This window comes from Pinus tabuliformis, chromosome 2_2 (genome assembly GCF_031772625.1).
Source record: "Pinus tabuliformis cultivar Carrire ecotype Pingquan chromosome 2_2, CPIR1, whole genome shotgun sequence".
Lineage (NCBI taxonomy): Eukaryota > Viridiplantae > Streptophyta > Pinopsida > Pinales > Pinaceae > Pinus > Pinus tabuliformis.
Window position 1 is genome coordinate 1,118,936,241 of NC_142300.1, and position 72,089 is coordinate 1,119,008,329.

General features: G+C 36.3%; 1 non-coding gene and 3 pseudogenes across 1 annotated transcript; all 4 read left to right on the forward strand.

Annotated features, from left to right (window-relative positions):
- The window catches only part of LOC149197320 (receptor protein kinase TMK1 pseudogene), a 1,985-nt pseudogene extending 1,755 nt beyond the window's left edge, over positions 1-230 (forward strand).
- Positions 231-670: 440 nt separating this feature from the next.
- LOC149197321 (small nucleolar RNA Z107/R87) lies at positions 671-765 on the forward strand. The gene has a single exon (XR_016255266.1). It is a non-coding gene; the product is annotated as a small nucleolar RNA Z107/R87 (small nucleolar RNA).
- Positions 766-28,984: 28,219 nt separating this feature from the next.
- LOC149197322 (calmodulin-like protein 3 pseudogene) lies at positions 28,985-30,219 on the forward strand (annotated as a pseudogene).
- Positions 30,220-38,968: 8,749 nt separating this feature from the next.
- On the forward strand, positions 38,969-39,669 carry LOC149197323 (calmodulin-like protein 3 pseudogene; annotated as a pseudogene).
- The last annotated feature ends 32,420 nt before the right edge of the window (positions 39,670-72,089 follow it).

Here is a 72,089-nt window from a genome sequence, read left to right on the forward strand (position 1 = left end):
CCGCTAGAATGGAAACAGAGGGTTAGCATTGCCCTCGATGTCGCCCGCGGAGTTGAGTACCTGCACAGACGAGCTTCATTGACAGAGATCTGAAGCCCTCTAATATCCTTCTGGGCGACGACATGAGGGCCAAGGTCTCGGATTGAGAGTTGGTCAAGCTGGCCCCTGATGGAAAGTTTTCTGTTGAAACCAGCCTGGCCGGCACTTTTGGTTATCTGGTTACCTTCTAGAAGATTTCCCTTACCTTAACCCTTTAGAGGAAAAGTGAGTTCGTTTACCACCGTAGTAGTCAGGGCATATGCGATTAGGGTTTCACTGGAAGCCTCAGGGTTTTATTTTCACAGGCTTTTTATAACCCTCCGGGTTTCTAATTCATCATTGTGAAAGGATCGGAGATATGCGATTAGGGTTTCACTGGAAGTCTCATGGTTTTATTTTCACAGGCTTTTTATAACCCTTCTGGTTTCTAATTCATCATTGTGAAAGGATCGGAGATGAATGGTAGGACGAGGGTTTTGTATTCTTTTGTGAAGTGTTGCGGTGATTGGAAGTTTTAGGGTTTTATGTTTTTCAGGCTTGTTATAACCCACAGGGTTTACAGTTCTCCATTGTGAAATGCTTGGGAGGTGAATGTTAGGATGAGGTTTTTGTTTTCTTTTGTTTTTTGAATGGTTGCGGTGATGATTTTCAATATATCAAGCTCAACAGAACGGATTGCTGCTCCTCTGGAGTTGTATGTCGACTACCCCGCTGAACTGAGCAACCTTTTCTTTCCGTTTTTCGTTTGAATGTTTGGATTTCCTTTCTTTTATTTTTTCCGTTATCGATGGTTGCAAAGGTAGCATAGAGAGGACCCAGATGTCCGAAGCAAATTCTCATAGAATTAAACCTAAAATGCGAGACATTATTCGAATTTTCTTTCTTTGTTCATCTGATCCAATTTTTCGTATAGAAATATTTTAAAATGCTTTTGTTCTTTTTTCTTGATCGTTAATGTGTAAAAGCAGCTGTGATGATACTAAGCTCCCTCTTCCGAGCCGAGTGAGGAAACTGCTGGCATGAATCGAACCTAATTTACCGCCACGCTGAGCTGCTCTTTTAGCAATTTTATCTTTCCCGTTGTTGAAACAGGGTCTGCACGTTTTCCTTTTCGCTTGTTGAAGTGATTATGTTTATACTACAGAAGGTTGTGAAGCTTCAGGGTTAACTAGATTAATGAAGACTATGTTATTAGAACATAAACTGAAACACAATACCGCTAAATACGGGACTGGTGATTCGCGTTGGTTTATAAGTGCTGTATAAGTGGGTTCGGTTCTATTTTACTGGTCCCGAGGTTTTGGCAGTGATAATCGGTTCACATATTTCTTTACAAGGTACTTTACATCTTTATTATTAGTCATTTTTATTGGATGTGTTAAAGTCTCCAATTTATCTTTTTTGTTGGCCATGCTATTGTGTATATCACCAGGCCCTCTTTTTCGGCGCATCAATTTTCCATTCTCATCAATCCAAACTTTGTTCAAATCGCACTATGCCAGAATGCTACTGGGAGATCTGTAGAGTTATGTTTCGTTTATGTGCTCTCCTCAGTCGTACCCTGTTGTGAAGAGATCTGTAAACTCATGGGTTTAATTCAAGCCCTTTCCTAAGCCCCTGCCTCCCTTGCCCCAAACCCTAGTTTGGGTACAAGTGTTAGTCAGTTGATATTTTTGTATTAGAATCTATTGGACGATGGAGATTTATGGTGTTATGGAAGTCCTTTCATTTTGTTGTCAGTTTCAGAAGAGGCACCAAAAGTCAATTGAACTGAACTTTTCTATGCTTAACGTGTTCAAATATCTGCTGGATGATGGAAATATTCCTCTACAATGAGCAACATACTGTCCGGAGGTAATTAACTTTGAAACCTGGTGGCGGCAGAAGCCTTTTTACATGTTCACTCTTGATAACCATGTTGGTAGGCTCTTCTAAATCTCACTACAGATGTAGTTAATTTCCCATGGAATATTTAATTATCCCTTCAAAACCAGCATTTAGGAGGCAAAATTTTTCCTTAATTGCGTTTATTAGGGGTGGACGATATTTTTGTCTAACTGTTGGTAATAAATAACCCAGAGAATATATTAGTTTTTAGAGGATCTTTTCTAATTATTCTCAGAGATCAGTTACAATAGTTCTCTTGTAAAATATCTCACGTCTCCGAAAGGGGCTTCAATTCCCTTTCTTGTTTGTTACACATGAACGCAATAGTAATCCCCAAGTACAAGCTTCGCACCAAGTACAAGTACTTATTTTTCTTAAATTTTGGTTGTAGTATTTACCTGTAATAGTCTATTATCCTGAAAAAAGTATTTCTGCTATCCTAAAAAGTTAGGCAATTAGCTCTACTCTAATTGCCTTTGTCCACTTAACATTTTGGAACTTCTTGCTTGGCTTGGCGATTGCCAATGGCTATCTGGGCAATACGTTTTCACATTTTGTTTATCTTGAAGAGAAAACATTAGTTCATTAATGTACTGTGCAATTGATTTGGGGCTTTGATTGTTTTGTACATATTTCACGGAAAACTCGTGAAATTCTGCGGTGTTGAGCACACTGTTAATGAGAAAATCAGTGGGCAGCAATTCATGTAATTCATTTGAGTTTCCCACCATCTTGTCTCCATATTTGACTCATTTCTTATGTGTTACTCTTCGCTGGCCTCATTTGGATTTGAACTAAAATTTTATCAATCTCTGCTATCTAGTGAATGAGTAACCTGAGATTCTGAGTTTTGGTCTGCTCACCTGCTCCAACCTGTCGGTCTCGTCTCGTCTTGTTTTTTGGCTGGGGTTTTGCAGTATTTGCTCAATGCCTAGCCTCCACTTTATGATTTATGTATGCTTTGCCTGATTCAGATGCTTTTATTGTGTGCCATTCTAAAACTACATAAATTTCCTCTTTGCAACTTCTTTTGCGGAATCTCTTTTCTGCAGTCACATGTATATTCCATTGCTTCATCTTATGCAATCCTCTTGTACTGTTTGAAATTTGCTCAATGCCTCATCGCCACTATGGTTTATTACGCCGTAAGGCGTTCCCTCTGAAATCAACTTTGCTCTCTGTCTACGTGTCATTACTTTGCACCATTAGATGATATGTTAGACGATTGAATCATGTTGAGTCGTTCGATTATGTTGAGTCGTTTGATTATGTTGACTTAGTTGCAACGCCTTAACTGCCTGAGCAGCGCATCGGCTTCGTCTCTTGAGTTGTCATTATCACCTAGAGATATACTTCCTTTCTGTTAAGTTTAGCCGAACTGAACTTCTATACATATGCAAAGTGTGAAATGTATATGGTTTATAACATATCATCCGTGAACAAAAGATTTATCAGGCCAGAAACTGGTTTTGGTGTGCAAGTCCCTGGCTAATGTCATAGTATCCTTCCTCACTTTGTTACTAACATTGTCAACGGTTTCAGTGCCATGCCACATGGGCCATCTTTGGTTTGTGGCTGTTTTCTATGTGATATTTCAGGTGATCTTACTGCAGTGGCATAACTGGATGTCCCTATTTTGGGATTATTGTGTGTATCTTAACATTGCTGTTGGGATTATTTATCTGAAGAATTTTCAACTTCAAAAGAAGTCAAAATGGCACAAGTATTTTTTGTTTTGGGAATTCTCCAACATTTGTACCTCACTCTGCTGCAGTGGGATTATATTAGAATATCTGAAAACAAATATCTAAACATTTTAATACTCACAATAAATTCCATTGTAGACCTTGATGTTCTCCCTGTATTTTAGACATTATCCTATGTTAAAATGTCTATTAAGTATCTAATAGAGATGCGAGGAGGAAAGAATTACCGAGAGAAGTTGCAAGTGGGTTAATGTAATTGTTAGAAATTCACAAATTCCCTGTGGAGCTCCCAAGTCACCATGACATCATGGTCGCTGAAGGAGCACATAGTTACATTTGAGCATTTTTCTTTACTGACTCAGACTCAAAATCAGACATATTAGAGCACGGTTCTTACAATTCCTCTACTAATTACAACAACCATCGCTTTGGCAGTGGACCGCTTGCCCCTCCTCATGCTTATCAGTCTTCTTTTATACATTAGGTAGGTACGGTGCTTATCTTACCGTGGTCAAGCAAGTTGTGAAATGTATATGATTTATACAATATCATCCATGAACAAAATATTTATCGGGCCAGAAACTGGTTTTGGGTTTTGGTGTGCAAGTCCCTGGCTAATGTCATAGTCTCAATAGTCACTGTTAGGCACGTCAGCATTCACACTGGCTTTGACACCTTCAAACCTTACTATACTTCAATTCGTTCTATTGTTATAATAAAGTATTATTGTTTGTACTATTCAATTTTTTTCTAGTAAAAATAGTACTGGAGTACATTCCATACATTGCAATTTCATACTGACCTCCCATCGTGGCGCTGTCCTTTCAACCTAAATATGGAGGAGATTAAGCCCTTTCATTGCTTCCACCGACAGTGTGTGAAACCATCTAATTTCGACCTAACTCAACATAAATCTTAGGGCCATATTTGCACTTCACGTGTACTGCTTGTACTACCAGATTTCGGTTCCTTTCGCCTTCTCTATCAATCTCATTTCAATAAATTATAAATTACAGACATTCATTGGCGCAGTTTCAGAAAGGGCTTCCCCTGCATATTGGGCTCACATGAATAAATGAGACAGAGCAGGCTCGACTGGGGTGACCTTGCAACACATTCACAGGACTAATGGAGAGATCAAGAGTTTAGAGTAATGTGGACGTGTTCTCAGGTCGCCCCAGTCGAAACCTCCTCTGCTACTGCTGCTTTAATGATGTCCTCCACTTCTCTTCACTTCTTATCTCACAGCCAATATACTCAAAGGTAAGGACAGATGCTATAACTGCAAGCAAGAAAGAAACAGAATCTGCAACAAGCAACAATTTTTAACAGTCTCTTTTATTTGTTTGTGATAAGTGCAAGGTTAATGGGTTGAACTTGTTCTTATTTTTAGGATTGCAAGATATTTTTAGATTCTAATAGTTTTTAAATGTGATTTTTGGGAAAGTTTTCTTATTAAATTTGTCTAAAATCTGCTAGGGATTCATTGAAATCACAAGCTGTCGAGGTGAACTCTTCACAAAGAAAGTGCCCCAGAGATTTTTGAGGGTGCTGAATCTACATATGCAATTAAAAAGCCAGTTTAAACAACACAAATCAAGATTTGGCCACAAATTTTTTCACTAGGAAATTCCAAAAAATCTCATTTAAAAACATTGGCTCTACCTATCTGTTATGTAGAATCTGCATTTAATAGCGACCTTGGCTCTCATTTCTAAAAATATTATTGTTTCTTTGGTTGAGATAATTGTATGTCACAACTGGCATAATTCAAGTGCAGTAAGTTGTTTGTTACTGAATCCTTCTATGCTATCAAATCTACAAATACAATTACAGCCAAATTATTTGTTTACTTTCATGATCTTGCACAAATCAGGATGCAGTATATGTTTATTGCTGAATCCAGCTATACCATCACAATCTACAGTTTTAATCAAATTGTTTGTTTGTTCCATGAAATTGAATATGAAACCCACAATGCATAATCAGGGTGAAGTAGATATTTGTTACTGAGTCCATCAGTGCCAATCAGGCTCTACAATTTCAATCCATTTAATCATAAATTTCAACAAAAATTGGTCCACCATGTATGTGGATCAATCATTAGTCAGTAACCCTACTCCTCAGGAGCCAACGTGCTTTCAAGGGTTGTAGACTTGCAGTTTAATGCACATGCTACATAGGAGATAGGTGCTGCCACGATGTTCAGCTCACAACTTACTTTCTCTGCCAGCGGGCCATGGTGCCTTGTAATGGTACATTGATGCTTGAAGGCCTCATTCAATCAAATCTGCAGGGAAATATGGAAGGAGGAGTGGCAGCGATCTAACTATCTGAGTTCGAGTCCTAAAATTGAAAAAATCTCGAAATTAGTCTTTCTCCGAAGAATTTTCAACTTCAAAAGAAGTCAAAATGGCACAAGTATTTTTTGTTTTAGGAATTCTCCAACATTTGTACCTCACTCTGCTACAGTGGGATCATATTAGAATATGTGAAAACAAATATCTAAACATTTTAATTCCTTTGAATAGTGAGAGTATCTAGCTTATCAGTCTTCTTTGGCCCTGTTACGGCATAAAATATATAAAATCTATTTTGGTTCATGAACCATCTTCAGCTTTTGATTGTGACCTATGTCATGTTATAGGGTATGTTTCCAAAATGGCATGTCCCTTTGTTGAAATTCCATTCCATATTAGTATTCTTCTGTCTTATCTTCAACTTAAATCTTGTGACATCTAATTTATTGCTTTTTGACAGTGATGGTTACTCTTCAGTTTTCTTTGAACCCAAGAAAAAACAGAGTAAAGTTTCTTATTCCTTTGAATAGTGATAGTAACTTTCTTGGAACTTTCTCAATAGTCACTGTAAGGGAGGAGGAATATAATTGCTTTTCACGCAAGTTCCTGGGTTGATGTGATAGCCTCCTTGCACAAAATTCCTTTGTGCAGTCCCATCATTGCTTTGAGTGGTCTCAAACATTTCCAAAAACCATTTTATACAATTGGTTTATAAAGGCTTTGCCTTTACAAAAATCTAGCAAACCTTCTTAGGCCTTTCGTCCCTCCACCATAGTCTGATCTGAGGTTCAGGTCTCTTTTAGGGCTTGACCCTTTTCGGACTGCAAGTTGGCCTTTTCAATTTTGTTTTAATCCCATCCACCTGGCTAAGCATTAAACTTCCTTTGTGCAGTGCCATCATTGCTCTGAGTGGTCTCAAACATTTCCAAAAACCATTTTATGCAAAAACTGTTTTATGACCCGGATGCGGGTGTTTTCAAAGAGCATTAATGGGCTCACTTAGAAACGTCGGCGCAAGGACCAGCCAGGTGATGAATTGGGCCCGGATCCAGGCTCACTGCAGTCGAAATCTGACCAACATGCAGATGGAAATAAATGGCCCATCAGGCCGAGATATGGATACAGTAGATATCAGAATGGCGCCTCCTGTTCCCATTGTTCGTCCCCTGATCCGTAGCTATTGTCCGCTGCAGGCAAAGCTCGCAAGTAGCAGAACAGCTACATGAAAACGTTGTTGGCACCTTAGTTGCATCGATTTTGGAAATGGCCACCATTTGTCCCACTCCATGCTTTGCCCTGTAAATCTTACTCAGAGGCCCTATTTTTGTAATCAACCCCCCTCCCCAGCTGAATATCCCATTGATCTGCTCTCGGTCCTCACCAGGATGGTAAGGCATCAAATGAGGAGTTGATATGGAGGTTCTCGAGGAGGCAGAGCGAGACCTCATACTGCGCAGAGCTCGGCTCCCCCTTCCCCTCCTCAGGACCAGGAAGATGAGCCTCAACCCAGACCTCAGCTCAGACACTATTCCTACACGCGCAGCAGGCGGGGGCGTGGGATGGAGTCAAGGGATCCGCTCAGAGATTTTGGGCTCCATTCTGTTATTTCCCAGCAGAGTCCTGGCTCTGCCTCTCACACTACCCATTTCAGGCTCCATAGCCGTCTAAATAAACCTACTATCACTGCCAAGGTGATCGTCATCTTCACTGAAGAAGAAATGCTGGACAGTGATCAAGTGACAAGCTCTAAGGAGCATTCTCAAGGGATGAGAGCCCAGGATATGAGAGGGAGTCAGGAGAAAAATTCAAAGGATGATAGCCAGGGAATCAGGCATAGCAGAATGCATGGTGACAATGAGCATGTAGACGACTTTCAACGGGCGGGTGGCTGCTCTGCAGTCGTGGCTTTAACGGTGGGGTGTGCTGGCAGATCAAGAGGCACCCAACAGATGGAGGGGCCTACAGGCGATGCTGAGAAGAGCGATGTGGAGAAAAAGGAAGACGATTGGGAACAGTATGCGTGTCCCATGGTCGAGGAAACTCCGGAGGAGTAGCAAAACAACTGATGCCCTCTGGCAAATGCAGCCACCCATGAACCAAATCGGCCTCAGGCAGATCACGGTTTGGTCCATTCGCTTGATATTTTTGCGTATGTTTAGCAGTTCAGTAGTTTTGTTGGTTTGCTGTCATGTCTAGTTTTGCTGAGTTGCACCTTTTTTCTGTGTCACAAGGTCATATTATGGTGTCTGTTGATGTCAGTTCAGGGTTATATGGTAACTATTTTGCAATTTCATGCTGGTTTCCCTAATCTGGGGCAGTATCAACTGTTTCGATGAAAGCTAGAAACAGAGTTTGAGGCGGGGCCTCTGTGTAATTATATTTTTGCCTTTTTTAATAGAATTAGTCTTACTTAGAAAAAAAAATGTTTTATGCATCCTATTTGCTTTTCCAGCTATTGTATGATTGTTGCTATGGTCCGAAATTAATTTCTACATTAATAAAATTCAATAATTGATTTGTTTGATTGAGATCATAAGGGAAAGAATCACTTAGGGCTAGAATTTTCTACAATTGGAACAATGCACAATGGATTCATTATTGAACAATTAGAAGCTAAAATGCGAGAAATTTCACAACGGATTCATGATTGAAACCATTAACTTAAAACAAACATGTTATTTTTTAATCACATTGTCAATTTCGAATAGTCACAACTATGGAGCAATTTTAAGGTAACCTTTCATGAGGTGAATGCTCAATTTGAAAGAAGTTTCAACTTAGAATAGGGTCGGTTATGCCGATATTAGTCAACAGTGTCAATTTTATAAATTGAGAAAGAGCCAAAGCGGACATGCTATTGCCAAATCTCCTTGCTCATGTAGAAAGGGAGTGGCATTACATGTGACAACTCCTTAGTTACCTCAAATATTATTTCTCAACTTTTACCTACATTGTATTTGGAGTGGCATTACATGTGACAACTCCTTAGTTACCTCAAATATCATTTCTCAACTTTTACCTACATTGTATTTTTAATTAGTAGCATGTCGGATAACCTTTGAAGGAAAAAATCAATTATAATTGAATTGTGGAATGGTAATATTCAAACCTTCAAGTGAGCAGCTGCTTTCTTTTTGTCGATGAAGACACCTGTGGGTTCAACCACATACTCATTTGTTGACACAAATATAAGTTCCAGGCCTGTACAACATACTAAGTACCAGGCAGGTAAGCTGTTCAGAGCTTTTAGATGTTCCAGAATGGTGCCAAAGGTGAAGTTATTTGGCTTAAAAACACTCTCCTCATTTTACCAAAAACATTTAGGGCCTCATGGCATTACCCAATGCAGGCCTTGACAATGGTGCCAAAGCTGAAGTTGTTTGGCTTAGAAACACTCTCCTTATTTGACCAAAAACATTTAGGGCCTCATGGCATTACCCATTCTGTGCATATCATCAAATTACAGAACCTGAAACAATTGCACAACATCTCTCCACTATTATGTACAACATCGTTTTCTCTGGAAACAACAATACTCATGTAAAACCCAAATTCCACAATACGAATTTGCCCAATACAAAACCCACAACATAGCTCTGGTGTTGCTACTGCCCAATACCCTAAAAAATGTATACATTATTTGGCATTAACTACATTTTGCAATTTAGTATTTAAACATTAGCCGATGATGATAGTAATTGTTGCTAAGCTTGAATAAATCTTTGTTTACAGTTATGACAAACTTTATCGGTCAGCTGGTTTAACCTTGTATGTCTAGCTAAGCCAACTTCAACTTAGTTTGGTAATTCTACAACTAGACCTTAGTTGATATCAACTCCACTACACATTTTTACATCAACTCAACCAAAGCTAACATGAACTTGGCTCATTCAGTGGACTCAATCAACAAAGACTTTAAGTAACGAGAAACTCAATCATCATGGCTTATCTGATTGTTTCTAACATGTGTAGGTTTCTGAAATTGTTAATTTACGGTCTTAACTATGTTTCAAAAAGAATAATCATATAGAAGTTGTTGTAATAAATATCTTTTTTATTATGTTTACGAGCTTAGATAATCACTCATTTAGAAACAAATTGAACATGCTTCTTGCCCTTTCTCCACACCCATTTAATCTAACAATGGACATAGAGCATGTATATTTATACCTGTGTGTTGGAAATACCATTTTATACTTTAATGTTTATTATTTTTGTTTTATTATTATTACTTGAATTTCTTCTTAACAAGTGGTTGTGTTTCTTTTCCTTTTAGTGAAAGTATGGGCTCCAATGTTGGCTTTCTTATTATGGAGTATAATTCATCTTTGAGAAATTTTCAATTATTAAATTAGGTTAATCAATTGCTTAAACTATTAAATTTATTTCAAAAAGTTTTTGTTACTTTATAGGTTAGACACTGGCTTGAAATATTAAACTTATTTCAAAATGTTTTTGTTACTTTATAGATAAGGCGTAGATTTCTTGGCTCTATGATGAAAATAATGAAGGGAAAATACATGTTAATCTGTTACTTGTGCTCTTTGATGGAAGTTTTGTAATGCATGACTGAAAAATTCATGGTGAGAGAAAAATGCATATTACGCTAATTGAGGAATGTTTTTCGCTTGTCAAACTTACAGTATTGAATTTAACACACTAACACTTTACAACAATGAACTAACAATATTCATGATGAAAATAGCAATATGGAAGATTTATCTGCATAATGAAAAAGACAATATGGGAGATTCCAATCACGTTCCAAGGCATTTTTTAAAATGTGGATGTGACAAAAGGTTGTTGTGGAAGGTGCTGTTTGTATATGGGAAATTTCTTGATCATTGTGTATAATCCTAATGTTGATAGATATGTCTACTAACTGGTTTCAGTTAATGGGGCATTGATTTGAGCGTTCAATATATTTTTATTCTTTATCAAAGTATTCTTTTGTTGTATTTGTGTTCTTCAATTTATGCCTTACGGCGTTTCTTTTGCAACATCTGGTGCAAATACTAGTTATTTAATTTTATAATTTTATTAAAAAATTTATCTAATTTTTTAACTATTAATAATATTAAATAATACAATTGTATTTGATAATATGAATCATAGTTCTTATCATGTACATTAAATATGTAAATTGATCAACAGTATTTAATATAAACCTTAGGAATCCGTGCAAAAGGCTTATCAATTTTTTTAATTTTTATTAATGTTAAAATAAAATAATATTAAATAAAACACATATACATTAAAAAAAAATTAAACATTTTGTGCCGTGGTCCTTTTTTAAAAACTTTCATATTTTACTAATCTTTTTATTAATTTTGCGAGAAGACCACTCGTGTACGGTTTAAAAAGATACGCGTCACGCCTTTAGAAAAGGAAAGCCCTGTCCACAGTCCCACACGTAAGCCATTTTGAATTACGCGGTATGGAAGGGCCCACCTCTTACCACGTATTTGACGTTTATCTGCCGTCTTCGCGTGGATCGAGAATCCTAAGGCGCTCTGGTTCGGTACCACACGTCCTCGGACACTTTCCCGAGTCCCGCTCCACTCACTCCAACTAATTCCATTGTTACAAAATTCTAATTTGAATTCGATTTGAAAAAATTCAATATTTCCATTGTTACAAAATTCTAATTTGAATTCGATTTGAAAAAATTCAATATTGAAAAAAGCAGTTGTCTATAACGCGACTTTTTCAAAGTTTTTCCGGCGGGTTTTTCCGGTCGAAATCCGGCAGGAATTTATTGGAATCGCAAGTTTGATAGCTAGTTTCTGCACAATGAAAGCGTCCCAGGGGTTTTCGACGGTGCTGAATCCAAATATGCAGTTAAAAAACCATTTTAACTACAAGAAATCAAGATTTAACCTCAATTTCTTCCGCCGGATTCCGTCACCGGAATCTCCAAAAAATCGCATTATAGACAACTCTATGAAAAAATTCGGACATATAAATCTTAGAAATTTTAATTATTTAAAAAATAATATTTATATTTTTACTTTTAATTTTTTTTAATTAATTATTTATATTTAAAAATATTAAAAATATATTTGATATTATGATGATGATGGTGGTGATTAATGTCCATTAAGACTAAACTTTGGTCTATCAGACCTAAAGAAACAAATTATTTAATTTGATTTAAGATTTTATTCTTATGCTTAAAAAGCTTGGAGAAACTTCCCGAACTCACTATAATTTTGACATCGTATAATTCTATTAAAAAAATCATAAACCTATATTATTTTTAGAAAAGAGTAACTATTTCAAATTATAAATTTTAATATCTCTCTTCTCATAGATTTAGTCTTTTTTAAATGGCTTTGGTTGAAAAGACACTTTCAAAAGTTAATTTTGTTTTTCTAGTTAAATGTTGCACATTCCATTCTTGTGGAAACACATTCAAACCTTAATTTTGTTACCCATAAAGTTGGACTGTACAAAACATAGTTACCAAATTTGAAAAACACATGTATAAAATTCAATAGGGAAAAAATACCAAATTTTTTCTTTTTCTTTTTTACAAAATCGGTTGCTTGATATATTCAAAAAAGTTGGAGGAGTCTAAGCTCCGATTTTACAAGAGATGGAGTTACAGTAGTTGCTTCTGTTTGTATTTCATTGTGGCAGTACACATGAGTGCTTTTACTGTTCACTTGTAAGATCCTAGAACAAGTATAGATTCTTATGAATTGGGACAGCAGAAGACTGGTTTTGAAGTACATTTAAACAATAGTGATATATCTGATATGTCAGTCGATGGAGGCCTCAGGCTGGCTGTCAAAAGTCACGAGTTCTGCTGAATAAGATCCAATTTGATTTTTTTTCAAAGTCTTCAAGAATGAGAATAAACTGCGTAGACAGAGATTGCTGCAGATGGAGGTTTGATCAGACTCCTTGATAATAGAAGCGCAGTTCCTTGGAGAGTGGCGATTTGGGGCAATCATGTGGATCAAGGGATGAATTGGTGCAGGCTCGCTTGATTGCATAAGAGGCTTCCTTTTTCCCGTGAGCTGGCATGACTAGCTCTCTTATCTGCTTCCTAATTGTTGGATCAAAGGACATGAAAAAATTGGCACTCCAAGCCCTAAGACAACATATTTTTACAGCGGCTGATGATTTGATGGAGAAAGAGATTGGATGCTTGTCTGTTGCTATTCATTAAACTGATTATTATAGCCGAGTCGCCGAAGATGAGGGCTTTGTTAATCCCTTGGTTCTGAAGCTGCAAAAGACCTTGGAACAGACCCAGAGCTTCAGCTCGGTTATTGCTTAGTCTTCCCAGACCCCATTCAAAGGAGGACACCGGTGCACCTGAAGGATCCAGAATGATGCCCCCTGCGCCGGCAGCTCCCGGATTAGATTTGGAAGCTCCGTCAAAAAATAAAGAGTGAGAATTCTTTGAAAGGAGCCATTTACCGAAATCATCTTTTGTGAGGCGGATTTTCCATTCTGGGTTGTCGGCTTTGCCACTGAACTTACTGATCTTTGTTGCTGAAATGGTGCTGGACCTGTCTATCAGATTCCAAATAAAGTTTCGCTCCTCTGTCCATAGGCTGACGGGATCGATTCTCTTTGTTATCTTAGCTGCTATAGTTTCTGATGCAAGACTTGAAGCTTTAAGGATTATGTGCCTGATTGTAGTTGCTTTGTCTCGGAAGATCATACTGTTTCGGGCGATCCATATGCGCCACAAAAGAACAAAAGGAATGGCGTTCCAAACTCTTTTAGCTGGGTTTTGATTCGCTGAATGCCAAGGATAGCTACTCCTCCAGTTGTTTAAGGCTTCGACAATAGAATGTTGGGGATTCCAAATGGAGGGAGCAGAAGGTATGATGTTGTTCCAGCATGAGGCAGCAAAGGGACAAGATATAAATAAGTGTTGTATGGTTTCCTCCGCCGCTTGACAGTTGGGACACCTAGAGGGTCCGAAAATGCCTCTTTTCCTGAGGTTCTCTGCAGTTAAAATTTTACCATGGAGAAGTGTCCACATGAAAAATTTGATCTTTGGAATTGCTTCAGCTCTTTTTAAAATCTTCCCATGAGCCCAGACAGCAGTGGGGTATTCCTTACTGCTCAAGTAGCTGTAACCTGCTTTGATGGAATAGTCTGTTCCTGAAGGGTCCCAACGATACTCATCCTTTGCACCTTTGATGGTGGGTGCAATACTGTGCAGACAGCTACAAAGAGAGTCAAAGCTACCTTTGAGATGGTGGGGTATGGGTGGGAATTCCCATTGAACCCAGGCATTAGTTGATTCATTCCATTGAGAGATTTGACTCAGTTTAGATATGCCTTTGCTGTGGAGATAATGAAGAATAGGGTCGATATCTGGAAGACTGTTTATGGGAGGGTTCCCCGTGATTTTGTCCGAACCAATGTTCACCGTTTCACCTCCTTTTAGCACTTTAGAAACATTTTGCGCCATGAAGACGATGGCTTTTTTACAAAATTTCCATATCTTTGTACAGTGTCTGTTGGGGATTTCAGCATTAAGAATTTGCGATCTTCGTTGATTAAGATATTTTGATTCTAAGACTTTTTTCCACCATGCAGGTTGATTGTCCATAAGTCTCCAAATCAATTTCCCACTGAATGCTAAATTCATAATAGATGGGGACCTGATGCCCAGACCTCCATTCTCAGGGCTTTGTATAACCTGTTTCCAGTTTACTAGGTTGAATTTTTTCTTTTCATTCTTGCCCCCTTGCCAGAAAAAAAATCTGAGGATGCTATCCATTTTTCGGTGGAATGAAGTTGGAGCTTGGGCCAGAGAAAACTAATATAAAGGAAGGGAGGAAAGCCCTGATTTTAGTAGAACTTGTCGCCCAGCTGGATTGAGCCACAGAGTTCCCCATCTCTGAAGTTTCCTTTTCATTTTGTCTAGCGTTAAGTCCCAAACTCCAGTCTTTGCTTTCCCTATGGTTATCGGCATTCCCAAATAACTGAAACAGTCCCAATCTAGCTTGCAGGGGACACCAAAAATATTGGCAATATTATGTATCATTTGGGACAAAGCATTCCATCCATAAATACAGCTCTTAAGGTAATTTATTTTACCTCCTGAATATCTAATGAACTTGTCAAGAAGGGACTTGAATCTTCTTGCAATAATGGTGGTCGCCCCCCCTAGCAGAAGGGTGTCGTCGGCAAATTGAGAGTGATTTATATTTTTAATGCCATCTTCAAACTTGATGCCCGTAATGAGGCCTGACTGTCTCTTTTGATCAAGGGCACAGCTAAATGATTCTGCCATGAGGATGAAGAGATAAGGGGCAACCTTGCCTTAGTCCTCTTGAGGATTGGAAGGAAGGTCCGGGTCTTCCATTGATGAGGGGGACGATCCAAGGTCCAGAAATGCAGCATCTTATGACATTAATAAGAAGAGGTGAGAAGCCCATCCTTTGAAGAACTGCAAATAAAAAAGAATGCCTTACCTTGTCAAAGGCATTGGCCAGATCTAGTTTTAGAATGAAGCCTTTCTCATTCCTTGCATGACTTGAGTGTATGGCCTCTTGAAATAAAAGAATAGAATCTGAAATTTGTCTGTTTTCCATAAAGCCTCCTTGGTTTTCTGAGATCAGCATCGGTAGAAGAGGTTTGAGCCGAGAGGTTATGATTTTAGTGAAGATTTTGTAAGATGAGTTGCATAAAGATATGGGCCTGAAGCGAGAAAAATCGGATGGCCGGTTCTCCTTCGGAATGAGAGCCAAGTTGGTAGAATTTGTATATCCACCTATTTTGCCTTTTTTTGGATCCACTTGATGTATTTTATGAGGTCCTTCTTTATCAACTCCCATTAATCCCTGTAAAAGCTAATTGGGAACCCATCCGGACCAGGTGCCTTGTTGGGATGGAGGTTCCAGATTGCTTCAATGATTTCTTCCTCTTTAATTTCTGCTGTCAAGTTTTTGTTCAGATCATCTGTGACTTTAAAATGCAAATGTTGTAACAGGTCATCATAAGATTCTTCCTCCTGTACTTCGGTTAAGAGGTCCTTGAAATGTTCTGTAGCTGCTTCTTTAATATCTGCTTGTTCCACATGTTGAGTCCCTGCGCTGTCCGAGATGGCAGTTATGGTGTTTCTGACTTGTCTTGCGGTGGCTTGTTTATGAAAGAATGATGTGTTCTTATCCCCACTTTCCAGCCATATTTGTCTTGATTTGATGTGCCACTTTTCTTCCTCCTGCCTTTTAATTTTTCTCAGTTTATTGTACAACTCTTCTTCTTGGATTTTTTCGCTGTGGCAGTAATCCTTTTGTTCGATTGTGCATTGGAGTTCAGCGATTTGAAGTTTTAGCTCATGCTTTTCCTGTTCTGGCTCCTTGTAGTGCGATTTGGCCCATTGTCTAAGCTCGTTTTGCACATTCTTTTGTTTTCTCTCCCATATTTAGCGTGGGGAACCTTCAATATGCTGTCTCCAGGTGAGCTGGATGATGTTTCGGGCAGCTTGTTGATCACTCCAAATATGATTATATTTAAAAGGCAGCGGACCAAGGGCGCAGTGAGTATTCAAGGCGAGGGTGATTGGATAGTGGTCTGAAGCAACAAAAGGCAAAATGGTGGAGTTAACAGATGAAAAGGTTGACAGGGGTGAAATATTAACCAAGAATCGATCCAGCCTCTCCATGATATTGTGGCTGCCCAGCCTTCGATTGCTCCATGTGAACTTGCAATTTTTTGGAGCTATGTCTATCAGATCACCAATGTGCATTACGTTTTCCATCTGATTCCTGAAAGGGTCTGGCAGAAAATTCCCCCCTCGCTTTTCATTAGCATGCAGGATTAAGTTGAAGTTGCCGCCTACTATGGTGTTGCTGTTGTCTCCTTCCATGATGTGATTGCTAAGAGTTTCCCAGCATTTTCCTTTATCCCTATAGTGATTGGGGACATATACATTGAAGATGACAATCTGTTGATTGCTGATATTATTTCTCAGGACTGTTTTTATCCAATGCTGATCGATTAACTCAGCTTCACTTTGCCAGTCATTTTGATTCCAGATGGTGGTAATTCCTCCAGAAGCTCCTCTTGCTTCGCATATGCTTCCTTTGTAACTTTTATACTTTCCAATGATTTTGTTGATTTCTGATTCTCTTTGCTTTGTTTCCTGTAGTAATATTATGGATGGTTTCTCCTGCACTATAAGGTTTGTTAGAGCATTGATTTTAGCGGGGTGCCCAAGTCCCCTGTTGTTCCAAGAAAGTATTTTAATCATTTCAGACCTGTGGTTCGAGGAGGTGCTCTGCCTCCCTTGTCTTTGCTTGCTACTTCTTGATCTTTTGTGGCCTGAATGTAAGATTCTATTGGATGTTGTAGACCAAGGGCTATGTCTTTCTGCGCGTTTTCATCCCTATGCTGCTTTGTAGTCTTTCTCCCTGGCTTCTTTTGACCATCAAAGGAAGAGCCCTGGTCCTTGGAGTTGCTTCGGGTGATTCTAGGGGGGAGTGGTTCAAGTAAGAGGGGAGGAAGGGCACTCATAGAATGAGGGGAGGAGGGCTGATCAGGAGGGTTTGAAGGAGAAGGGTCACCTTCAGGGAGGGAAAGAACATGGAAAGGGTTGGTGGATGGAGGAGAATGAAGGGGTTTTCCAAGTCCAGGGGAATGAGATTGATGAGGAGGGGAAGGCGGAGGAGATGGGATTTGGGCAGAGGTTTTATGAGAGGAGGGTCCAGGTTCATTGGGTAAAGAGGGACTAGGGGCTGTTTTTTTTTTTACCACTTCCCATTGCTGATCTTGAGTATTATTATCCACATTAATAATCTTAGTGCAGCGATTGGCAAAATGACCATACTCGTGACATACCTTACATTTGAAGGGGATCTGTTCGTAATCGAGCTGTTGTATGTGCGACCATTCATCGACTTTGATCTTGATAGCTTCTGGAAGTCCTTTGCCCAGGTCGACCTCGACGCAGATACGGGTGCATGCTTGCATGTTGTCTCTTGGTTCGCTTCTGTCAATATATTTGCCGACTGCATTTCCAATGGCTCGCACAGAGTCATCTCCCCAGCAGTGTAATGGGAGATGTGGGAGACGTACCCAAACAGGAACTGCATTAGGAATGTCAAGCTCTGGATCGAAATCTGGCGTCCACTTGTTTAAGTACAGACCTCTGGAGTCCATAAAATAAGGTCCATTGCGAAAAATCAGATCCTTGTCATTCTTTGTCTCGAAGTGAAAGGTAAAGTAGCCCTTCCCGCAGAATCTAATAGCAATTTTTCCTTGGATTTTGTCCGACCAATTTCTTTCCACCCACCTCTGAACAGTTTTAGGTGAGGGCCAAAGACCAGTGAATTGCCCTATCAGACCCTTTTCGGCCAAAGCAAGAGCAGCCATTCTAGGCAGAGTAGGAGGAAGGGAAACCTCTTGAAGTCCTTCTATTTTTTTTACAAATTTTGAAAGGGCTGGGCGATCTCGTTGAGGTGGCAGGGAACTGACAAGGGCTGAGAAAGCCTGCTACTGTGCAAACTCCTCCGGTGGAGCCTCCGGAGGGGCCATCAGGAAGAATGGGGGCGCAAACCAGAGATCTGAAGGTGGCAGGCAATGCTCGCGCTAGGTTTCTCAGGAGCGCGAAAAAAAAATAAGAATAAGAATAATAACAATAATAAAATAAATAAATAAATAAATAAAAATAAAAATTAATTATATATCTTACAAATATTTATAAATAAAAAATTATTAATCTTTATTACATAAATTTAGTATTTTAGTAACTATGAACTTATTATTTTCTACCATATGAAATTGATTGTTATATTTTCTAATATGTAATTTACTATTTACATACTTATACTTTTTAATATTTAATATAGAAATTTCAATTTTTTTTAAATATTAAAATTTTCATTAACTAAAAAACTAGACAAAATTAAATACAAATATAATTTTTTAATATAAAAGCTTCTATTTTTAATTTTTAAAATATTAAATTTTATATTCACAAAATTCTTTACCAAATTCCATAATTTTATTTATTTATTTATTTCCTTTTATAATTTACCATTGATTATAACTTTATTAATATAGGCCCCCCGAATTAACCTTCTCTTTCATCATTTTTACTTTATTAATATAGGCTCTTATGAATTAACCATCTCTTTCATCATTTTTTATCGGACAGATTTTTCTGCATAAGCCACTTTCTTCCCCGTCTATTCTTGACAAGTCACCTTTACGTATTTAATTTCTTTGCATATCTTTTGGTCTTAAAGAGAATAGCTTAGCAATGTTAATTCCGCCTGGTCTTATTTAAAGCAATGGCTGCCCATCAATGTCACATTCACGGGCAGAATTCCACTGGATCGTTAAGCTGCGTGGTGCAGATTGCAATTTGTTATTTGCAGTACAAATTATAGCCTGCTTGGATCGTATATGTTGACTTTGTTTTCATGGAGTTCAAGAATGCAGATGAAACGGGAGGCATGTTGAAATAATTTCGATAATAACATTTTATTAATAGAAATAAAGAAAGCATGTTAATGTTCATGAAGTTAAAGATAAGCTATGGGACATATTGCTTCTTCATCTGCTTGATGTATGCGGCCTTTTTTATATGAAGCTTCACAATAAATGCTCCTAACTTCTTGACAAATCCATCACTAAATAGATTACCCCAAGAGCTAGCTACTAGCGTATCTGCATAACACCCCTGGCTAAATAGATTATCCCAAGAGCTAACTACCAGCATATGTGCATAACTTTCCCTGTTGTCTTTGAAGGCCTCACATTCTAAAATGAAATGCTTTTTTGTTTCTTCTTTTCCAGAAGAACAAAAAATGCATACTCTTTCCTCCCACACTTCTTTTAGCCTTTTCTAGCGCCCTGTTTTAGAATGGAGTTGATGAGAATTAAATAAGAATTTTGTATCTCCAAGAGATATTGGCCTCTATGTATGCTTTTGGTTGATGACTATGAGTGGGATTAAACACTTCAATATAGTACTTTTTCTTTCTTCCTAGCTCCTTATCCCAAGTGCGCTTGTAAAACTTATCCATAATAAAAAATTTTATCTATTTGTTGTTTATGGGACACGTGTTCAAGAAAATACCCCATTTACTAAACCATTTATTATTTTGATGCATCCATTTTTTTTTTGCACAATTTATCATTAAAGACAATCTTAGGCCATCTACCCTCTTCCATTTGCTCAATTTTTTTAAATACCTTATGACTCGCACCATAGCAATTTCTTCAATAGGAGCAGCTCCTGTTTCACTTAACAAGATAGCATAAGGAATTGCACTTTTAATCTTGAATTTGTTTGTAACCAAACGCTTCTGAATTTTCTCAATTTGTCTCCACTGCATGTCAGATGTACTGCTGGCCCATAGTTCACAACCATAGAGAATTACCAAAATCACTAGAAGCCCAAAAAGAGTTTGAGTGGTTTTCCAGTCCCATAACTTTGCCTCTCTACACCTATTTTGAAAAGCATTAAAAAATTTCTAACCCCCCAAAGTTTTTTTCTTTCTACAACCATCCCAACTTAGATTTTTGTTGAAGTCAATTCCAAGGTATTTGTAATCGCAACTTCTTCCAGAAGGATTTTTGTTGAAGTCAATTCTGAGGTATTTGTAATTGCAACTTCTTCCAGAATGTTTCCTTCAAAGTAGAACTTATGTTGGTTATGTTTTCTTTTTTTAGAGAAAACCACTACTTTCGTTTTGTTGATATTGACTTGCATCCCCACACTTCTACAAAAATGCTCTTACAAACCAAGAGTCAATTTAGCAATCAAAATAAAGTCATCTGCATACAAAAGAAGCCTTATAACAAACTTTCTCAAATGAATACCATCACCCCCTTGCGAATTTAACCACTCCTCAAGCTTGTCGATATATAAACCGAAAAGGGTAGGAGACAGAGAGCAACCTTGCTTGACCCTGATATCACTTCTAAAACTTTCAGAAATGCCTTCCGAAGTTTTAATTTTGACTTTCATTTCTTCATACAGCCTATGCACAATTGCTCTCACATGTTTAGGAACCCGAAGCTCCTCCATCCTGTGCCAAAGCTTATCCCTAGGAACCATGTCAAACGCTTTTCTGAAATCAACAAAGCAACAAAAGACTTCTTCCTTTTTCTCCCAAAATTTTTCAATGATGTGCCTTAAAGTTATACAATGATCAACTGTGGAATATTTAGGTCTAAAACCTACTTTTGCTTTAGCACGCTTATCTCTTGCTTCTGCCCACTTGCTAATTTTATTTTCTAGTGTGCTTCCTAATAGCTTTGCAAACAAAGGGTTTATCAAGACGGTCCTATAATTGGAGGGATTATTTACATCACCGCTCTTGAAAAGAGGTATTTCTAGACTAGTTGTCCAATCTGTGGGGAGCCCCTGTTATATGATGTTGTTAAGCTTTTTTGTAATGTGGCGTGCAAGGATCTTTGAGCCCCACTTTAGATATTCTACTTGGAGTTAAGCTAAGTCTTTTGCTTTTCCAACACCCTACTTCTTGATACCCATCTCTACCTCTTGCAACGTGAAGATTTCAGTATCAGTGGTTACCAAGGGGGGAGGGTCAACCTTGGGATCCTGCTCATAGAGTTGTCTTGCATAATCAAACCATTTAGAAGTTGTAATACTATTTCTAATTTGTGTATTTCTCAGTTGGAGCTCCTTCCAAAATAATTTGGGATTATTTTTCCGAAGGAAGATTAGTTCTTCCCTCCTTGAAACCATGAAATCGACATTTTTCTTGCTTAATAATTGTTTGTAAGATTTGAGATTTATGTTATCCTTGTTTGACTCTTTCCACATTCTCCTTGCCTTTTTGCATTCCTCGTCAAATCAAGCATTAACCGGAAAGAAATTTGTTTCATACTTCTTAATTTTTGCTCTTTTGCACTCTGCAAGTGCGCATTGAATTAAATGTGTTAAATCATGACTATGAAGGTCGTGAATTATGATTTTCTCCTTCTCGAAGAGCCTCTCTAGCATTATTTTGAAGGTATTAAAATTTTCTGGAGTCAAAAGAATTCTGCCCTGTGGGAGATTTTGTTGGACATGCTGAATGTTTGACTCTAATTGTTTCTTTCTAGTCCAAGAGAAACTTAAATAAATTGGCTTGTGATATGATTTTAAGTCCCAAAGTTGATCTCCAATCAAAACTTCCTCCATTTTCTCACACAAACCATGCGAGCAAATTACATAATCTACTGCACTTACTCCATTGTAAGTATTGCAAGTGAAATTACCAAACTTTGCCCATCTAGTCAAGCCATTACAAATGACTAAATAAAAGGCCCCACATAGAGTAAGCAATTATTCACCAAAGAGATTGCAACCATTGTCCTCTGAAATTCTTTCCCACTGATGATTACTCTCTTTTATAAGCCAAAGAGGGTGGCAATCTTCTTTACAACAAAGAATGCTAGCTTGCTCACTTTAAGTGTTAGCGTTGAAATCACCCACTATAAGGACATCACCTAGTTGAGAATATATTGCAATCTGCTTTTAAGGCTACAAATGGATCCTTTTGGTCAAGCCCTCTACCTTTGTATATTTTTTAATCTTGTGGCACAAAATAGCATGCTCCAATTCTGATGTGGTTTCCATTTTCTAATATTTTAAACCAAATGAATTGCTTAATTGAGTCTTCTTTTTCTCACTGAATGAGACGACCTTATTTCTCCCTCATTAAAACCATAATAAACCCCTTGCCATTTTCCATTCCTTGTTGCCTTGTTCCACACTTCCATCTTCCAATTTCCTTCAAACAGAGGTGTCTTGCACCCTTCATGCTCATGTGTTTCTATGAGGCAAATTATGTCTTTCTCTTCCACAATAGGCCGTAACCTAGGTCCTCGTCTCCATGCGTAACCTCTGTAGTTCCAACAAACTAATATTAAGGAAACCTCGATATGACTTGATTGCTATTTATTTTGACATGCAAGACTCACATTTGAGTCTTTGTCCTTGCGTTCCCATACTGATTTTGCTTCTTGATTCCCTGTTGAAGAGTTTGTTACTTCTTCTTTATTACCATTTTGCTGATTTGTTTTGGAAGGAGGTCCAAATCGTGCTATCACAACTTTGCCTTTATAAATCTATGCTCTCTTGCCTTCATCTCTTGCCACCCTGACCTTTAACATTTCCTCCCTCCTTTCCTCCTCTTGTCTTACAGTTAAATCTTCTTCTAGGAAAGAGCGAGAACCCATCAAGAGATGCTTCTTGCTTAGAATGATATATTTATCACACAAGCTAGGCATGATGACTTTTATGGGTCTGGCTCTCTCATCGTTAAACTTACCCGCCCTCCATGCTTGGCATATTTGTCCTTGCCATAGCAACTTGTCTTTTAAAAAGTCTCTTGCAAGGTTAAGAGTATATTCATTTTTCCCATAGTCTTTCACGCCTTTAATTATTATGTTTGTTGCTCTGTTTTTGACTTTCCTTGCCTTTTCTATCTTGCATGTTGTCAACTTGAATGTTTGTTTCTCCTTCCTTATTAGCAGAATTGTTAATAACTTGAGCCAAAGTTTTGGAAACTTTGATGGAATCTCATTTCCTTCCTTCTCTTGCTTTATCTTCATGGTTGTCTATTTGGACAATCATTTTCCCTTTATCCTCGGATGATTTCGCATTCATCACCTTTATAGTTTCCACTACAAATTTCTTTATGTTTTGCACATCTGCCTTCATGCGTTGCTATTCTGTCTTCCCAATCATGAGAGCTTCTTGTAGCAATGCCACTTGTTATTTCAAAATTTTATTGCTTTCTGCTAAAGCCTTGTTCTCAGTTGTTATTATGTGAGTTTTATGATATTTTTCCTGCTTTTGATCTTCTAAAACCTCCAACCTTTGTTTTGCGTTTAACAATTCTTTCACATAAAGATAAGATGACAAGGTGAGAGGTGTGGAAAATTGAAAAACAAAAATGCATATGAAAATATATAATTAAGAAGCACAACACAAATAAATAGGCTATGCTTTAAAACCCATTACAAAAGTTACACCACCAAATTAGGGCGTCATTTACTCAGACAAATGAATTGCCAACACTGTTAAAAGTAGTTGGAATCTTGGCAAAAATATTTCAACAAATCTCGCGTTTGAATCATGGTTTTGATGGTATAAAGAGATTCAGTGCCATCATAAACTTCAAGGTACCCAAAAACTTTAAGTTTCACCCTTATAATCTAGGTTTACAAAAATCCCTACCAAATTTTATCAAAATATTGCCAAATTTTTCATAATTGTTAAAGCAAAAAACAATGTAATTAAACTACTAACCAAATTAGTAATGCTAATATTGAAAATCCATACATTTTGTGTCTGGACAGTCTTTTTAAATAATTGCGGCCATTGCTGAATTTAGCATCCAACCAGTCTTTGACGACCGTTTGTCTGTAGCTTTTATGGATAGCGTAAAGATATGTACTGAAAAAATAATCAGCGTAAAGATATATTAATATTTAAATTATTTTTATATAAAAAATAGTAGTGTAAAGTAATTGGATTTTTTTATATATTCAGATTTATGTTGATATTTAATATAATATTCTTATATATATTAAATGTTAATTTTATGTTAGGTTTTAAATTATACATTTTTTTAATTATTTTTTTATTTTTACGTCTATGTTTGGACATTATATTATTAAAATATTTAAATTATTAAAAAATAAATTTATTTTCAACTATATTATATAAAATTGAAATATTTTATGGACATTAAAATATTTTATTATTATATATTAATTTTTTTTTCTATATTAATGTCTTTTAAAAATCACTATTAAATATTTAAAAAATTAGACTACTTTTTCATAATAAAAAATAAAAAACACTTATCAATAAAATAAGAACTTTCTCTATATAAAATTTAAGGTGAATATCTAAATATTTTATGTATTCCAAAGGTTGAAAATTGTTGTTTGACCTGGTATTAGTTTCTTTTTGACTAAAACAATTTAAAATCTATCCAAAGTTTAACATTATGAAGTGAAATTTATTATTTTTAAATAGAATTCAAATTCATTTACCTTAAATATTATTGATTGAAATGTTTCACCTCTTATTGTGTAATGATGGTGAGAACTAACTTCAATGTGCATTATTAATTACTATTGTACCATCCTCATTATTTTTATTATTTATTAAAAGAAGGACTAGTTAACATTTAATGTGAAATGGGAGGGTGGCCCTTGACTTCTTAGTGTCTCTTAACTTGTGAATACAAAGGGCTATTCATTATTGACCTTTGACAACAATGTCAACCTTTCAAACCTACTTATTAGTGTACCTAGTAATCTCATGATTCTAATTCTCTAAGATTTTTTAATTAAATCCTAAGTTGTTGTGTTGTGCATATTTTATTATACACTTTAACTAATGTTCACAAATCTCGTATATGCTTATGTACAAAAATATTCTCTAAGTAATAATTAAACATTAATAATGTGTGTATATGAGTAGAGAATTGAGACATTCATGGGCCAAAGTGGATCATTATTCCACGAAAAGTTTGTGAGTTAAGGTAAAAGTCATGGGAAAATGAAGAATTATAAAAGAAACATTATTTTCTTTCTTAACATATTAAACTTTTTAATTCATCAAATTGTTAAAAGGAATAAATATATATGAAAAAATGATGAGTGCATTGGACTCAAGTTGTATTAAACCATTATAAATAGAAGGGATAAATATTAAAAACCTAAGGAATTGATAAACCCGAGGGATTAATATTATAAACCCAAGGCATTAATAATCCAATGAATTATTAATATTATAAACAAAAGGGATCAATATTATAAACCTATGGGATTAATAAACCCAAGAGATTATTAATATTACAAACTCAAAGGATTAGTATTACAAACCCACAAGATTAATAAGCCCAAGGAATTATTATTATTATATATTTTTTTAAAATGTGTATATTTTCATTAATAAATGTTGGATTGCATGCCATAACCTAGTACATATTGAACCCGTAAATCTTCTTCAGTCTTCCAAAAACTCCATTGATGTCTATTATAGTTCACACATGTTCTAGATACATTTATTCTAAACAAGTTCTCCTTATACAATCTCCAAAAAATACCTAGAATCACTATAAACCTGCAAAACATTTTAAACTATTTTAGACCTAGACCTTGCCACATATTCCTTTTTTTAGAAGTAACCTCGTATTCATCAGTTTCATTCTCAAGTTGAGGAGGTGAGGCCTGCTCCATGTTGATGCTCACGATAGCTCCATCTCCTCTATGCACATTGAGGTTATCCTACCTTTACACCATTCCTTTTGGTTCATTGATATGTTCCACCATCCTCAAGTCTTCCACTACTTGTATCATCTCATCCATTCAAAGTGTTAACATGTTTATTGCCAATTGATTCTTCTCCATCCTGGTTTCTAGGAGTTCCAATTTCTGGGGCATTAGCTAATGATGTGCATATGTTTTTGAAAGAATCACGTCTGCTAGTCTAATGGATAGTGATGCCATGTAATCTAACACATCCTCATGTTGCTCCAGTGTGTTATTCCTCTCACCAATGTCACCGTTGTTGTCTATGATAAGTGCTTGGCACAAATTCTTCCCTCTGAGTAAACTGGCTGCAATTTGGCTCTTTATTTTTGATCAAGCCCACCTTCCTCCATTTATGCCTTCTGGCTACTCTTTTCTTGCTGTATAATCTCTGATATAGTGATTGGACAAGCAAATCTAGTGCCATCATGGGAATAGAGTTTTCTAGTACTTAATGGATTAAAAGTGAGGGGCACACACTTGTTGCCAATGTCTCGAGTAGAGTAAATATTAACTCATATGCTCTTCTTTCCTCTTGGAGTTGACAATTAGATCTCCACCTGTCCATCCTCGAATGTTACATGACATCCACCGTTCAAGTGGACGAGCAATTGCATCCTTTGTTGATGTGATTCCACATTTGCAGCATGAGGAGGTTTAATGCCAATGTTACCAATATGGTGAGTGCACTAGCCAAGAGAAATGATCGTTGTCGCCACCATTTTCTATGTTGATCAATAATTAATTCCTCGATGCCTTAATGTTTTGTTGACGGTGTTGGACCCACCAACATTCAGGGGATCTCCCCGGTATGAAGTCCCAACTAGACCTCACATCGTTTGGTGTAGGAGTCCCATCCGGTATGTGGTGTAGGAGTCCCATCCGGTATGATGGCTTGGTTGCCATTATCTTAAAGATATGCCTTAGCTCTTACTTATCAACACATGAGAGTGGTATACTTAGTCTTCAAACAACCAGGTTCGTGTGCCTAGTGAGTGCTTAGTGTCGCTTGTGTCAAAGTTCTTTCATTGCAAAGGGAGAGGGTGAGAGTGAGTCTCAAGTCGAAAGGGAATAGTCTCAACTCTGTTAGAGACACATAACACATCAGGATCTGCCAACTTTCGGCGCGGTAGTCCACACAGATACGAATTTCACAAACACAAAGTAACCAGATAGTACGTACAACACCCAACGGAGTCGTCCACACGAGTGCGACAGTCGTTATAACAAGTTTTACAAGAATGAATCTGTCGAGTGTTCAACGGTGTATTCCACACGAGCGAGACGATGTTAACAATTGATACAACACATTTCCAAGAACATATGCACTAAAACAACCAAAATAGTTCAACTATCTTAGTACAGGTTAAAACCACATGCATTGCAAGCATCCAAAGAATAGTCTTACAAATGAATACAATACATGTGTGAAAACGTGTTGGCATGTTAACAAGCTTTTGAATTAAGTAAAAGTTCCAAGACACATATGTACACCATACATCACTAACTTCGATAGCAGGGCGTTGAAATAAATAAATAATGTTATATATATCTTTATAATCAAATACAAAGGTGATCAAATGTTAGTGTAAATCTTAATTCTGGTAAGAGGAAAAAATGTAATAGTATTAAAAAAGAAAAAAATAAATAAATATATTTAATTAAAGTTAATAAATATATTAAAATTGACCCATAATATTATTAATAATTATATCTATACCCTCAAATATAATGGTGATACTATAACTCAAGAGCTTTAAAACGCAGTTGTCTATAATGCGACTTTTTGAAAGCCTTTCCGGCGGGTTTTTCTGGCAGGAATTTATTGGAATCGCAAGTTTGATAGCTAGTTTCTGCACAATGAAAGCGTCCCAGGGGTTTTCGAGGGTGCTGAATCCAAATATGCAGTTAAAAACCCATTTTAACTGCAACAAATCAAGATTTAACCTCAATTTCTTCCGCCGGATTCCGTCACCGGTCCAAAAAATCACATTATAGACAACTCCCTTTAAAACTGGAGAAAACAAAATAAAGCCACAGGTGCCATTTAAATTGAAATCGAAAAACAGGTCTACAATTGTGGACCCTTGACGTATATTCAAATGGGACGCATAAGAGTGACATGAAATATTTGAAAAACTAATTGCATGCACACCTATAAACATTCAACACGTTAATGGATTCTGTGCAAGGCGTACTATTTTTGAACTGATAGACACTGAGCAAAAGAGTTGCAGGCCGGTTGGATATGGTAAAGTCAAACTTCACTCTCTTACATAAATAAATAAATAACATCACATTTATAAATAACAAATCAAATCTACATTTACAAATAAAAGTTTACATTTCCCAATCCTCCTCAATAAAAAAAATTATAATAAATTTTACCCCATTCTCAGCGTAAGAATTAAAAGATATATATATATATATATTCAACCAACCATTTCCGAAACATTATAACGGGATCAAGACTCCTTCTCTAAACTAATTACGCTACCGTGCTTCTTACTCTCCTCACTTACCAAATAAATAAAAACTTTAATATTTTACTAATTTTTTATTAATTTTGCGAAAAGACCACGTCTCGTGTCCGGTTTACAAAGATACCTGTCATGACTTAGAGAAAAGGAATTCCCTGTCCCACACGTAAACGTTATGGATTACGCGGTTTGGAGGGGCCCACCTCTTACCACGCATTTGACATTTTATCTGTCGTCTTCGCGTGGATCGAGAATCCTCAACGCGCTCTGGTTCGGTACCACACGTACTCGCACAGTCGCACTCATTTCCGAATCCCGCTCCACTCATTCGAACTAATTCTTTTAATTTTCTGTGCTGCGCGTGAACTTGACACTGATGGGCGGCCATTGCTTTAAATCAGGGCAGAATTCCACTGGATCGTTAAGCTGCGTGGTGCACACTGCAGTTTGTTTGTTATTTGCAGTACGAATTATAGCCTGCTGCGATCGTATATATTGACTTTTTTTCCATGGGGTTCAAGAATACAGATTTAATGGCGGAAATCAGAGGGTTTCTTGGCTCTCCAGCGGATCAAAGCATGTTAAGCTTGATACTCAGGACCGTTTTTCTCTACGGGCTTTTCACTTCGCTGTTTCGATATGTTTTCCCGATGAAATTTAAGCCCTGTTTCGACAGCAAAGCTTCTGAAAAAGCTTTAATGGCGGATAATAAAATCGAGAGGGTTTCTGACGATGCGGTCGGCGGAGAGGTGCTGAGGAGGGTTTTCTTGACCTTTGATAAGAACGGCGACGGGCTAATCAGCCAACAGGAGATGAAAGAGTCTTTTGAAAAGCTGAGGCTCTGCATTGGCGAAGAGGAATTGCTCCACACGATTCGAACCGTGGACGTCAATGGCGACGGGTATGTGGATTTCGATGAGTTCGTGACGCTGTATGAATCGATGAGTGGTAAAGGATGTGAAAAAGCAGAAGGTATGGCGGATCATATGGATGGAGACGCAGATCTGGCTGAGGCGTTCGGCGTTTTTGATGAGAATGGAGATGGTTTGATAACAGTAGGAGAACTCCAGTCCGTGCTCAGGTCGCTGGGTCTGAAGGAAGGCCGAACGGTTGGAGATTGCAAGAAAATGATACAGAAAGTTGATAAAGATGGCGATGGGATGGTCAATTATACGGAGTTTAAGGAGATGATGAGTGCAGGGTTTGGGAAGATTTAGCATTCAAATTTCATTGAAAGTTGCAGCAGAAGAGATGTGAATGAATTGAATTCCTTGGTTTTGCTAGGCGCTGCAGATTGTATAGTTGCAGTGCATTGTTTTGTAAATGTATATATAATTTCATTTTTTGGATTGTTGAAGTGGATTGTTCTGTAAATAAATTTATTTCATACGATAAGGAAGGTTTGAGGATGGAATTAGTTTTCAGAAGTAAATTATTTCCAAAAATGCTGAAAGGGGAGCCAGGTTGAAATAATTTTGATAATAACATTTTATTGATATATAAATTATTTCAAATTTGATATAATTTTGGTAATAATATTTTATTATACTTGTGGCTGGTTGAATTTATTGGTAATAATATTTTATTATATTTGTGGCCGGTTGATTTGCTACCAATTTTATTTTTTAAAACAAATTTAATTTATACAAAAATAAAATTTATTTTTTAAAATAAATTTATTTTAATAATTGAAATATAATTATCATTATTATTAATTTCACTGCATCATTAATTATTACTATAGTGTTTACATTATTTTTATTTTTCAAAATAAAATTTAAATTCATTTATCTCAATACTTGAAATATTTCACATTAGAGTATAAACTGACTTCAATATACTACATGGTTAATTACTACTATACTATTCACATTATTTTTATTATTTATGGTCCTAACATGTGAAAATGAAACACTGTGAATTGATAGGGCTGTTCATGAATGTTGTATTGTTTTTTATAGAAGTGAAAGAACAAAAGTTTTGATCTGTTTCACACACTTTTACTATGTTTGGATAATTTTTTTGAGTTTTTTTTAGAAATTATAAAAAAATAATGATTAAAAGATTCATAATTTTTATTTTGAGCATATTTTAAAGATTCTACAAATTAGTTTGGGAAATAATAGAAATTCTGATAAGATTGTGATAAAATCTGGCAGTTTTAAAATATGGATTACAACGGTTTAGGATTTTGGGTGCCACAAAATTATTGATGGTGATGAAGTTATTTCCACCATAAAAATATGATTCAAATACCGGGTACCACAAAGTTATTGATGGTGATGAATTTATTTCCACCATAAAAATATGATTCAAATACTTAGCATTATCATCTAGACAAATTTGTAAGATATATCTTGAATCTAAATATTTATATAAAGTATATTTTGAATCTAAATATTTATATATTTCTTTAAAAAAAAAAATTCAATAAAATAGAAAGCCTTTAATCTTACCCTCTATGAAATATAATATCAAATACTAATACTAATATCCAATACTAATACTAGTGAATACGAATGAAATCCCATAGGTCTGACCAACCGATATCCATTTATTGGCATTCAAAATTTTCTTTGAGTATACAGAATGTTAAATTTCATTACCTTATTTGACATTTGGGTCCTTTGTATCAACTGACATCCATTTATGGTCATTTAAACTAATACAAGAAATGATAACAATAGTATTATATAAAAATGATTTGGGGTGAAATGTTTAAAATAAAGTGGATAAGTTATGAAATTAATTAGGTTAAGTATCATATTTTTAGAGTAATCAAATTCATATATGATCTAAACTCATTTTGTAAAGTTCATATAATGAAAGACTTAAAGTATTTTTTTGAGGGAGTCAGATTGAGTTATAACAAGGTCATTCAGAAGGCAAGGGTAGAGGACCTATTAATTTAACATGACCCAATGTTCATTAGAATTGACCTAAACCTTATTCCATTGGTCAAATATGAAACAAAGGGGTGTTATTATGCAAGTAAAATAAGCTTTCAAAATAATAAAACCTCTTAAGATGCAAATCTCTTTTGAGTGCAAAACTTGAAAAAATGTTTGCAGCTCAAGAAATCTGATTCCTCTAAGCCCTTAGTAAATCTAGAATTAAGATAAATCTATGTTAATTCTTAGTAATGTTATTTATACTTATATAAATTTCACATCTTTTTAAAAATATTCTTATTTTTTATATTATTAAAGCTCTCATAATAATATATATATATATCAATGGCACATATTTTATAATTTTTATAAATTAATTTTTTAATGTGATATGCATAATATTAATTATATATAAAAGAGATTGTAGTATTGGTATAAACTTTTATATATTTATTAATTAAATTTAAATAAAATTTTAAAATATAATGATTATTAATATAAATTATTATATATAAAATAAATTTGAATATATTTATATATATATAATTTATATTTTTAATAAACATTATTAAAATTAATTTATAATACACTTTATTACCCATTAATTTACAATATACTTTATTACTTATTAGGTTATATCTAGAAAACATTATTGAAATTAATTTACACTACACCTTATTACCAATTAGGTTACAGCTAGAAAACATTATTTAAATAAGTGAATAAATCTTATTTTAAATTTATTTTATTTACATGTTTAAGTAACTTAATAATTATAAAGATTTAAAGCTGTTTTTGATAAATTATGGGTTTTGTTTTTCTGGATTATAAATAGATAAGTAAAGGGTCCCAACAAAATATGCATTTCATTAAAGTGATTTCTTTTTTGATAATTATTTTAAATGGTATATTTTTTTATTAATGGTTGAAGATTTTTTATTTTAATTTTGGTGGATGAAGATTTGTTAAATTTTTTTAATTAAAGTTTTAGATTAATTTAAAAAAAATAAATAAAAATATGTTTAATTTTAATATTTATAAAAAATTTAGTATATTAAAAAATTTATTAAGTTAAATTAATTTTTAATAAATTTAAAAAATTATATTAGTAAACGATTGGGAAAAAAAATCCATGTCCTCAATCCCATACTTAAGCCATTATGAATTAAACAGCTTGGAGGGGCCCACCTCTTACCACGTATTTGACGTTTTATCTGCCGTCTTCGCGTCGATCGAGAATTCTCAACGCGCTCTGGTTCTGTACCACGCGTCCTCGGACTCATTCGCGAATCCCACTCCACTCACTCCAACTAATTCCATATTTACAAAATTCGAATTCGAAAAAATTTACTAACTAAAATTCAATACCGAAAAAATTCGCAAATATAAAGGTTATAAATTTTAATTATTTAAAAATAAATTTTATATTTATATTTTTTTAAATTAATTATTTATAATTTAAAAATAAATAAAAATATTATAAATATATTTGATATCGATGATAATGATGATGGTTAACGTCCACTGAGACCAAACATTGGTTTACCAGACCTAAAGAATCAAATTATTTTATTTGATTTAAGATTTTATTCTTATGCTTAAAAAGCTTAGAGAGAAGCCTCTCGAGCTCACTATAATTTTGACATTGTAAAAGGCTAGAAAGGTAAGTATTGTAACAAAGATTGTGAAACTGAGATCTAATATGGTTGTACACGGGGCACTCTAAGAAGAAGTGGTTTTCATCCTCGATGTTCCTATTCTCACATATATGGCAGATCCTTTCCATCCATGGTGTTTTAGGAACTGCCCAACGACCTGTTTCACTATGGAGCTCATAAGAATTCGTTCTAATCTTTGCTATATTAATTTTCTTCTTTGAGCTAGTTAAAATAGAGAGATAATTTTGATCTTCTAGGCTGGGGTTGATGACTTTCTTATATTAACTTAATTTTCTTTGAGTCGCTAAATCTTTCTTACACCACATTTTTTCTTTGAACTTAGAAGTAACAATATCTTTAATGTTATTAATATTTTGCAATGCATCATTCTCGTTGATCTCCCAATAGTGTAACCAGGCCCTTGTGTCTTTATGCCACCCTCGATTGAGCCTTAGGTGGTTTTGACTGGACTTTAAAGCTAGCCTAGGAAGTCTATGATCGTCTATGTTATTGAGTTTGTGCTTGAACAACAGAAACCTAATCATAGCTAGGCTCTCAATAAGGGAAAGACCTACTTCTATAAGGAGAACACGATAGGGTGTATTGCTTTTAATTTTCAGGTTATAAGTTATAAAATGCTTCTAGATTTGCTCAATCTTTCTCCATGATTCTCTGGAGATGCTGCAACCCCAAACCTCACAGCCATATAAGATAACAAGAGTGACTAAAGTTTCAAAGAGGAACTTCTTTTTATCCCTCATTATAAAGTTTGTTGTTTTACAATTATTTTCAAGACCAAAATAAGCTTTCCACCCCCCATTAATCCTTTTCTCAATGCTATGGTTCCAGTTGAGCTTGTGATGAATATCAATTCCTAGGTACTTGTAAGAATACACTTTCTCCAAGTTATTATTGTCATACATAAAATTAGCGTAAGTGTCCTTCTTGGATTTGATAATCATAACTTTTGTTTTGTTAGTGTTAACAGTCATACCCATGGTAGAGCAGAAATCCTTAAGAAGCCTGAGTTGCTTATCAAGATCAGATGGGCACCTTGCGAAAAGAACAATATCGTCAGCATAGAGAAGAAGAATGATGACTATCCCAGCTAAGATCGTGCCATCACATCCTACTTCCTCTAAATAGCCTTCGAGCTTATCGATGTAAATGTCAAATAGGGTAGAGGAGAAGAGGCAACCTTGTTTAACTCCGATGTTACACTTAATATCTTTTGACCACCCCTCTTGCTCTTTAGCTTGGCAATTACATTCTTGTATAACTTTATAGTGGCAGCTCTCAACTCGAGAGGAACCCTTAGCTCTTCTAATCTATTCCAAAGGTTGTATCTAGGAACCATATAAAAAGCCTTTCTAAAGTCCACAAAGCAACAAAATAAATTGGATTTATCATTACGACATTCCTCTGCAATGATCCTAAGCGTAACAAGGTGGTATGTTTTTGAGTGATGCCTTCTGAAACCTGCCTGGCCTTTAGCCCGCTTACCTTCACTTTCAAGCCATATGCTTAACTTCTTTTCCAAAATACTACCATATAACTTGGCTAAGAGAGGGCTGATCATAATTTTCCGATCATTAGAGGGGTTATTTGTATCCCCACTTTTAAAAATAGAGATAATGAGGCTCTCAGTCCAAGGTTTAAGGAACCCTTGCTTGACTACTTGATTGAAAAGCTTGTGGATGTGGGGGATGAGGACGGGACCTCCAATTTTTAAGATTTCCGCCTGGTAACCTTCAATGTCCTTAGCTTTCCCATTAGTGAGGCTATTAACCCCAAACTTAATGTCTTCTAAAGAGAAAACTTCTTTAGTTGTGAGCAGGGTTTCCAAATTATCCATGACATTTGGAGATTCATAAAGCTTTTTAAGATAGGAATTCCAATCGTGAAGAGCAATTTTATTATTATCTTTAGCCTTCCTAGTCATAATCTGCCTCCAAAATTTCTTAGGAGCAACCTTAGAGAGGTGTAAGAGATTCTCCTGTCTTTGACGAATGTACTGCCTCTTTTTCCTTTTAGTTGGGGCTTTGTATATTTTTATCTTGTCCATTTTAAGATATTCATCAGCAGTTTCCTTAATTGCTCTCCTCGCACTTTTACAATCTTTGTCATACCATGGATTGGTTTTAATATTTCAATTGAGAACCATTTAATAGAATATGAGAGGGTTGTAGTAAAATTATGATAGAGGTCTTCTATATTGTCTATACTAGATAAAGGAAGCAAATTAGTTTTTAATTCATTTAGAAAGAGATTGTTTTTATTTCTATCAAATATTAAGTTCTTTTGGCTATAAGTACTATTTTCTGTGCGAACTCTATGCATGACAAAATTGAGAGCTATTATTAAAGGGTTGTGATCAGAATTAGGTTCGTGGTCGTTTAAGATGTCAAAATTTATTATTTCGTTGTATAATGGGAGATCGGAAATAACATAGTCTACCACGCTGCTACCAAGTCCATGGATGCAGGTCATCTTGTTGGAATTGGGCCATTTCTTTAGACCGTTGCAAATTATGAGATCCTGAGCATTGCAGAGCTTGACTAGCTCTGACCCAAACAAATTTTCCCCGAGGTCTTCAGAGCTCCTTTTGTACCTGCTAGCCAGAGTAGGGTCTTTGTCTAACCAAAGAGGATTAGGGTTGGAATGATTGCTTAGAATAATAGCTTGGTTGTTTGAAGTTCAAGCATTAAAGTCACCTATTAAAAGGATATTATCGTCATTCCTTAGGCTAGAAATATCATTCTCTAAACCATTGTAAGGGTTAGTTTTATCTAGATTCTTCTTCTTATAGAAGTTAGAATTGATGGGGGGAAAATAACATATTGCTATGTAGGACTTTTTATTATTAATGTCACTGATCTCTATCCAACTATATTGGTTGTGAGGGTCATTTTTATAAATCCTAGCATGGGGGGAGATGTTCTTCTTAATGTAACAAGCCATTCCCCCAACGCCTCTACGGGAGGATCACTTGTTCCAAGTAGACCATAGCGTAAAGCCATCTATGTTATATAATTTTAATAAAAAAAATCATAGGGTCTTTGTCTAACCAAAGAGGATTAGGGTTGGAATGATTGCTTAGAATAATAGCTTGGTTGTTTGAAGTTCAAGCATTAAAGTCACCTATTAAAAGGATATTATCGTCATTCCTTAGGCTAGAAATATCATTCTCTAAACCATTGTAAGGGTTAGTTTTATCTAGATTCTTCTTCTTATAGAAGTTAGAATTGATGGGGGGAAAATAACATATTGCTATGTAGGACTTTTTATTATTAATGTCACTGATCTCTATCCAACTATATTGGTTGTGAGGGTCATTTTTATAAATCCTAGCATGGGGGGAGATGTTCTTCTTAATGTAACAAGCCATTCCCCCAACGCCTCTACGGGAGGATCACTTGTTCCAAGTAGACCATAGCGTAAAGCCATCTATGTTATATAATTTTAATAAAAAAAATCATAGGGTCTTTGTCTAACCAAAGAGGATTAGGGTTGGAATGATTGCTTAGAATAATAGCTTGGTTGTTTGAAGTTCAAGCATTAAAGTCACCTATTAAAAGGATATTATCGTCATTCCTTAGGCTAGAAATATCATTCTCTAAACCATTGTAAGGGTTAGTTTTATCTAGATTCTTCTTCTTATAGAAGTTAGAATTGATGGGGGGAAAATAACATATTGCTATGTAGGACTTTTTATTATTAATGTCACTGATCTCTATCCAACTATATTGGTTGTGAGGGTCGTTTTTATAAATCCTAGCATGGGGGGAGATGTTATTCTTAATGTAACAAGCTATTCCCCCAATGCCTCTACGGGAGGATCACTTGTTCCAAGTAGACCATAGCGTAAAGCCATCTATGTTATATAATTTTAATAGAAAAAATCATAAACTTATATTAGTTTTAGAAAAGAGTAATTACTTCAAATTATAAATTTTAATATCTCTCTTAAAAATGAAAAATAATTTCATTATATCAATAACTAAAACCTAAATCTCTCCTCATAGATTTAGTCTTTCCAAGTGGATCCCGTTGAAAACACACTTTCCAAAGTTGATTTTGTTTTTCTAGTTAAATGTTGCACATTCTACTCATGCCAAAGCACATCCAAACCTTAATTTTGTTACTAATTAGGTTGGAGTGTACAAAGCAGAATTACCAAATTTGAAAAAAATATGTATAAAATTCAATAGAGAAAAATACCAAATTATATATCTTACAAATATTTATAAATAAGAATTTATTAATCTTTATTACATAAATCTATTATTTTAATGACTATAAACTTACTATTTTCTACTAGAGCCTATAAACTTACAATATTAAATTTTATATTCACAAAATTCTTTACCAAATTCAATAATTTTTTTTTATATTTATTTTACTAGTTATCATAACTTTAATAATTAAAGGTGGTCTTGCTCTAGTGTCTTGGAAACTCACCTAAAGAGAATAGCTTTTTCTTTCCTTTTTTTGGATAATTCTTGCGGAAGAAACATTATATTATATCATAAAATACATTATTCCTGGAAATTCATTTAAAGAAAATAACTTTTTTTTCTTTTTTATAAAAGGGATAATCGCCGCGGAAGAAACTCACAGAAAGAGAATAGCTTAGATTTTTTCTTTCTTTTTTTATTTTTTATAAAGGGGATAATCCCCGCAAAAGAAGCATTATATTATATCATAGAATACATTATTCTTGGAAACTCATTTAAAGAGAATAGCCTTTTTTATTTTTTATAAAGGGGATAATCCCCACGAAAGAAGCATTATATTATATCATAGAATACATTATTCCTGGAAACTCATTTAAAGAGAATAGCTTTTTTTATTTTTTATAAAGGGGATAATCCCCCCGAAAAAAGCATTATATTATATCATAGAATACATTATTCGTACAAACGTTGCGTCAACCAACATCAACCCATCTTGTTACATCATCCTTACAAACAAACTCATTTAAAGAGAATAGCTTTTTTTCTTTTTTATAAAGGGGATAATCCCCGCGAAAGCGTCAACCAACATCAACCCATCTTGTTACATCATCCTTACAAACAAACTCATTTAAAGAGAATAGCTTTTTTTCTTTTTTATAAAGGGGATAATCCCCGCGAAAGAAGCATTATATTATATCATAGAATACATTATTCGTACAAACGTTGCGTCAACCAACAACAACCCATCTTGTTACATCATCCTTACAAACATTGCGTCAACCGATAGCAACCCAACATGTAATCGTGATTCGAACTTGGGTGGGGAGGGCATTATTGCACCGTCCCAACCACCCATGATAATGACCACATACTCCTAAAGAGAATAGCTTAGCAATGTTAGTTCCGCTGGACATCTATGGATCCAACTTTAGAATTAAGGAAGTTCAAGCAGTCGTCTTAGCATCTACTATTATTTTTTAAGCATTAAATTTTGATATTCACATAACCCCATATTTAATTCGAATTAATGAATTTTCAGCCGAACCGAATTGAATAGGCGTATTTTCGAATTTTACAGGCCAATAAGGCCGAGCTTGGTAACGTAGATTAATTCTTTTTATTTTCTATGTTGCGCGTGAATGTGACGCTAATGGGCGGCCATTGCTTTAAATTAGGGCAGAATTCCATTGGATCATTACGCTGCGTGGTCTAGATTACAGTTTGCTATTTGCAGTACGAATTATAACATGCTTGGATCTTATATATTGACTGTGTTTCCATGGGGTTCAAGAATGGAGATTTAATGGCGGAAATTCGAGGGTTTCTCGGCTTTCCAGCGGATCAAAGCATGCTTGATACTAAGGACTGTTTTTCTCTACGGGCTTTTCACTTCGTTGTTTCGATATGTTTTCTCGAAGAAATTTAAGTCATGTTTCGACAGCAAAGCTTCTGAAAAAGCTTTAATGGCAGATGATAAGAGCAAGAGGGTTTCAGACAATGCGGTCGGCAGAGAGGAGCTGAGGAGGTTTTTCTCGATGTTTGATAAGAACGGCGCCGGGCTAATCAGCCAACATGAGATGAGAGAGTCCTTTGAAAAGCTAAGGTTGTGCATTGGCGAAGAAGAATTGCTCCACACGATTCGAACAGTGGACGTCAATGGTGACGGGCATGTGGATTTCGATGAGTTCGTGACGTTGTATGAATCGATGAGTGGTAAAAGAGGTGAAAAAGAAGCAGCGATGACAGATCATATGGACAGAGATGTAGATCTAGCTAAGGCGTTCGGCTTTTTCGACGAGAATGGAGATGGTTTGATAACGGTGGAAGAGCTCCAGTCCGTGCTTAGGTCGTTGGGTCTCAAGGAAGGCTGAATGGTTGGGGATCGCAAGAAAATGATACAGAAAGTTGATAAATGGCGATGGGATGGTCAATTATTTGGAGTTTAAGGAGACCATGAGCGTAGGATTTGGGAAGATCTAGTCGTCAAATTTCATTGAAAGTTGCAACAGATATTTGAATGAATTGAATTCCTTAGTTTTGCCTGATGCTGCAGATTGTATAGTTGTAGTGCGTTGTTTTGTAAATGGGTATATAATTTCATATTTTTTTATTTTTTGGTTTGTTGAAGTGGATTGTTTTGTAAATAAATTTATTTTATACGATAAGGAAGGTTTGAGGATGGAATTAGTTTTTAGAAATAAATTATTTCCAAAAATGCTGAAACGGGAGCCATGTTGAAAATTTTTTGATAATAACATTTTATTGATATGCAAATTATTTCAAACTTCAAATAATTTTGGTAATAATATTTTATTACATGTGTGGGGGATTGATTTGCTATAAGTTTCTTTTTGATAATTTCTTTATTGAAAGTTTAATATTGTGAAATAAAATATATATATATATATATATATATATATATTTTTTTTTTTTAAATAATTTTTTTTAATAACTAAAATTATTATCGTTATAATCAGAACAAATTTTAATGTACTGTATCATTTTTTTTTGCTAATGCAAGAGTCACATCTTCAATTTCATTAATCAGCTTATAAAGTACATAAAATAAAGCTCTCAATAAAACCTGAAACTGGGCTCAAAACACAAGCCCCCTCCCTACAGCAAAACCTTACAACTTCCAAAGAAAATTACAAGAGTCTGGAAGCGGACCCGAAAAGAAACAATAGTTGCAAAAATATAAAGGTTTCGTATTTGCCCTAATTCTTAACCCGAGAATTAGTGGCCTGAGTGAAAAGTCTCTTGGCACCAAGGTCATACACTCCTTGCCAAATCCGAACTTACCCCTTTAATCTCAGCCGTTGAACCTCTCCGTTCGATCCAACGGCTATGGACAATATCGCTATGATAAGCAGCACGCCGTTAACCATAAGGACTCGTAGACATGCACGGTCAATCTCATCCGTTGATCTACTCTGTGAGATCCAATGGTTGAGACCAATATCACACCCGCCTACATATGCAGACATTAGCGTGCGATGAGGGTGGTATTCCTCCCGACCCCACCGCCACGTGGAGCACCCTGAGTGGAATCGCTCCCGAAAAGGAAATACCACTTCCCACTTGTGAGGGCTGCGAACACTAGAAAACCATTCAGGTCGCGGTAAAGTGAGCCAAACAGAAAAACCTCTGGTTTCGCGGCCTCCGAGTGTCCCCAGCTCCCAACCATACGCTGCGTCCATCCTCCTTGACCCGATGTGAATTGAAGTAGCCGCCATCCTTCCTGTTATCCACAAAACCAAATCGTCCTCGCTGTTGCAACTAGAAACTACAGTGAACATATTAACCTGGGATTCACCGGTTGACCACTGCAAGCCACTCTCAAAGGACCCGATTGTGAGCAGCCCTCTAAACAAACAACTACTATTCAACTGTGCCTACCTCCATGGCTCTTTTAAGGAACACTGTCTTATCTTCATCTGCTTGGTTTTGACACTCCATTTTTAATCTGTTTCGAGGGAGCTCTTGCCAGTTCATCGCCACCCTATTATCTGTGCAGATCACTCCTTGATTGGCAAGCAAATCTGCCAGTTTATTGGCCTTTCTTCGCACATGTGCAAAACTGACTGTTCTCAGGCTCTGAAGGTGACTGTGAATCCGTTGAAAGACTTGGATCAACCTCCAGTTTCTTGAGGCTTTTTCTGGTTTCATTCCCCAACTTATTCTCTTGACTGAGTTAATGATTAACTCGGAATCAGCTTCAATGATCATATTTTGTCGGTTTTCCTGAACCAGGAACTCAAGACATTGTTCCATGGCCATTAACTCTGCCATGTTGTTGGTGGCTTTTCCTAAGTGACCATGGAAGATAAACATAATACTTCCATTATCATCCCTTAACACCCCTCCATGGCCGGCCATGCTCGGATTACCTTTAGAAGCACCATTAATCTTGAATTTCAGAAAACACTTGGGGGGGGGATGTCAGAAATCTAGCTCAAGATCCAAAATTGAGACTTTCCTGACTAAGCCTTGAGGAACAAGTCCCTGCAACTCTAGCTTACAGAGAATCCTCCAATCTGTTGCAGAAGGGGGATTTGTAGGGAGATTTCGAACTATAGTGCCAACTGTTTCCTTAATTTGTTTTAGGATCAGATCATAGAGACAATGGGATGATTTCTTAACATTCTTGAAGATTCTATTGTTCCTTTCTTTCCAAATATTCCAAATGATGAAGCTTGGTGTAAGTGCCCAAGCTGAAATCAGAACTTCATTATCCGAAAAGTTTCTTCTCTAATTGGTGAGGGTATTGAAAAGAATTCCAATGTCTCTGTCAGATTGTTGGAAGATAAAGGCGAAAAAATTCCATAATCTGGAAGTGAAAATGCAGTTGTTGAGAAGGTGCTCCATTGTCTCCTCTTGAGCTTCACAGAGCTGGCATCTGGAAGGCCCCAGGACACCCCTCTTCCTAATGTTATCCCAGGTCAGAATTTTCCTGTGCAGGACCAGCCACATAAAAAGTTTCATTTTCATCCAACCTTGCTGCTTCCATAGATTTTGCCAAATCTTGCCTGGAGCATGGGAATCTAGTTCAAGGAGAATGAACTTAGCTTCCTTGAGATTATAGGTCCCCTCATTATTGTTGCCCCATCTCAGCTGGTCCTGCCCCCTTGAAACTATAATTTTCCTTTGTTCTAACATTTTCATCAGTCTTTCAGCCTTAGCTTTTAGGGGACTGTCATTTTTGAGATCAAATTCCTCCAGTTTCTCCATTTCCCTAAACTATTGTTTTGATCCCAAAAATCCTTAACTTTGGTGAGCTCCTTAGTATCTATCTCTGCTTTAAGGTCCTCCAAATCCTCCTTTAACATAATAGGTTCTTGTTGCGATCTATCCTCCCAGAATAAGGCTGAGTCTCCCTCTCTAATTTCCTAAAAGTTGTTATCTTGAATTAAGCCTCTATTTTCCCAGGCTTTATTCCAAATATGTGATCCTCTTATATTACCATCCATTCTTATGCGGTCATTATCTAGCCAAGAGCTTGCATATTTTTCTTTCCAAATGATAGCCCAATGTGCCTGTAGTTCTTTTATCCATCGCCACCATAATTTGGCCCCTAAAAATTTGCTTAGAATCTCAGGATCATCCAATCCAAGACCCCCGTGGTTTTTGGGTTTGCAGATTTTTTCCCAGGCAACTAAGGCCCATTTCTTCTTTTCTTCCCCCTTGCCCCAAAGAAAGTCTCTTTGTATGTTTCTCATTTGATGCAGGACTCCTTTAGGAGCAGGGATAGCTGAAAGCATAAAGACTGGGATTGATTGTAGAACAACCTTTGTGAGGACTAACCTGCTAGCCAAGTTTAATGATCTCATAGTCCATTTCCTGGTTTTGTCTTGTAATTTATTAATCATCGGCTCCTAGATGCTCTTGTGTAACGGTTTAGCAGTTAGAGGAACTCCTAGATATTTTGAGGGGAGAGAATCTCTTTGAAAGCCCATAATTCTAGATATGTTCTTCTGAATAGCAATGTTAGTATTGAAGAAAAAAATCTTAGATTTGGAAAGATTAACTTCCATACCTAAAGCCATAGCAAATTCACTAAGGATTTGTTTATATGCAAGAGCTTCTTTGACTATGGGGATTCCTTGCAGCATGGTGTCATCCACAAATTGTTGATGAGTCAGGGCTTGTCCATTGTCAGAGAGTTGGAGACCCTTGATTTTACCAACTTCTTTTGCATGCTTGATAGACCTACCCAGTCCTTCCATCATGAGGATGAAGAGAAAGGGAGAGAGTGGGTCACCCTGCCTAAGGCCTCTAGAAGGAATGAAAGTCTCCAAAGGAGAACCATTAACCAGAATTGAAAAACTAGAAGAAGTCACCAAAGCCATGATCCATCTTACCCAATTGTGGTCAAACCAAAAGCAATAAGAACTTTCTTGATATAGATCCAATTCAGCTTATCATAAGCTTTGGCTATGTCCAATTGCATGATCATTCTAGCCTTTCTCTTGCTAGTAAGAGAGTGCACCACTTCATGTGCTTGAATGATGTTATTAAGAATTTGCCTTCCTTCCACATATCCAGATTGTTCCCCCGAAACTAGTGAAGGAAGGAGGGGTTTGAGCCTGTTTGCAACAACTTTTGATATTATCTTGTAAACCACATTGCACAAAGCTATAGGTTTGAACCTATCAGGGGTTTGAGCCAACTCCTGTTTAGGGATCAGGGCTATAAAAGAGGTATTTAGAGCCTTCAAAATGGTTCTGTTCATTCTAGAATCTTCCACTACATGTAGAATGTCTTGTTTGACAATATTCCAGCAAGTCAACATTGAAACCATCTGGGCCTGGTTCCTTACCATTCTGCATTTCTTTGAGTACCCCACTAACCTCCTCTTCAATCACTGGCCTGTAAAGGTTGACATTATCCTCTCTGGATACCATCCTGGGTATATGCTTAGTGAAGTCCCGGATGTAGTGTTCTCTATCATAACAGGTTTCCTGTGCTATGTTTCAAAAGTGCTGAACTAGAACTGCTTCTATTTCTTCATGAGAATTGAGAAGATCTCCTCTTTCATCCTTGATCAAAGAAATTTTGTTATGAGCTCTGTTTGCCATGGTGGATTTGTGAAAAAATCTAGTGTTACGTTCACCTTCTTTTAGCCACTGAACTCTAGATTTTTGTCTCCAAAATATTTCCTCTTGTTTGCATAAATTATACCAGTTTTAATGATATTTGGTGGCTTGATCACTTCTGACTTTATCATGGCCCTCCATGATAAGGGCTTGGTCGAGTTCCTGCATTTTACCTTTAATAGTTTTTTTCTCTTCAAAGATATTGCCAAATTCATTCTTGTTCCAGTCTTTAAGCCGGAGCTTGATATGTTTTAGTCTTTTCTGAAGAAGGAACATTCTAGTACCCTGAATGTTTAAATCCTCTGACCACCATTTGGCTATGTTGCTAATGAAATATGGGTGGGAAAGCCAGATGTTCTCAAATCAAAAAGGTCTGTTCCTGGGAGTGCTAATTCCCTGAAGCTCCAGGTGTACCGGCCAGTGATCTGAGCCTCCAAAGGGGAGCACTCTTGCTACCATTTCCTTGTCATTGAGCATAAGATCCTTTGAGATTATGAATCTGTCTAATTTTGAGGCCACCTGAGACTCTCCTCCTCTTTTATTGTTCCAAGTAAAGATTCCATTACTCATTACAATGTCCACCAGCTTCATCTTATTGATAAAGGTTTGAAAAGCCAAAGAGTCTTTGCCTAGAACTCTAGTTCCACCTTTTTTTCCGTAAGTGATCTGATCATGTTGAAATCACCCCCAAGATCCAGGGTATTCCTGCATGTCCGTCTCTAAGATTCTCCAAAGAGTTTAGAAGCCTAAGTTTTTCATCCATTCTTTGAGGGCCATAAACATTCGTTACCAGGTAGGTTTCCTTGTCTCCTACAAGTTGAATTACTACAGACAAATAATCCTTAAATGCCTGCGCATCTATTAAGCCAATTTTTTGTGGGTTCCAAAGAGTGAGAATACCTCCTGATGTATTCTCTGCTTTGACTTCCAGAAACTCAAATCTATTGAGCCATTTACTATGGATATCTCTTATCTTCTGGATGGAACACTTAGTTTCCTGGATGAAAATCACATCTGGAGCTGCTTGTTTCATTCTATTACTTAGTAATCTTTGTTTTCTTTTACTACCTAGACCCCTGATATTCCAAGAAGTGAACTTCATTATTAAAGATTAGTAAAGGAGTAACTGGATAGGTCTTTCATCTTACCTGAATCTATCATTAGCCTTCCACATTCCATCAACAACTCATTCTGCTTTTTTCTGCCCCTTTTCTTTCCTGGGTTTCTGGGTGCTAGTCCTGCTGTGTTTTTCATCATTTTCACTCCTTCGTTGCCCTGCCTGTCTTTGTATCTTTGTCTATCCACCCCTTTAGTCTGGGTTTTCCATAAAAACAGCTGCTGAACTCTATTGAACTCCTCTGTAGGTAACGAGTCTAACCCTTCTTTGGTTCCTTGATTCAAGAAACCTTCCAAATCCAGGTTCTCTTTCTCAAGAATTTCCTGGAGTTCATGGTCCTCCATTTCCATCTCACTTTGGGTCATTTCTTGGTCCATCTCCTGTTCAGCATCACTCATCATAAATTCTTTCTGTTTGTTATTTTCTTGTATTTGTTCATTGTCTTCTGCTTTCTCCTCTTCCACTGGACTTCCTTCCTTTGCTTTATCTGCTTCTATTGAACCTTCGTCTACTTCGAGGACTTGAAACATGTTCTGGCTAGCTTGTTGCCCTGCTGATTTACATGTTTTTGGTCCTCTTTTGCCTCCTTTTCCTTTATGTTCCACCTTGAAGAAGCTTTCTGAATCCTTCATTATGTAAGTTTTGTTTTTTTTTCTCTGTTTTACTGAGAGGGCAGCCTTTGACCAGGTGTCCATGCTCGTGACATTTGCGACATCTGAATGGAATATGTTCATAATCTACTGTTTGTATCCATTCTTCATCAAAAACTTCCAAAATAACCTCGTCTGGCAGAGCTCCAGAGAGATCCATCTCCACACATATTCTAGCAAAGGAAGTATACTTTCCCCTTCTAGTGGCCTCAGAAACTTTGACAAAACGTCCTAACTTATTTCCTATGGCAGATAGAGATTCTGTTTGCCAGTAATCAAGAGGTAGGGAATAGAGTCTTACCCAAACCAGGACCAATGTAAAAGTTTCGCGTTCCAGAACAAAATTCATAATCCAAGGTCGCATATAGAGGCCTGTTGCAGCATAAAAGTAGGGCCCTCCTTCAAACACTCTGTCCTTATCTTCAATATTTGCAAATACAACAGTGAAAAAACCCTTAGACCCAAGATGTAGGTCAATGCTGCCTTTTGGTTTCCAGTGGTATTTAATCCACGTTTGTAAGGCTTTTTCAGTGGGCCATAAACCCATGAATTTACAAATGATTGCATATGTTTGCATGTGATCCCTGTGCGCCTGCAATGCCGGATCATTTAAAATGACCCTAGGTATTACCGCCGCTTTGGGTTTGCATGGTCCCATGTGTGCTTTGTCTTTTGTTCCTTGCTCCTTGTCTTCTTCCTCATTTTCCTTTGCATCATTATGCTGCTTCCTTAACTTAGTTCCCTCCTTTTCTTCTTCACTGTTTCTTTCCCTTCCTTCTGAAGGCTCTCTGTCATTTTCCATTGGTTTTTTCCCCTGCTGGCCACAACCTGCTTGTAGGAGGGAGTGGAGCTCCCTACTTTGCGTCCTTCCATGGAGGGCAGCCTCTGTAACAGTCTGATACCTTATTTTTTCGTCTTGCTTTGTTCCCGATGATTAGTATTTGGTTAATGTACTGTATCATTAATTACCATTATATTGTTTATATTTTTTTTTTTTTAAAATAAATTTTAAATTTATTTATTTTAATAATTAAAATATTTCATTTTTTACTATAATTATCAAAGGCAGACCTAGCACAGTTACTCTACAAGGCCTCTGTGAGTATATAGAATCTTTAGAGAAACGTAGAGAAGAAAGAGAAGTCAAGTTACAAACAGATTTAGAAGCCATGATTGAAAATAAATTTGCATCTCTTGAATACACAATCCAATAACAAATAGAAAATAAAATAGAACTATTGGAGAATAAAATGGTGGCAATAGAGACTAGGTTGCAGGTTATAGAAAAACGAAACCAAGATACTAACCAAACATCCCAACAAGGAGATGCTTTAGAGAGCCTTAAAATGAAGAACATGATTAAAGAACTAGAAGAAAAAGTTAATAGCCGCCTCACCCAAAATAATGTGGTAGATAAATTAGATATCAAACCAATTAAAGATGAAATGAACAAATTAATAGAATTAGACCATGAGCGTAACAAAAGGGCCTTGAACCTTATAATCTTCGGTTTAAAAGAGGAGGTAGATGAGGATACTTTAGCCATAGCCCAGACAGAATTACATAATAGATTACAAATTGAAACAACGTGTCTCACAAAAGCAACAAGGTTGGGGAAATTAACTGAAAATAAAGGAAGACTAATCCGAATAAAGGTGAGCTCTACTGATCATAAGTATGACATACTTAGTAAAACCTCAAGTCTAAAAGGAACAATAATATTTATAAATGAAGATCTCATCCCAGAAGATCAAACAGAATTAAGAAAGGAGGTTCAAAAGATAAAAGAAGCTAGAAAGGAAGGAAAACAGACAATAATTAGAAATAGAAAAGCCTTTGTTTGAGATAGAAACCAAAAATATAGTACTAAATAGCAATTCAATATGCTCCAGATTCTTTCTTGGAACTACCGGGGCTTTCTATGGAACAAAATCCCCAAGCTAAGCTAGATCTCAAATGATGTTGATATTATTTTGCTTGTTGAAACTCGGGAGCACGAAGAATCTAAGGTCTCTAACATAAATGGCTTTACGCTATGGTCTATCTGAAACAAGCGATCCTCCCGTAGAGGCATTGGGGGAATAACTTGTTACATTAAGAAGAACATCTCCCCCCATGTTAGGATTTATAAAAACGACCCTTACAAACAATATAGTTGGATAGATGATCCGGATTTAAACAGGAACGCAACAAATTACAGAGATAACCATATACACAAAGATGCAGCGGAAATAATACTTCATTTCATTAATGGAAAATACTGAAATATGCTTACAACCAGAAATGGAAATAAACCAGCTAGGGCGATGGTAGCTTATCTCTGAGAAGAGATGTGATGGCTACATGCCTCTGAACTGTGTTACAATGAGGCTCGAAGGCCTATTTATTGTTGAGAAACAATGGAAAACCCTTAACATTCCAAAACCTAACCCTAGGAGATGAAACGCCAAACTGTGGGCCCCGTTTGGGGTAAATTGGTACATCAACTTCCCGGGGTCGTAACTTTGGCATATGATCTCCGTTTGACGCATACAATAGCTCGTTAGAAAGATCTATCCGAGTACTACCATTGTTGGAATGAGCAACATGGGTCCATGAAATGGACCCATGTTGCCCCCGGATTCCCCAAAAAAGCGTCGTTTAGGGCCTCAAAACGGCTCCGGAAGTTCAGGACCCGAAAAACTACTAAAAATAGTAAGTTGTGCTACAATTAAGGAAACTGAAAATGCTGAGAAAGACAATGGTGGGGGTCCAGGTGGACTTGGCAGGTGGCCACCAATATCCACCTGGATCAATAGAGATCACTGACATTAATAATAAAAAGACCTACATAGCAATATGTTTTCCCCCCCATCAATTCTAACTTCTATAAGAAGAAGAATCTAGATAAAAATAGTCCTTACAATGGTTTGGAGAATGATATTTCTAGCCTAAGGAATGAAGGTAATATCGTTTTAATAGGTGACTTTAATGCTCGAACTTCAAGCAAACAAGCTATTATTCTAAGCAATCATTCCAACCCTAATCCTCTTTGGTTAGACGAAGACCCTACTATGTCTAGTAGGTACAAAAGGAGCTATGAAGACCTCGAGGACAATCTGTTTGGGTCGGAGCTAATCAAGCTATGTAGTGCTCAAGATCTCATAATTTGCAACAGTCTAAAGAAGTGGCTCAATTCTAGCCAGATGACCTGCATCCATGGGCTTGGTAGCAGCATGGTAGTCTATGTTATTTCCGATCTCCCTTTATACAATGAAATAATAAATATTGACATCTTAAATGACCACGAGCCTGACTTTGATCATAGGCCTTTACTTATAACTCTCAACTTTGTCATGCATAGAGATCCCATAGAAAATAATCCTTATAGCTAAAAGAACTTAATATTTGATAGAAATAAAAACGATCTCTTTCTAAAAGAGTTAAAAACTAATTTGCTTCCTATATCTAGTATAGACAACATAGAAGACCTCTACCATAATTTTACTACAACCCTCTCATATTCTATTAACAAGTTCTCAATTGAAGTTTCAAATAATAAAAGAAATAGCAAAACCAACCCATGGTATGACAAAGATTGTAAAAGTGCGAGGAGAGTTATTAAGGAGGTTGTCGATGAATCTCTTAAAATGGACAAGATAAAAATATACAAAGCCCTAACTAAAAGCAAAAAGAGGTAGTACATTCGTAAAAGACAAGAGAGTACACCTTCTAACTAGGAAAACTAAAGATAATAATAAAATTGCTTTACACGATTGTAATTCCTATCTTAAAAAGCTCTATGAATCCTCAAATGTCATGGATAACTTTGAAACCCTACCCACAACGAAAGAAGTTTTCTCTCTAGAAGACATTGATTTTGGGGTTAAATGCCTGCCTAATGGGAAAGCTAAGGACATTGAAGGTTACCGGGCGGAAATCTTAAAAATTGGAGGCCCTGTCCTCATCCCCCATATCCACAAGCTTTTCAATCAAGCGGTCAAGCAAGGGTTCCCTACGCTATGGATTGAGAGCCTCATTATCCCTATTTTAAAAAATGGAGATACAAATAACCCCTCTATATATCAGACAATTATGATCAGCCCTCTCTTATATGGTAGTATTTTGGAAAAGAAGTTGAGCATATGGCTTCAAAGTGAAGGTAGGCGGGTTGAAGGCCAAGCGGGTTTTAGAAGGCATCACTCAACAACAAACCACCTCGTTACGCTTAGGATCATTGTGGAGGAATGTCGTAATGATAAATCCAATCCCTTTTGTTACTTTGTGGACTTTAGAAAGGCTTTCGATACGGTTCCTAGAAACAACCTTTGGAATAGATTAGAAGAGCTAAATGTTCCTTTCGAGTTGAGAGCTACCGCTATTAGGTTATATGAGAATGTAATTGCCAAGCTAAAGAGCAACGAGGGGTGGTTGAAATATATTAAGTGTAATATCGGAGTTAAACAAGGTTGCTCCCTCTCCCCTACCCTATTTGGCATTTACATTGACAAGCTTGAAGGTTATTTAGAGGAAGTAGGATGTGCTGGCACGATCTTAGCTGGGATAGTCGTCATCCTTCTTCTCTATGCTGACGATATTGTTCTCCTCGCAAGGTGTCCATCTGATCTTGATAAGCAACTTAGGCTTTTTAAGGATTTATGCTCTACCATGGGTATGACTGTTAACACCGACAAAATAAAAGTTATGATTATCAAATCCAAGAAGGACAGTTACGCTAATTTTATGTATGACAATAATAACTTGGAGGAAGTATATTCTTACAAGTACCTAGGAATTGATATTCATCACAAGCTCAGCTAGAACTATAGCATTGAGAAAATGATTAATGGGGGGTGGAAAGCTTACTTTGGTCTTGAAAATAATTGTAAAACGGAAAACCTCATAATGTGGGATAAAAAGAAGTTCCTCTTTGAAACTTTAGTCACTCCCGTTATCTTATATGGATGTAGGTTTGGGGTTGTAGCATCTCTAGAGAATCCTAGAGAAATATTGAGCAAATCCAGAAGCGCTTTATAACGTATAACCTGAAAATTAAAAGCAATACACCCTACCCTATTCTCCTTATAGAAGTAGGTCTTTCCCCTATTGAGAGCCTAGCTATGACTAGGCTTCTCTTGTACAAGCATAAGCTCAATAACTTAGGAGATCATAGACTTCCTAAGCTAGTTTTAAATTCCAGCCAAAACAACCTAAGGCTCAAACAGGGGTGGTATAAAGACATGAGGGCCTAGTTAAACCATTGGGAGATCAACGAGAATGATGCATTGCAAAACATTAATAACATTAAAAATATTGTTACTTCTAAGTTCAAAGAAAAAATGTGGTGTGAGAAAAATTTAACAGCTAAAAGAAAATTAAGTTATTATAAGAAGGTCATCAACCCCACCCTAGAAGATGAAAAGTATCTCTCTGTTTTAGTTAGCTCAAAGAAGAAAATTAATATAATTAAGTTATTATAATAAAGTCATCAACCCCACCCTAGAAGATGAAAAGTATCTCTTTGTTTTAGCTAGCTCAAAGAAGAAAATTAATATAGCGAAGATTAGAACGAACTCTCATGAGCTCCATAGTCAAACAGGTCGTTGGGTAGTTCCTAAAACACCATGGATGGAAAGGATCTGCCATCTCTGTGAGAATAAGAACATTGAGGATGAAAACCACTTTCTCTTAGAGTGCCCCACATACAACCACATTAGATCTTAGTTTCATAATCTTTGTCGCAATATTGACCTTCCTAGCCTTTTACAATGTCAAAATTATAGTGAGCTTGGGAGGCTTCTCTCCAAGCTTTTTGAGCATAGGAATAAAATCTTAAATCAAACTAAATAATTTGTTTTCTTAGGTCTGATAGACCAAAGTTTGGTCTCAATGGACGTTAACCATCATCATCACCATCAATATAAATTGATTTTAATTTACTATATCATAAATTACTATTATATTATTAGCATTATTTTTATTATTTACTTTAGGGATCACATTATTTTTATTATTATTCCCTGCAGTATTATTCAAAAATATCGATGTTGATATTAATTTTAAATTTACCAAAAATTAAATGATCTTATCTAATGTTTACCTTTGAAATTTTTTAAATTTATTTCTTTTATTTCTTTTAAATCTTTTTTTTCTACATTCTAATTGGTTATAGTCTTATTTTGTAATCATAATATGTACTTTGACAAATTAATGGCAATGTTCAGAAAATCTTAATTAATTACAAAAATCTAACATATTTCTTCCCGACAATTAAAACCCATGATATTTACTGCCTGATTTTTTTTATTTTTTTTTACTGACCACATCATGATTTCATTCCTGTATTCTGCGATTACTCCGGTAGCTATGCCCACTATGTGGCCGTACACCATACACCTAACAGGAATGCCACATCCTCGTTAAAGAAAATATATAATATATTTCAGGCAGTCTTCAATACGTAGCACTCATGTCACGACATATCAAATTACATAATGTTCAAAAGATTACTCATCATATAAAGGAATGACAGCCATTGCAACATCAACGCATATAATAAAATCCAAGCTCATAAATATCCCAAAGCATATGCAAATTTTTTATTTTATTAGTAGGAAATTTTAATCAATAGAATGGGTTTAAGGCACAATAAGACATCAACCAATATACATGCCATATACCACACAACCATACATACGTTTCACGAGTGAACACACTAGAAGTTTTGATTTTATTAGTAGGAAATTTTAATCAATAGAATGGGTTTAAGGCACATTGAGACATCGACCAATATACAAGCCATATACCACACAACCATACATACGTTGCACGAGCGAACACACCAGAAGTTTGGACCATTCAATGCTTCAACAACATTCTTCTAAAGCTATGCAAAAAAAATTCCCTTTAGTCACGCCTCCGAAAAATATTACTAATTTGGCGGTTATTTCCATGCTAACGTATCCTCTCTTTATTTAATGCTTTCGGATTTCCACCATATCTTACCTAAAGTAATTTCGGGGCTATTTATATTCCAAATCTCGATATTTTGTGTAATTTGGCCGAATAGTCCAATCTCATACCACGTCGTTTCACAATTTCCAAGTGTTTGTTGTTTTTATTTTCCGTCCTTACTATGAGAGGTAATTTAATTTAATTTTATTCATTTTAATTGGTACTTTAATTTAATTTTATCCACTTTAATTGGTACATGGAATTTTGACAATGATATTATTATTCCCTGCAGGCAACAACAAGGTAATAAAGTATTTAAGAAATAGTGATGTTGACATTAATTTTAAATTTACCAAAAATTAAATAATCTTATCTAATGTTTACCTTTGAAAAAAAATTAATTAATTAATTAATTATTTATTTATTTATTTATTTTTTTTTTTTTTTTTTTCTGATTGGTTAGTGTCTTATTCTGTAATGATAATATATACTTTAACATATTAATGGCAGTGTACAGAAAAACTTAATATAACTATTCTTTGATTGTGTATGTGGTTGTGATGACGTTTAAAATTAAATTAAAAAACAAACCATTGCCTTTTCAAACGATTGCAATGAGGGTTGGCCTTTCACATAAACAAAATATATATAAGGGACAACCACAGGAGTTTGGAAAGTGGCAAGAGTTACGACTCTGTATGTACCATGTAAAATAATTTTTTAATAATAATAAAAAAAAACAAATTGATGGTACAATATAATAAAAGGTTTGTACAAATTATTATAATTAGATTACAAATGTCATTTTTATATTTTTTTTCAAATTAATGTTTTATATATTATTTTTTATTTCTTACAAATAGAAATTAAACTCCATAAAATTTGTCTTTATAATATTCTAGATCAATCACAAAATAAATGTCATGGTTCCAATCCCAAGTATTTTTTTTTTTCTTTTATTATTATTATTATTATTTTTATGGTTTTCAAGTTACCGGGGTTTACACGATAAAGTTATAAATTCATGCAACTATTGGAACCCACATAGTTCCATCAATTGCACACCTTGACATGCAGCATTGAATTTTGTTTATGTACTCAACATACTGACTATGAAATTTATTTAATTCACCGATTTGGTAACTCGCATGTTCGTCCACGCGGCAAATGGACAGATGGTAGCTTTCCCTTTTGTTCTTTCACTATCACATGGCTTTCCTTATCTGTTTTCGTGTGTAATTAATCTTGCCCGCTCTGTTCTGTACGAGGCCGGGCAGGCTGTCCAGTCCCTCTGCTCGCTTGGTACTTCTCGCCTCATCTATGGTGGTGATCGCCCTCTACCATCCAATGGTGGCAACCATTCGCGGGTTTTCGACCTAATCTATCGGATGCTTTGGTGACGGTGCTCATTTGGATGGGCAGCTCCTTGTGGAGCCTGCTCTGGTTCGGTCCATGCATTGCAGCTCCAGAGAGCAGACCCATCAGACCCTTACTCAATTGCCGGCGGATTTGGCACCCAATCCCTACAGGTAATCAGGTGATGCAGAGTTTTGTTCGTTTTGTTTCCTTTTAACTAAAGGCTTACTTCGATACCACTGAAAGAACCCTTATCTCGTTCATGGCTCATGCGAGCTGCAGGTATTTGAGGGCTTCCTACAGCGCCGGAAAGAGTTGTTCTTACGCTTGGAGACTCAACCTTAAACGGGTAAGTCCTTGTCAAAACAAAGTTGGTTTCTTCTAAATTTCTACTACAGTTTGCTTGCATACCCACAGTTGTCTAACTATGTTTGCGTGGCTTGCTTTCATGTAGGCTGGGCGCCTGTCCCTCATGTGGTGGCCTAGTCTTGTCTAAAGGAAACCCTCCTTCAGCGTGACCAGGGTTCCAGGTATGAAAAAGCCTTTCGGCCGAGGCCTCGACTGATTGTTCTTCGGAGGTTTTCATGTGTCCGATGAAGGGTAGCCCTTCCAGGTTTTGTTATATATTCAGTTAGATATTGGAGTGGAGGGTATTGCGTCCCTTCATAGGCTCCAGGTTTCCATTGAATGGCATGTATGACTTATTTATTAATGATAATAGAATTTGGCGTCCTTCTTGAGTTTCACTGCTGGGACATTGTGGTTGTATTATCTTATTGCACAACTGTGCACATTATGCTTGCGGCACATTTTTCCTCTTTACTGTTGTGTTGTATTTACCATGAAGGTCTATTGGTTTTATAGACACAGCTGTCTCTTTTGTTTTATTCATGTTTAAAGACTATAGCACCACGGACTTGTCTGTGCTGGAAATCTGGATGTAGCTTTCTTTTCTAAAGACTTGGTCTCGACCAGCGTTGATTATATAATGCATTTTGTTTAGCATTCAAATAAATGTACAGTTTCTTGATGATCTATGTATTCGGCTCTTGGGTTGGACATGTTACCACTTGCGTGCACATTCAGATTGAGAAGGTCTGAGACTCTTCTCCTCATAATTGCAGTCTTAATTATGTTATCACTTGCGTGCATAATTCAGATTGAGAAGGTGCGGGACCCTTCTCCTCAGAATTGCAGTCTTACCCTTCTTTTTTTTTCCACAGCCATTATACTCTACTTGATTCTTATCGTTGTTTTAATATGGAAGAGTTAAAGCTCTGAAGGGTTTCAAGCTCTACCCAACCGAGATACACAGTCTTGCTTCAAACCCTAGGTTTTCTTGGGTTCACTCGCAGTTCAAACGCTACTCAGGGGGCGGACATCCTGCCGCACCCATAGTGTTTCTAACCCTATCTTTAATACAATAGGAGAAACAACCCTGCAAAACCTGATGAACTTGCGATAAGCTCCGCATTCGGTTGGTGATATCTTAAGGTGGTTCACAGCTCACAAACGAGGCAACTGATGGCTTTCTCTGCTTTATTATTTTAATTTTTTTTGTTAAAGAAATGCTCAGCCTTAGCATGTTGCATGTCATCAAAATTAGTACTGGAATTTAGTTCTGCGTAAGAATAAGTTCTGTTCTCTTTCGTATTCTCAGGTCTGTCTATAATTTGCACGGTGTTTCCACAGTATGGTTTACTATTGATCCTCAGAACAGATAGCCTAATTTTGAAATGTCTCCCTAAGGTTTTATTTTCTTTCATTCTCTAAATGCATGAAACTGGTTAATATAATTAGAATGTTCACCTCACGACAGAGTCACTCTGCCAACCCTTAACAATTATTGATAATGCCAGTGTTAACTATACATGTCTTAGTTTCCAACCTGAAGAAAATTGCCTAAAACAGAGACGGTTAAATGTAAAACTCTAACTGAGATCAACCCTCTTCTTGACAACTTACCGCTACTATTACCCTTCTAGAATCCAGATCCTAATTATATAGAAAATACCTGTTCTCACTGTTTCTTTTATAATCCTAGGAAGAATTGTATCTCACAGGAATAAACATTTCTAGTTTCAGTTTGGTGCCTCATACCTATGTTGTTTCCTGTAAGTGATCCCAAAGAAAGAGGTCACTTCTGTTCACTGCAGCTAGTCAACCACCCGACCATGAGATTGTCTTTCGAGACCAATCTCCCCCCTAGCTTGCTCAAAGACTAACAGTCTTTTACAAGTTGCACGCGCTCTGTGCCCTTACCATCTGATCATCACCAGACATAGTAAGCCCCTTTTCTTTTCCTTACTGCCTGTCCTCTACAACACAGTTTCCTCCCCCCCTCCTCCCTTTTCCTGGAAGCCATCCCACAGTTGGGGGGGCAGTTAGGGTTTGCAACTGTTTCTTTTTTTATATTCACTTCTCTCCTCAGAAGTTACATGATATCCCTGTTACTAGGAAAATCATTTCTCATTTTCATTTACTAAAAAAAATATTAATTTATGCAACAGATAGTATCACCATCCTTCAGTTTGTTTTTTTTTAACTATGGTAAATAAAATATTTACAATAATCTGGGGATATGACATCTCCCCCTCCTGAAATTAGACATCGTCCCGATGTCCTTCGGTTATGAACAACCCTGGGTAAGCCTGTTTCATGAGTTCCTCATCCTCCCAAGTGGCCTCATCAGGCCCAAAGTGCTGCCACTGCACTTTAACTGGGGTAATATCCCGCTTCCGCAGCGTTACTTCTCTCCGATCGAGGATGCTCAGTGGTTCGACCAAGATTTCTCCTTCCAGTTCGACCTACAACATGCAACATCCTCAGTCAGTTTCTTTTAAAAGAAAACATTTAGACCGATCTATCGGAGATAATTCTCACCTGTATATCTTGCCATCTAATCACATGTTTAGGGTCATAAATATATTTTTTAACACGGAGACATGAAAGACATTGTGGACTCGTATGTGACTTCGCAGAGCGAGCTGGTAAGCCACCGACCTAATTCTTGCTAAGACCTGGAACGGTCCACAATATCGAGGTGCCAACTTAGCGCACCCGCTCCATTGTAATGTGCTCTTTTTTGCTCGAATTCTCACATACACATGATCACTGACTTGATACTCCTTAAACCTCCTTTTCCGGTCAGCGAAGTTCTTTTGCCTATCCTGAGCTGCCTTTAGATTAGAACGTACCTTTTTAACCAGTTCCTCCATCTCCTTAAGCATTTCAGGACCTAACATCAATCTATCTTCCGGTCCACTCCAGCTCGAGGGGGTGCGGCACTTCCGCCCATACAATACTTCAAAAGGGCTCATTAGCAATGATGTGTGGTAGCCATTGTTGTATGCGAACTCAACCAAGTGCAGATAGTCCTCCCACTTGGTTGGTTGCTGCATCACATATGCTCTTAACATATCTTCCACCACCTGGTTCACCCGTTCGGTTTGCCCATCAGTTTGAGGGTGATAAGCCGTGCTGAAATTCAGCTGAGTCCCCAATTCTTCAAACAATGTTTTCCAAAAGACCGATGTAAATTTTACATCACGGTCTAAGATTATTGTCTTTGGTAACCCATGCAGCTTAAATATATTTTGCATGAAAACATGGGCGATCTGCACAACTCTGTAAGTAGATTGCACCGGTATAAAATGTACTGACTTAGTTTGTCCACCACCACCATGATGGAGTCATTATTTTTCTTTGACTTAGGCAAACCCGTTATGAAATCCATAGAGATGGTTTCCCACTTCCATTCCGGGATGGGTAATGGTTGTAATAACCCCGCAGGATGTTGGTGTTCTGCTTTAATTTGTTGGCATTCCAGACATCGTGCCAAATAACCAGCCACATCTTTCTTCATACCCAGCCAATAATATTCTTTTCGAAGTGCAGTGATCATTTTTTGATATCCTGGGTGTCCAGCGTAATGACTCTTATGATACTCATCCAGTATCAAATTTTTAATGTTGTTCTGATTGGGCACGTACAACCTTCTTTTGTAATACAGCATCCAAAGCATAATCCGACTGTTTTTCTTTGCTGGTTGGTTGCTGAATTTGCCGTTTTATTTGCTGATAAACAGTATCTTGTTCGGCTGCCTTTTTAATCATTTCCCTGAAGGGGCTTTTCCCTTCACTGCAAGAAATCTCGTATAGGCATTGCAATTTCCGACTCAAAGCATCAGCCACCCGATTCTCTTTCCCTTTTAAATGCTTGATCTCAAAATCAAAACCACTTAAGAAATCCACCCACCGTGCTTGCCTTGCATTTAGAGTGGGCTGGCTAAAATAATTGGTCAGACTGTGGTGATCCGTCAATAATAGAAATTTTCTTCCCATAAGGTAATGTCGCCACATTTTCAGGGCGTGAATGACGGCTGCCAACTCTAGATCATAAGCAGAATATTTCTGCTCATGCTCTTTTAACTTTCTTGATTCGTATGCTATCACTTTTCCTTCCTGCATTAACACACCTCCTACCCCTTCCTTACTTGCGTCTGTGCACACCACATAATCTTTATTAGGATCAGCTATGCTCAGAATGGGTGCCGTGGTGAGCAGGTATTTGAGTTGTTCGAAACTTTTTTGACATTCAGGGGTCCACCTGAAGGTTCTTCCCTTTTTCTGTAAGGATGTGATTGGATAAGCTACTCTCGAAAATCCTTCTACAAACCATCTGTAATAGCCTGCTAGCCCCATGAAAGATCGGATGTCCGCCACATCTTTGGGTACCGGCCATTCCATTATGGTCCTTATCTTTTCGGGATCCACTGCGATCCCTTCTTTAGTGATTATATGCCCCAAATATTGTATTTGTTCTTTAAAGAATTCACATTTACTGAACTTAGCGTATAATTGGTGTTCTCGGAGGGTTTGCAATACTAATCTGAGGTGCTCCTGATGCTCCTCCATAGTCCGAGAGTAAATCAATATATCGTCAATAAAGATCAGCACAAATTTATCCAAATACTGATGAAATACACTGTTCATCAGACACATAAAGGTGGCGGGGGCGTTGGTCAACCCAAAGGGTAACACCACAAACTCATAATGGCCATACCGTGTTCTAAAAGTTGTCTTAGCTATGTCTTCCTCTTTAATCCTGATTTGGTGATACCCTGATCGCAAGTCAATCTTTGAGAAAACTGTTGCTCCTTTCACCTAGTCGAACAGTTCATCAATACGGGGTAGAGGGTACTTATTTTTTATTGTCAATTTGTTCAATTGACGGTAGTCCATACACATGCGGAGGGTCCTGTCCTTTTTCTTAACGAACAATACCGGGGCTCCCCAGGGAGACACACTGGGGCGAATGTAGTTTTTGTCCAACAGCTCCTGTAATTGCATTTTCAGCTCCGTCAATTCTGGTATGCTCATTCTGTAGGGTGCTCGGGATACTGGGGCTGCCCCTGGCACCAATTCGATGGTAAAATCTATGTCTCTTTTGGGTGGCAGTCCGGGAATCTCTTCCGGAAACACATCAGCAAATTCTTGTATCACATGAATGTTCTCCAATGTGGCTGTTTTATCTTTCGAGTTGGCATAACCCACTTGGATGGCATAAATCTGACATCCCTTCCTAATGCATTTTGCTAACTGTGAGGCAGTTATGGGCCGAATCTGCACTGGCCGCTTAATTCCCTGCATCTCTTGTTTTATTCCAAGCTCGTTTTTATAACAGATGGTCTTAGTTTTACAATCAATTATGGACCAGTGTTTTTCTAACCAGTCCATTCCAATCAACACATCGTACGAACCAAGGGGAAGCACATTAAAATCTGCCGTCACTGGCTGTCCTGCTATCTTTAAAGGGCAGTTTTTGACCTTAGCAAGTACCCGTCTCTTTGCCCCTATTGCCAACTGTACTAGCCAAGGGTCCTTAAATTTAACAGGTTGCAATTTGCAATGCTCCACGACCCTAGGACTAATATAACTTAACATAGCTCCAGGATCAATTAAAACAGTTACAACAAGGTCTAAGAGTTTACCTTCGAATTCCACCATGGTCGGCTGGTACTCCGCCTGGCGATCTTCCAAAGCGGCGTTAATCTTTGGCAGACTCCGTCCTACATCACCAACTGTAGATGCTTCGTAGACCTGGGAAACCTGTTCGGTTCCTTTTCGTTGGGGACAGTTTTTCACGTAATGGGGTCCACCACAGCCCCAACATTGCACTGGAGGCCTTGCTGTCCCTTCGTTGTCTATTTTCCCAGGTTGTTCATTGGTTCTAGACTCAATGGGGGGCTTTAATCGGAGCGGATTCTTCTGTAAGTTTCTGCTATTTTGCCCCTTGGTGAATCCTTTGTTACCACCACCTCGATTACCTTTAGTATTTCCAGCCAGCTTGCTGCTTTTCTTATCGACCCATTTCTTACCCAAGATTTCTCCCTTCTGCTTGCTTTGCTGGTAGCAAATTCGGGCTTTACGTATGGCCTCGTCCATCGTCTTTGGGTTGTCAAATTCGATTCTTTCCCTCATACTCAAGGGTAAACTATTGACAAACCTCTGTACTTTAGCTTTTTCCTCCCGAATATAAGGCACATAACGGAGCAAAGAAGTAAAACGAGTGACAAATTCGTCCATAGTTTGCTGCCCCAACCACAGGTCATGAAATTCCCTTGCCTTCTCGTCATAGAAGCACTCGGTCAGGTACCTTTCCTTAAAGTATCTTTGAAATTTTTCCCAAGTGATATTCTGTTCACTCACTCCTCTTACCATCTTAACTTCTTCCCACCACAGGGTGGCCTTTCCCTGTAATTGGAAAATGGCCAACCGCGCCTTGAGGTTGTGATCGTATTCATATAGCTGGAAGTATTTGTTCATATTAATCAACCAGGCCTCAGCTGCTTCCTCCTGTTCTCCGTCAAAGTGTGGCAGTTTGATTTTACGGAATTCCCTTTGTAACTCTATCCGTTGCCTTTTGGATGTCTGCTGTTTGGAAGCATTATCACAATGTTCCTCCTCCCTTCCTTCTGACTCTTCGGGTTCTGTGTGGTGATTCTGCTCTTCTGATAGTCTTTGTTGCTCAGCGCTGGGATTCGGTGGCTGCTGATTCTGTTTGTCAGATAGGCTTTTTATAATCCTCTCCTGTTCCATAGTTAACCTTGCGTTATCCTCCCGTAATCGGGCCATTTCATTTTTCAACTCTTGTACTGTCTCCAAAATTGCCAGATTGGTATTGCGAGCCTCCTCTCCAAGCTGTACCCATAATTCGAGGTTATTTTTAGGACCAGTCGCAGGTGCCTGACCCACCACAACCCTGTGTGACATGCTGTTTGCTCTCCTCATATTGTCAGTCTTCTGTTTTCCTGTGCTTAACATAAGACAAGTAACAGAGGAAGGGTCAACACATTATCTGTTTTTCTTTAACTACTCAATAGAGACGAAATAAATTGTATGTACACAATTTGTCTGGCAGTTTCAATTCCCAGAGGCCACAGTTTTTGTAACTGGGCTCTGATACCACTTGTCATGGTTCCAATCCCGAGTAATTTTTTTTTTATTTTATTTTATTTTATTTATTTATTTATTATTATTATTATTATTATTATTATTTATTTATTATTATTATTTTTTTAATGGTTTTCAAGTTACCGGGGTTTACACGATAAAGTTATAAATTCATGCAACTATTGGAACCCACATAGTTCCATCAATTGCACACCTTGACATGCAGCATTGAATTTTTTTTATGTACTCAACGTACTGACTATGAAATTTATTTAATTCACCGATTTGGTAACTCGCATGTTCGTCCACGCGGCAAATGGACAGATGGTAGCTTTCCCTTTTGTTCTTTCGCTATCACATGGCTTTCCTTATCTGTTTTCGTGTGTAATTAATCTTGCCCACTCTGTTCTGTACGAGGCCGGGTAGGCTGTCCAGTCTCTCTGCTCGCTTGGTATTTCCCGCCTCATCTACGGTGGTGATCGCCCTCTGCCATCCAACGGTGGCAACCATTCGCGGGTTTTCAACCTAATCTATCGGATGCTTTGGTGACGGTGCTCATTTGGATGGGCAGCTCCTTGCGGAGCCTGCTCTGGTTCGGTCCATGCATTGTAGCTCCAGAGAGCAGACCCATCAGACCCTTACTCAATTGCCGGCGGATTTGGCACCCAATCCCTAAACGCTTAACTAAATGCTTACTTCGATACTACTGAAAGAACCCTTGACTCATTCATGGCCCATGCGAGTTGTAGGTATTTGAGGGCTTCCTACAGCACCGGAAAGAGTTGTTCTTATGCTTGGTGACTCATCCTTAAACGGGTAAGTCCTTGTCAAAAACAAAGTTGGTTTCTGCTAAATTCTTACCGTAGTTTGCTTTCATACCCACAATTGTCTAACTATGATTTGCATGGCTTGCTTTCATGCAGGCTGGGCGCCTGTCCCTCATGCGGTGGCCTAGTCTTGTCTAAAGAAAACCCTCCTTCAGCATGGCCAGGGTTCTAGGTATGAAAAAGACTTCTAGCTGTGGTCTTGACTGATTGATCTTCGAAGGTTTTCCTGTGTCCAATGAAGGGTAGCCTTCCAGGTTTTGTTTTATGTTCTGTTAGATATTGGAGTGGAGGGTGTTGCGCCCCTTCATGGGCTCTAGGTTTCCATTGAATGGCATGTATAGCTTATTTATTAATGATAATAGAATTTGGCATCCTTCTTGAGTTTCAGTACTCGAACATTGTGGTTGTATTATCTTATTGCACAACTGGGCACATTATGCTTGCGACACATTTTTCCTCTTTACTGCTGTGCTGTATTTACCGTGAAGGTCTATTGGTTTTATAAACACAGTTGTCTCTTATGTTTTATTCATGTTTAAAGACTATAGCACTGCGGACTTGCCTGTGCTGGAAATTTGGATGTAGCTTTCTTTTCTAAAGACTTGGTCTCGACCAGCGTTTGATTATATAATGCATTTTGTTTAGCATTCAAATAAATGTACAATTTTTTGATGATCTATGTATTCGACTCTTCAGTTGGACATGTTATCATTTGCGTGCATAATTCAGATTGAGAAGGTCTGAGACCCTTCTCCTTAGAATTGCAGTCTTAAGTTTTTGTTTTGTTTTGTTTTTTTGTTTTTTGTTTTGTTTTGTTTTTTGTTTTGTTTTTTCTTTTTGTTTTTTGTTTTTTTGTTTTTGTTTTTTTGTTTTTTGTTTTTTTTTTTTTTTTTGTTTTTTGTTTTTTGTTTTTTTTTGTTTTTTTGTTTTTGTTTTTTTTGTTTTTTTGTTTTTTGTTTTTTTGCTTTTTTTTTTTTGTTTTTTTTTTGTTTTTTGTTTTTTTTTTGTTTTTTGTTTTTTTGTTTTGTTTTGTTTTTTTGTTTTTTTTTTTTTCGGCAGCAATTATATTCTATTCGATTGTTATCTTTGTTTTAATATGGAAAGGTTAAAGCTCTGAAGGGTTTCAAGCTCTACCCAATCGAGATACTCAGTCATGCTTCAAACCCCAGGTTTTCTTGGGTTCACTCGCCGTTCAAACGTTGCTCAGGGGGCGGACATCTTGCCGCACCCATTGCTCAGGGGGCGGACATCCTGCCGCACCCATAGTGTTTCTAACCCTATCTTTAATACAATAGGAGAAACAAGCCTGCAAACCCTGATGAACTTGCGATAAGCTTCGCATTCGGTTGGTGATATCTTAAGGTTGCTCGCCGCTCACAAACGAGACGACCGATGGCTTTCTCTGCTTTATTATTATTATTTTTTGTTCAAGAAATGCTCAGCCTTAGCGTGTTGCATGTCATCAAAATTAGTACTGGAATTTAGTTCTGCGTAAGAATAAGTTCTGTTCTCTTTCGTATTCTCAGGTCTGTCTAATATTTGCACGGTGTTTCCACAGTATGGTTTACTATTGATCCTCAGAACAGATAGCCTAATTTTGAAATGTCTCCCTAAGGTTTTATTTTCTTTCATTCTCTAAATGCATGAAACTGATTAATATAATTAGAATGTTCAACTCACGACAGAGTCACTCTGCGAACCCTTAACAATTATTGATAATGCCAGTGTTTAACTATACATGTCTCAGTTTCCAACCGGAAGAAAATTGCCTAAAATAGAAACAGTTAAATGTAAAACTCTCACTGAGATCAACCCTCTTCTTGACAGCTTACCGCTACTATTACCCTTCTAGAATCCAGATCCTAATTATATAGAAAATACTTGTTCTCATTGTTTCTTTTATAATCCTAGGAAGAACTGTATCTCACAGAAATAAACATTTCTAGTTTCAGTTTAGTGCCTCATACCTGTGTTGTTTCCTGTAAGTGATCCCAAAGAAAGAGGTCACCTCTGTTCACTGCAGCTAGTCAACCACCTGACCACGAGATTGTCTTTCGAGACCAATCTCCCCCCTAGCTTGCTCAAAGACTAACAATCTTTTACAAGTTGCACGTGCTCTGCGCCCTTACCATCTGATCATCACCAGACATAGTAAGCCCCTTTTCTTTTCCTTACTGCCTGTCCTCTACAGCACAGTTTCCTCCCCCCCTCCTCCCTTTTCCTGGAAGCCATCCCACGGTTGGGGGGCAGTTAGGGTTTGCAACTGTTTCTTTTTTTATATTCACTTCTCTCCTCAGAAGTTACATGATATCCCTGTTATTAGGAAAATCATTTCTCATTTTCATTTACTAAAAAAAAATATTAATTTATGCAATAGATAGTATCACCATCCTTCAATTCGTTTTTTTTTAACTATGGTAAATAAAATATTTACAATATTTTGGGGATATGACAATAAAGTTTTTGAATTTCAAATATTTTATAAATAATTTTAATTTTGAAAAAAATATTTTAATATGATAATTTTTAAAGAAGTTTAATAAACTTTATAAATTGTTTCGAAAATTTAAGATGAGAGTTCAAAGCTTTTTGACTATACACTGATTTTAATACAATTTGCCTAAAAGTAGGTATAATAATGCAATTTTTGTTTTACATAGATTTGTACTTGAAATTCCATTTATTGTTGGTGGTAAAAAAACACTAAGGATAATAATGGAAGAATGTGTAAAATTAATGTGAATTAAAATTATATTATATTATATTTTTATTGTATTCACTGGCTAATTGGAATAATTTATATTAGCAAGAAATAAAATGTTAGATATGGCTATGTTCTTGTAAAGTCACAAGAAGTCACGATAAAATGTTTTGTACTGGTGATGCTACAAATGGTTTTAGCAATTTTTCAAGCCAACAATACAAGTTTCTTTAAATGGTGGATTTGGTGAATTTTGTCTATTGTCAAGGAGAGGTTTTCAACTAAAAGTAAAAGTAAGAAGGTGCAATGGGCTTAAGTGTCTCCCCAAATTCATGTTAAATATTTTGGAAATTATTTTTTTAAACTGAAAATTTTAATATGCCCTATATTTTTAGTTTTTGTTGTATTTAATTATTTTGTATCTTTGAATCTTTATTTAATTGTTTTGCATTTTAAAAATTATATTAAATTTCAATTTCTAGAATGATACAATTATAAAATTGTCATATATACTATCAAATAACATATTACATCATATAAAATAACAAATTACATCATATAAAAAATAAATTATCAAATAATAAATAATACATTTCATTTTCAGAAATAGAGAAATTATTAAAAAATGTAATAATTAGCTTAATTATTATTTTACAGTACTTAGATTACATAACTTTTAATCTATTGTTTCTTGAAATACACCTTGAAATATCTATTTTTCACGGAGAAATATTTCAATCATATTTATTTTCAAAGTCTTTGATACAATGGTTAGTTAAATTATAATTTTATATTGTTTAAATGATATTTTTAATATCAGTTTTGCCAAATACTTTATTCATTTTGAAATGCCATAAGATAATTAGCAAATGTAATTTTTTATTTTTTATTTTTTACAATACATTGGAATCTAGTTATGTACGTCATGGTCAAATTGTCAATAGTGAATTTTGCCTAAAATCAAATAAAAATTAATAAAAATGTTTTATTATGCACTCAAAAACACATTATTAAAATATATATATATATCATAATTTTGTTAAAAATTATATCACCTAAAATCAATAAGAGAATTGTGTCTTTATTACATAAAACATTACAATGTCAATATTTTCTTAATTTCTTAGTTCATTTATTGTGTTTGATAAAAATCTCTACTTGATTGTTCGTTTCACTTGTGTAGAACATATAGTTTTTGTTCATATTTAGTATATTCATATATATATTTCTGATGTTTATCTTGAGCATATTCATATGTATTAACAAATGTAATATTGTGTAAAAATAGAATTCGATGAGAAGTTATATATATATATATATGTGTTAGCTATTTCTAATGCAAGATAACAATATTTTTTTTACTACTTTTGGTAGAAACATTTTTTGGTTTGGAAATATGGTTCTAGAATTTTGGTTTCAACGTTGGATATCGATATTTTTTTACCATTTTGGTAGAAACATTTTTTTGTTTGGAAGTAAGGTTTTAGAATTTTGGTTTCAACATTCAAGTACTAAGTCTCAATAGTTTTTTTTTACCATTTTTGATAGAAACATTTTTTTGTTTGGAAGTATGGTTTTAGAATTTTGGTTTCAACGTTCAAGTACTAAGTCTCAAGTCATTAGCATTGTTTTATGGCTACTAAAAACACTTTATTCATTCATTCATATATGTCTTATTTATTTTTTACTCTAATTTAAAAATACTCACAACAAGCAAAAATATCTACAAAATAGGCTTGGTTCAAATACAATCATTAATTCATACATTTCAAAATTCAATAATTAAATTAAACTACAGAGAATTATTTACTTTAAGATTCATATTATTTTATTATTTATTAAAAAATAAACTATTAAAATTTAATATAAAATGAGAAGGTCGTCTTCGACCTCCTAATGAGAAGGTCGTCTTCGGCCTGGAGTATGCCGTAAAACTGCTTCTGCTTGGCTAAGAGCTCGTCTTCCTCGGACGTAAGGAAACAGGTTAACGGCCCAAGACCCAGAGGCATCTGGCAGGAGTGAGAGCCTGCTCCCGATTACGGACCACCAGCAGGGTTATGTCAGGTGGCGTGGTTTTCCTATTTAACAGTGATGAGTCAAACCCAGCATTCGCGGATAGCAGCCAGAGATGGCTGTCCTCACTGTTGGTTTGACACCTGAGTTGATAGGTTTTACCACCTTCGGAAAAAAAAAAAAATGTGAAAATGAAAGGCTGTTCATGAATGCCGTACTGTTTTTGATAAAAGTGAGAGTACAAAACTTTTGATCGTTTCGCACGCTTTTACCATGTTCCTATGACTCTCTTGAAATTTTTATTTCTTAGAAATTATAAAAAATTGAGAGTAATGATTAAGGGATTCACAGCGTTTATGTGAAGTAAATTACCCCTCTTAATCACTCAAATTTAAATTAAATCTTTGAATGTGAAATTTGAGTGTAAATTATAATATAACTCTTTCTTTAAAAAAAAATTACCATATCTTAATCACTCAAAATTAAAATAAAATTTTGGAATGTGAAATTTAAGTGTAAATTATAATATAATCAGCGTAAAGATATATTAATATTTAAACTACTTTAATATAAAAAATAGTATTGTAAAATAATTTAAATTTTTTACATATTTATGTTGATGTTTAATATAATTTTTTTAATATATATTAAATGTCAATTTTATGTTAAGCATGTTTCAAATTACACATTTCTTTAGAATGTTAGACAGTGTATTATTAAAATATTTTAATTATTAAAAAAATTAAATTTCAATTATATTATATAAAATGAGAAAACATTATTTAAATATTTTATAAACATTGAAATATTTCATTATTATTGACATTAATATAGTTTTTTTATATTAATATTTTTTAAATATTATTGTCAATTTTATATTATATATTATAAAATAAGAACTTTTTCTCTATATAATTTAAGGTGAATATCTAAATATTTTATATATTGTAAAGGTTGAAGTATTATTTTATTGATGATGATGGTTAATGTCCGCTGAGACCAAACATTGGTCTATCGGACCTAAAGAAACAAATTATTTATTTTGATTTAAGATTTTATACCTATGCTCAAAATCTTGGAGAGAAGCCTCCCGAGTTCACTATAATTTTGACATTGTAAAAGGCTAGGAAGGTCAGTATTGTAACAAAGATTGTGTAACTGACATCTAATGTGGTTGTACATGGGGCACTCTAAGAGGAAGTGGTTTTCATCCTTGATGTTCCTATTATCACATATATGGCAGATCCTTTCCATCCATGGCGTTTTAGGAACTGCCCAATGACCTGTTTCACTATGGAGCTCATGAGAATTCGTTCTAATCTTTGTTATATTAATTTTCTTCTTTGAGCTAGTTAAAATAGAGAGATACTTTTGATCTTCTAGGGTGGGGTTGATGACCTTCTTATAATAACTTAATTTTCTTTTAGCCGTTAAATCTTTCTCACACCACATTTTTTCTTTGAACTTAGAAGTAACAATATCTTTAATGTTATTTATGTTTTCGAATGCATCATTCTCGTTGATCTCCCAATAGTTTAACCAGGCCCTTGTGTCTTTATGCCACTCCCGATTGAACCTTAGGTGGTTTAGGCTGGAATTTAAAGCTAGCTTAGGAAGTCTATGGTCGTCTATGTTATTGAGTTTGTGCTTGTACAGTAGAAACCTAATCATAGCTAGGCTCTCAATAGGGGAAAGACCTGCTTCTATAAGGAGAATAGGATAGGGTGTATTACTTTTAATTTTCAGGTTATAAGTTATAAAACGCTTCTGGATTTGCTCAATATTTCTCCATGATTCTCTGGAGATGCTGCAACCCCAAACCTCACAGCCATATAAGATAACAGGAGTGACTAAAGTTTCAAAGAGGAACTTCTTTTTATCCCACATTACGAGGTTTGTTGTTTTACAATTATTTTCAAGACCAAAATAAGCTTTCCACCCCCCATTAATCCTTTTCTCAATGCTATGGTTCTAGTTGAACTTGTGATGAATATCAATTCTTAGGTACTTGTAAGAATACACTTCCTCCAAGTTATTATTGTCATACATAAAATTAGTGTAAGTGTCCTTCTTGGATTTGATAATCATAACTTTTGTTTTGTCAGTGTTAACAGTCATACCCATGGTAGTGCAGAAATCCTTAAGAAGCCTGAGTTGCTTATCAAGATCAGATGGGTACCTTGAAAAAAGAACAATATCGTCGGCATAGAGAAGAAGGATGATGACTATCCCAGCTAAGATCGTGCCATCACATCCTGCTTTCTCTAAATACACTATTGTTGTTGTTTGATTTGCTATTAGTTTCTTTTTAACTAAAAAATTTAAAATTAACATTATGAAGTGAAATTTATTATTTTTAAATAAAATGTAAATTCATTTGTAACACTTTGAATTAAAGAAAACGAAATTCTCCTTAATTACTATAATTAATTTTCAATCTTACCCTATGCAATACACAGTTTATTTGATTGTTAATGGAGTCATTAGTGACATAATGGGCTAGCACGGTATTAAGTATTTGAATTAAATATAACACAGTTTCATCTGCACGCCTGTCTGTCCAAGGTCGTAGATACGCTCCACGTGTCCTCACCTCGGTAGAGGTGATGAATCTTCCGCTTGGGTTTGATTAATGCAGAGGTGAAAGGTTTGAATGCTACGTTCGGTCAATACAGGTGGTTCAGACATGGGAACTCTAACCCGAAAGTAAACTCTAACCTTACATTTTCATCCCATTTCGCTTTGTCGGTGGTGAGAGGGTGAACCTATGTAACAAGCAGTGTATGAAGCAATGGAATGAGGGCTTCTATCTTTGCCTTTGCGTGCCATCCTACAGTTCTAGAAACAAATGGCCATCGCCTTCAGGTAGGCAACAATAACAAGGTAAGCCAACCAGATACAATGTTTGTTTGTAATTGCAGCTACCCTCACTCCTCAGTGATACTGACCACAACGTTTGTTGTAGGCATGTTTAGGTGGATGGTCTCGGCTCTTCCCTCGACCCCGATGGCCGAACAGAGATACCCTTCTGCCGCAGAGACCAGGTTTGCTCTACTTTGGAACACCCTCTCTTATTTTATTTTTCCTTTTGGTAGTTGTGGTTGACATTCTGATGTTGGCTTTCAGGTATGCGGTGCTCCAAATATGGCGTCGTTCCTCTCAGGTATTTATGTCATTAATGTAGTTTTATTTAAGCATTAGCCGCATGTTAATATTCCCTAAGACTACCTTTGATGGGTTTTCATGATGGGTTTTAGAGGTAATAGCTCAACACTGACTCCGGAGTTAATGAGCCTTCAAGAAGGACCTATACGTGAGCTAAATTTCTCTGCTATTTACAGGTTGGTTAAAATTCCCAAATCAACAGCGTGCTTATATGATACACTAGGTTCAGTTCCAAGTTTGAGGGTGGGAGGGTTTGCTGGCTCTCGGCACGGCCAAACCCTCACCGTATCAGTAATTCGTAAATGTTTTAGGAATGATGGATATGTCGATTGGTTGTGTCCAATTTGGATTCTCAGCTTGACTGCCTGGACTTTACAAAAAATTTCCGAATGGTTTTTGAACTGAAATTGTTTATGATGTCGCTTAATGCATACACTGCCAAATGTGACTCTGTTTATTTCTTTGATTGTATTGAATGTTTTTTGGGTTTTATGGACAACCTTCGCCAAGTTTCGGCCCTTGCCATGGCAAGCTGGGTATATGAACAGATTTGCGAAAATATGAATGTATCCTGTATAATGAATGGAAATGATTGAGCCGAGAGTTCAGAACAAAGGAATATTTAATATTTGTTATAGTTCTGTTGATGCCTCGAAAATCGCTGCAACAACATTGGGGGATAACCACCCGGTCCGGACCTTAAAAGCAGCTCCTTTTCCGTTTGGTGTGGTGGCTCCGACTGTTCAACTAGGTCCAGTTACCTTCTCCCTATTGCTATTGGTTTATAATGTATCTTTAACTACCAATAGACAGGGACATCAGATCACTTCTTCTTGCTGATCAGGCAAGAGAATGACCCTTACGCTGATTTGGGCTCAGCCAAGCCACAACTAAAGTTTTGCCTCTTTGAGAAGAGGACTTAAAAGAATGTAGAATTTACTCTAAATGCAAGCTTATTCTATGATGCAAGCAAAAGAAACTAATCTAAATCCTATCTTAATTAGGTAGATATAGATCTAACCCAACTAAGAGCAAGATAATTAAAGTATTGGGATTTAGATATGTCTTGTTTATAATGAATATCAAGTTAATGAAGTAGTTCAATTAACTGATATTGTAATTACCAAAACACATCCTATTGAGACCTCTTAACTGAAATAATAAACCAACAACACTCAGGAAGTAGTTCACATAAATGATATTGATTATCAAATCAACAAATCCAATAATTAAACAATAATATGTGGAAATAGTTCACAACATATTATCACTCAATGAATCAGTTTTAATAAGGCAGACTTATGAGTAAATAGTTACTCAGAAATCAGAAATTAATCCATAAGAACAGAGATACATGATAACAACATTGAGACAAACTACCCATATTGACAATAGTGCACAAACATGAATAAAATGACACATTCCTGTTACCATAAAAATGAAACTGATATTTAAAACAGTAGTATTAAAAATACCAATTTATTGCATCCATTTCTCTGATCTTGGTCTCCAACAGTCCTTTACATTGCTTGAACTTATGCCTTCAAAGCTAAAGCCACAATAGTGAAAACTCTGCCCCTCATACATA